Source organism: Nicotiana tabacum, chromosome 5 (genome assembly GCF_000715075.1).
Source record: "Nicotiana tabacum cultivar K326 chromosome 5, ASM71507v2, whole genome shotgun sequence".
In the NCBI taxonomy this organism is placed as follows: domain Eukaryota; kingdom Viridiplantae; phylum Streptophyta; class Magnoliopsida; order Solanales; family Solanaceae; genus Nicotiana; species Nicotiana tabacum.
In genome coordinates, this window is record NC_134084.1 from 39,608,307 (window position 1) to 39,680,395 (window position 72,089).

A 72,089-nucleotide genomic window follows, 5' to 3' on the forward strand; every position below is an offset into this window, starting at 1 on the left:
TCAAGGACAAGGTTCAGCATGGTGATGCTAGGGATGTGACTATTGGTGATGATGGGGTATTGAGGATGCAGGGTCGGATTTGTGTACCCAATGTCGATGGGCTTCGAGAGTTGATTCTAGAGGAGGCCCATAGCTCGCGGTATTCCATTTTTTGGGTGCCGCGAAGATGTATCAGGATTTGAGATAGCACTATTGGTGGAGGCGGATGAAGAAAGATATAGTTAGATTCGTGGCTCGGTGTCTCAACTATCAGCATGTGAAGTATGAGCACCAGAGACCGTGTGGGTTGCTTCAGCAGATAGAGATTCCGGAATGGAAGTGGGAGCGGATCACCATGGACTTTGTAGTTGGGCTCCCATGAACTTTGAGAAAGTTCGATGCTATTTGGGTGATTATGGATCGGCTGACCAAATCCGCTCATTTTATTCCTGTGTGTACCACTTATTCCTCAAAGCGTTTGGCGGAGATTTATATCCGGGAGATTGTTTGTCTGCATGGTATTCCAGTTTCCATCATTTCAGATAGAGGTACCCAGTTCACATCACGGTTCTGGAGAGCCGTTCAGCATGAGTTAGGTACTCGGGTAGAGTTGAGTACAACATTTCACCCTCAGACGGACGGACAGTCCGAGCGCACTATTCATATTCTTGAGGATATGCTCCGTGCGTGTGTGATTGAGTTTGGAGGGTCTTGGGATCAGTTCTTGCCATTGGCGGAGTTTGCTTACAACAACAGCTACTAGTCCAGTATTCAGATGGCACCGTATGAGGCTTTATATGGGAGGCGGTGTAGATCCCCAGTGGGTTGGTTTGAGCTGGATGAGGCTAGATTGTTGGGCACAGACCTGGTTCAGGATGATTTGGAGAAAGTTAAGGTGATTCAGGATAGATTCCGCACAGCCCAGTCCAGACAGAAGAGTTACACGGACCGGAAGGTTCGTGATGTTTCCTATATGGTTGGAGAGCGGGTTCTTCTTCGGGTTTTGCCTATGAAAGGCGTTATGAGGTTCGGGAAGAAAGGAAAGTTGAGTCCAAGGTTTATTGGCCCTTTTGAGATATTGATGCATGTTGGGGAGTTGCTTATGAGCTGGCCTTACCTCCCAGCTTGGCAGGAGTTCATCCGGTATTTCATGTTTCGATGCTCCGGAGGTATCACGGTGATCCGTCACACGTGTTGGATTTCAGTTCAGTCTAGTTGGAAAAGGATCTATCTTATGTTGAGGAGCTAGTGGCAATATTGGACAGGCAGATTAGAAAGCTGAGGTCAAAGAACATTGCTTCGGTAAAGGTTCAGTGGCGAGGCCAGCCGGTCGAGGAGGCGACCTGGGAGACTGAGCAGGATATGCGCAGCCGTTACCCTCATCTTTTCACTACTTCAGGTATGTCTCTATGCTCGTTCGAGGACGAACAAATGTTTAAAAGTAGGAGGATGTGATGACCCGGCCGGTTGTCTTAAGAATTAATGTCCCGATCCACTATTAACTGCTTTCCCCAAGTTTATTTCTGCTAATGTGAGTTGCCGGGACATTCGGTTTTGAGTTTCAGGGAGTTTTGGGACACTTAGTCCCTAAATGAGATATTAAGTGTTGGAAAGTTGACCATAGTCAGAACAGTGTGAAGACGGCCTTGGAATGGAAATCTAACGGTTCTGTTAGCTCCGTTGGGTGATTTCGGGTTTAGGGGCGTGATCGAATTGTGTTTTGGAGGTCCGTAGCTAATTTAGGCTTGAAATGGCGAGAGTCGAATATTTGAAGTTTCCAGTCCGATAGTGAGATTTTGATCTAAGGGTCGGAACGGAATTCCGAAAACTGGAGTAGCTCCGTAGTGTTGAATGTGACGTGCTTGCAAAATTTCAGGTCGTTCGGACGAGATTTGATAGACTTTTTGATTGAAAGCATAAGTTAAGAGTTTTTGGAGTTCTTAGGCTTGAATCCTATGTTAAATTGGTGATTTGATGTTGTTGTGAGCGTTCCGATGTTTTGAACAAGTTTGAACGATGTCATGGGATGTGTTGGCACAATTGGTTTGAAGTCCCGGGGACTCGGGTGAGTTCCGGATAGGTTCCGGGATGTTTTAGGCCGCAAATCATAGCTGTTGCAGGTCCAGAAGAGTTGCAGGCCTTGGAACCCACCAGTGCGGTCCGCACAAAGTCCAGTGTGTCCACGGTGGGGGCTGTGCGGCCATACAAAATGCAGTGCAGTCCGCGGTGAGGAAAATTTTACTGGTCCTATTTTGAAAGCTCATATCTTTTGATTTACAAGGAATTTTGGGATGATTCAAAAATGAAAGTTGTAGCCCTGCGTATCTAGTTTCCAGAAAGTAAAAGAAATCACAATTTGGACATCTGTAGTGAATATTATGGCCAATATACTAAATCCTGTCATTGCAGTCAAAACCTGTGCGGCCGCAGTCATTTTTGTGCGGACCACGCTCGTTTTTCTGCGGTCCACTGAGGTGGAAATCCGGGGGGTGTCTTATAAATACGAGGTTTTGAGTTTTATTTCATATTTTGAGCTAGAGAGCTCGGATTTAGGCGATATTTTGAAGGTTTTTCAAGCAATTCATCGGGGCAAGTGATTCTAACTCAGATTTGGCTAGAGTACATGAATCCATCATTGAATTTATCATTTAATTCGTGATTTGGGATGGAATTTGGGAAGAAAACTTGTGAAATCTTTCAAAAATGTAAAATAATGATTTGAAGGACCAAATAGTATCGGAATTGGATAATTTTGGCATGGTTAGACTCGTGAGAGTATGAGGATTCTGAAAATTTAAATTTTACCTGATTTCAAGAAGTGGGCCCGAGGGGCATTTTGGTCATTTTATATAATTTCCCGTATTAGCTTAGAATTTAATTGTAGAATCAGTTACTTGAAGTGTTATTTACATTATGCAATCGAATTGAATAGATTTGGGCCCTTTGGAGTCGAGTACTCGTGGCAAAAACATGGTGCTGGGTTGATTTTGAGTCGGTTCGAGGTAAGTGGCTTGTTTAATCTTGTGTGGGGGACCTTTCCCTTATGATTGGTATATTTGGTAATTGAAATGCCTTATACGTAAGGTGACGAGTACGTACTTGTGCTAATTATTGGAAATCCGGTTTTCTTATGTAATTACTAGTATGTTTCATTTCCTGTTTCTATTTCTTGCACTATTAAGTCTGTTATTAGCTTAGGAAAGCATGTCTAATTGACTTAATTTCCTTTATTTGATTCAACCTGTCCTACTTGAATTCTGTGCAACATGCTAGACTAGAATCGCTTGTTGTCTTAATATGAAATTTTGTCATTTCTGGATATTTTCCTGTTGTTGTGTATTTTGGGACTACGGATGTGGGATTCCTTGTATGTTTACTTTGGGACTACGGGTTAGATTCCTATTAGATCCCCCTGCACATTTACTTTGGGACTACATGTTAGATTCCCCTGCACAGTTATATGGAACTACGGGAATCCACCCGGTAGATTCCCCCCAGTACTGGGTATTTACATTTGGGACTACGGGACGAATCCCTGGAGTTCCTTCGGACATATGTATGATGAACTACAGGACGGTATCCTGGGATATCTACTGGACAGTTGTAATTGGGACTACAGGACGGTATCCTGGAGGCGCCTCGGTTGTTATCTCTGTGTTGAGCTGTATTTCTTTCTGTGGCTTGTTTTGTCTTTGATCTAGTTGTTGTTGTTCTGTCAATTCTATGTTATTTCTTACTTTTGCACTTTTTATACTGTTTTATTCCATACTGTTAACCCTCATATTGTATTTCACCTTAGTAGGACCCTGACCTTCCTCGTCACTACCCAACCGAGGTTAGGCTTGGCACGTACTGAGTACCGTTGTTGTGTACTCATGCCCCTTCTGCGCATGTTTTTCATGTGCAAATCCAGGTACCGCTGATCAGGCCTACTATCGTTGAGGAAGGCGACTGCTTAGAGACTCCGAGGTACATCTGCCGCGTCCGCAGACCAAGGAGTCCCTTTCTATTCCTGCCTTTAGTATTTAGCCCTTTTGTACTTTTCTATTCTTTACTAGAAATTCCGAAGTTAGAGCTATGTAGTATTTCTTTTCTTAGCTTGTGATTCATGGGTTTTCGGGTCTTGGATTTATGTTTGGTATTGAGAGTTAAACATGGTATATACCGAGCGGCACATTTATACAATGTTACTGCTTTATTTTTGTTTTAAATTGTTTACTTCCGCAAGTTTTAATTTTCTTCCGCAAATTAAGCTTACCTAGTCGTAGAGACTAGGTGCCGTCACGATGGTTCATGAAGGGCGAACCGGGGTTGTGACAGTCTAGCTAGCAATACACGTAAATCTAAAGATGCCCAGTGCAACAAGATCTTACTAGCGAGCACTTGAGTTAAAACCTTCTCCGTTATCCTGGTATGACTGGTTGTGCTATATGTTGAGTTACTATTAAACTATTGATACATTTTCTGTTTATACCACACGGTAAAAGCTCTCTAAACAGTAAAACATAAACAACAAACAAATGCTTCTTCAAGTATTTCAGTTGCACCCTATGATCAGTTCGAAACATTAAACGAAAAATAAATTTATTCTATGATCGCAAGTGGTAAACTTACCTGCTAAAAAAGGATAATGCTAACTAAAAAATAGAAATAGATACAAAAGAATTAGTCTATAATTCCCAATGAAGAAAATTAAAAAAGAAGCAAATCTGATGTATGTGGATGGTTTCTTTACTAATTTACATTCACAAGAATTATTCGAATTTCTTCACAGGTTGAACAATATATCAAAAAACTTAAAATTATAATAAAACAAACAGTTTTGAAAATACCTCAACAGCAATGCTGGAGACAATGTTCTGATTCTCTGAATTACAGAATTGCAGAAGCATGGGGATCTTGGGCCATTCAGAAAATCTATTTATGTAAAGCTTTTCGAATGATTTCGTTATAAACTATATTGTACGTCGAATGATCATCGTTGCTATCTGTTGTTGGTGGTCGAATTAATAATTAATAACAAAGTGGGAACTTTTTGCTCTTGATAAGGCCACATAGAGTTGACCATGTGAGAAAATAGGTTCACGTAAATAAATTCCAACAAAGTCCAATGTTTGACCTTGAGCTTTATTTTTTATCATAACAAAACATAATCGCAATGGGAATTGTGTTCTCTTGAAAGGAACGGGCAATTTTCATCAGAAGATGATAACAATGGTATTCTTGGAATAAATACATGTGCATTCTTAAAATCTCCACTTACAATTTTGGCACTTATAATATGCTTTTGAAGGTCACAACATATAAGTCTTGTGCCATTGCATAAACCTTGGGATGAATTTAAGTTTCATAACAGAATAACAGGACAATGCTTTATTAATGTCAATTTATGGGGAGGTAAACCAGCGGAATGTAATGTATGCAAAAAATCTTCATATTGACTCTGATCATTCGCTTCAATAGTTTCATCAAATGCAATATATGTTCTAGCATCTCCAGGAAAGTGAGCTATGAGCAACTCATTCATTTCATCAACAAAGTCACTTTTTGTCATCAGAATTACGCGTGAAGTCATAGAAAACATATCAGAACATGTATGTAAATCTGGAAAAGTTGCTCTAAACAAAAGATCTAATGATTCCTTTTCAGAAATGAAAGGAATAACAAAATAATCAGGAATTTCTATTTTATCATAGTTATCTGTTTTTTCTTCTCCATTTCCTATTCTCAGCAAATATTCACAAAAAGAAGGATCTGTTTTAGCTCGCATATTTTCTGATAATCGCAGTTTCTCAAGTTGATTTCAAATTTCAGAATACAATAAGCTTTCTTAAATAAAATCTTCTTTTTTCCGTTCCGAACAACCGAGATGGTTTGTCTAAAGTCACCACCGAAAACAACTACTTTTCCCCCCAAATAGAGCTTTTGTATCCATCAGATCCTTCAAGAGAACATCAAAAGCTTCTATCACTTTCTTTTTTGCCATAGATACTTCATCCCATACAATGAGTTTGGCATAATGTATTAAAGCTGCTAATGAAATTTGTTTACTAATATTACAAGAGTATTGTTCATCAATTTCAGTAGGGAATTTAAAACGGGAGTGAGCAGTTCGTCCTCCTGGGAGGATCGAAGCCGCAACCCCTGAAGTTGTTATTGCTAAAGTGACAAAGCCTTTTGATCGTACAACAGCCAACAAAGCACGGTATAAAAAAGTTTTTCCAGTTTCACCAGGTCCGTCAATAAAAAAGGCACCTGATTGGTTAGAAAATATCATGTTAAGAATTTTATCATATGTTTTCCGTTGTTCAGTGTTCAACTTTGCCTCTAGTAACAAATCCTCTTCTCTAACAGTAATATTTCTTTCGAAATGACAATCTTTGGCTTCTCTAACAGCTGGTGATAGTGTAATTCTTTCCGGCACAAAATTATATTCGTTAATATCATGCCCTATCAAATGCAAAATGTCATTAATATGATTTAAAGTCATGTAACGAATATCTTTCGCATTTGTGTTCGGTAGAATCTTAAAATCTTCTGACATTGAATCTTCAAATTATTTCCAAAGCTCTGCTGGATTGATAGGATTACAATACACCAATAATGTTGCAAACAAGTGTCTTAAACTATATGACATTTGATAACTTACAGCTTCAAACATGTATTCGACTAAACTGTTATCACAGTGCAATAATCCTTTTTTTTCTGCAGACTCTCTAAATGTACTACAAGATATTCCATCAACTGTTAGTAAATCTTGATATGATTTGGGTCCTCTAACATTCATCAACAGTAATCTCAGGTAATATCTTTCTCCTTCTATTGGATGACATGTCACAACACGTCCAATAACCTTGCCTTTTATGCGACGTGTCCACATTTTATATGTTGTTGACCATACAAAGTATTTGGAAAATTCTTTATACAATAACGAAAGTTGCATAGTATCTTTATTTGGCGGTTCATAACAAAGAATTCAGTTAACATTGTTTTTCTAATCATCGGATTTCTTATAATTCTATCTATACTTTCAGAACTTTTAACGGAAACAAATTGTTGTCCTTCTAAATGTAACTGAAGGTGATACACAGCTGGAGTCATTTCACTAATTGGGAAACTAAATAAACGCCAAGCAGCTTCCGGAGGTGAAACCCATCTAGCCGATTGATATTCTTTTATTTCATTTATGTTTGTATTTGTATCACTGTTGTGTATATGAAAAGCAATTTTATCATGTCCTTTACAAATATATTTGTAAATATATTTAACTACTTTGATATCAGAACAAAACTTCTACATTCATATGGCAGTTATACTTGCATAATAAAAAAGGATTATATGAAACAACCCACGAATTGTCTAAAAATTGAGTTCTTATTTTTACAGTTTCTCCAGTTTTTCTCCTTCTATATATTGGATAAGAATTTTTTCCTTGTGACATTTTATCAGCAAAATCTCTTGGATATTTGAATTTGCAATTACCCTTTTTCGTGCAAATATTTGTCGGATTTAACCTTCCACAAGGACCGTGCATTATATGTTGAGTAACAAGTGAATACAAATAACGATCTTTAATAGCATCAGACAATTCCGCACAAACAAATTTATCATAAGATTCAGGAGTCAATAATTTTTCTTCATCAACAAGTATTATAAGAAAATGAGCATGTGGAAGACTGCGTTTTTGGAATTCAATAGAGTACATAAATCATGCAACTTTTCCAAAGATTTGCCTTTTCAATATATCTTTTATTAGTTCTTCTATTTTTGCTCTGAATACTCTACTAACTAAATCAGGTCTATTTTGTACCTCATCACTTGATCGTAGATGTTCTTTTATTTCCGGCCAAGATGTATTACATGTCATTGTTATAAACAAATCAGGTTTTCTAAAACACTGCATCAATGCGATAACATCCATATATCGTCGATGCATATCCCTTGGTCCACCTATAAATGTAACAGGGAGGAATGTTTTCTTTCCGATTTTAGAGGCTTCTCTTTCACCATATCTCAAAATGTCAAGAATTCCTTGCAGCACTTCAATTCTAAATAAATCCTGATTAAATGTGAAAAAATCTAATCTTTGTGTTTCAAGCTTTATATATACGTCTACTATAAATTGTTGAAATATTCTTCCACAATGTACTACTTTGTTTGTTTCATTATCTCTTATTTGAAATTCGTAACAATAATACTCTCGACAGGATACTGTATCTCTTTTTCGTTTTCCTTTTTGTAGCGATTCTGCTTCCATGTCGAGAAATCCGTCAACTGAATACATATTTTCTATGTTGAGCAGTTGCTCATGTTCACAGTGAGCTCTATTCCTATTCATGTGAGTAATTTTTTTATTCTACAATGCCATCCATTTTCACCGTACGAAAACAATAAGGGATACTGCAAAAGATCATAACAGCCGTAGTAATATTTACTAATTGAGCTCTATTACTATGGGTATAAATTCGTATATGTGGTGCAGAAATAGTATTTCCAAAATTTTCTTCCCATATTGCTACAATCTCTGATGCACTAGGTAAGTTATATGTTCGTTGGTCTAAGGCTGAGTCACATCTAAGTGCAATATAGAAATCTTCTAACTTCGGAACATTTAAGAGAGATCGTAGGAAAACAGTATATGGATTGATTTTTAATATGCCCATCAACTTTTGCACTATCGATTTGTTAACTCTTGTTGAGCAAGCCATTCTGTTGGCTAGTTCGTTATCACGATCATAAAAGTATAATTATAAATTTTTTGGTTTTTTGTTAGAAGGAACCAAATCATCTATGAAATGATACATCTGTCCCTGGACTCTAACTGTGTAAATACCACAATTTCTTTTCGCCAACTCTTTATCGTACTTTACACCAAGTGAAGTAAATGAAAACATATTATTGTACGTTCTAATGTAAGTTCGAAAATGTTCGGATTCTTTCGTATTTTCAAAATATAGCTTTGATAATTCATTTGGCATTTTATGTGCGGTTAGCCTTACTGAACCGCTGCCACAATAAAATGTTGGAGGTTCGTATTCGAACCTTTTTGCAGCACAATATTGGCAGTTTGAAACTTTTTTCAGAGAAACATACGCATGTCGTTGCTCCCTAGTGGCAAGACAGAATTTTAACATTTTATTAATGTCACGATCCTAAACCCGGACCCGGTCGTGATGGCGCCTCTCGTGAAGACAAGGCCAGCCAATTAGTCTCAATTCAATATTTAAAATAGTTAAACATCTATAAACAGTCTAAGCATGAGTAAATAAGCCAAAGACTAAGCAAAAGATTTTATAATGTGCGGAATATAGCCCAAACACAGCCCGACATCGGGGTGTCACAAGTCACGAGCATCTACTAAGGTCTAAAATACAACTAAGTTCTGAAATAGGCTAAATACATTCCAAGGACATCAAGAGGGAGAAAAGCAGTGTTGTGAACGCCGGCAACTACCTTGCTAAACTCCAATGACTCTGCCTCCGATAAGCCAATACCCGCTATCGGGTTCAGAAATACTTGAATCTGCACACAAGGTGCAGGGAGTAAAGTGAGTACTCCAACTCAGTGAGCAACAATCATAACTAAAGTCTGAATGGTAAGAAATCACGAAAAGTGCATCAACATGCTGTATAGAAGCAGTTCAAAAACTAGTAAGAAAGCAATGAAGCTGTAAAATCTCTTTAAAATATCTTAGCTCAGTTTAAACTTCTTTGAAAATGACTTTTTCAACAGTTGCGCAAATGAATGCAAAATAATTAGTGCAGATAAGCACAGAAATCCGCCCCTCGGGCACAAATACACAATTAAACGGGTACATGATAGGCAAATAAGAAAGATAAGCACATAAGATTCGCCCCTCGGGCACAATGTCAACAAATCCGCCCCTCGGGCAATATCTCAGAACAATACCAGCCCCTTGGGCAATCACATTGAACAAAACCAGCCCCTCGAGCTATATCTCACATCACAATGGGTAGCCGCGCTCACTGGGGGTGTGCAGACTCCTGGAGGGGCCCCTCATGGCAATATCAAGCCATCTCGTGGCATCATCTCTAGGCTCTCGGCCTCATATTAACAAGCCACCTCGTGGCGTACATATCTCAGGCTTTCAGTCTCATAATTAAAGTCTGTGTATCACCGTTGCGGCATGCAGCCCGACCCAAAAGATATCCTTACAACACAGGCCCTCGGCCTTACTCATTCAAAAATCACATAAGCCACTCGGGCAACAGTAAAACATGATGCTCAGCCCAAAATATTATTTGAAATATCATTTCAAGTGTTAAAGCAAAATAAAATGGCTGAGTTTTGAAAATAGTGGAAAATAACATGAATGAGTTTAAACATAAAATCAAAACAGTGAGGAAACATCAACAAAAATCCCCGAAGGGTTCAAATAGTTGGCATGAAGCCCAAATATGGCATTCGGCCCAAATAATGATGATAACAAATAGATTTCAGTCAAATACGCGGTAAGATCATCAATCGGGACGGACCAAGTCACAATCCCCAATAGTGAACGACCCCACGCTCGTCGTCAAGCATGTGTCTCACTTCAATATAGCACTACGATGTGCAATCTGGAGTTTCAAACCCTCAGAACATCATTTACAATCATTACGCACCTCGATCAGGTCCGAACCCAAGCCTACGATGCCTTGCCCGCACGAATCGACCTCCAAATGCTCCAAATCTAGCCACAATCAGTACATAACAATTAAAATATGCTAAGGGAACAAAGCCCACTCGAAAATATCCAACTTACATCAAAAATCTCGAAATTGCTCAAACCCGACCCCCCAAGCCCACGTCTCAGAATCCGATAAAAGTCACATCAATAAAATCCTCATCCTCTCACGAGTCTATACATACCAAGAACGTCAAAATCGGACCTCAAATGGCCCCTCAAATCCCAATTTCTAAGTCTCCAACTACAAGCCCTAATTCCCCAATTTTAGGCTTTAATTTCCACATATTTCATGATTAAACAAGTAGGAATCAACGTAGGATCGAGTATAGAGTTCAAAAATTTTACTTCCAAGTGTTACCCGTCGATTCCGTCTTTAATCCTCCAAAAATCGCTCAACAATGGAGAAAATAGACCAAAGCTCGCGAAACTCATTTTTAAACATTCTGCCCCATGTAAAATTTCCTTCTTCGCGAACGCGGTCAAAGGCTCGCATTCGCGAAGCACAAAATAACCTTGACCATAATTTCCTCTTCGCAATCGCGACCTGCCCATCGCGAATGTGATGCTTCCTCAGACTAAACTTTCGTGATCGCGTTATACCACTCGCGAACGCGATGAATAAAATGCCTCAAGCCCAGCTGATCAAATTACTCTACGCGAACGCAGCAAGGACCTCGTGAACGCGATGCACAAGACTCTAGCCCTTCGCGAACGTGAAGCCTTCATCGCAAACGTGAAGGCTAATTTCTCAGCCTCACTATCTAACCCTTCGTGAATGCGAGGACCTACTCGCGAACGCGAAGGTCAAATTTCCTGAAATCCTTTAGGAGTTTTCTGCAACTTTTAAAAACATGAAATGGCCCGATTGACCATCCCAAACTCACTCGAGGCCCTCGGGACCTCAACCAAACATGCCAACACATCCCCTAACATCATTGAAACTTGTTCCAGCCTTCGGAACACTCAAAACAACATTAAAACACCAAATTTGCATCGAATTCAAGCCTAAGAATTCCAAAATCTTCCGAATTACGATTGATCAAAAACCCGACCAAACCATGTCCGAGTGACCTGAAATTTTGCACACACATCACAAATGACACAACGAAGCTACTGCAACTTCCGGAATTCCATTCCAACCCCTATATCAAAATCTCACCTATCAACCGGAAAATGCCAAAATCTCAATTTTGCCAATTCAAGCCTAAACCTTCCACGAACTTCCAAAATGCATTCTGATCACGCTCCTAAGTCCAAAATCACCTAATGAAGCTAACCTGTTCATAAAAATTCCGATATGAGATCATATACCAACAAGTCAAACCTTTCAAATTTTAAGCTTTAAAGTGAGAACTGTTCTTCCAAATTCGTTCCGATTACCCTGAAAACCAAAACCAACGATTTACATAAGTCATAATCTTTCACGCAGGGCAAGTCATGCCCGAGAACTGACGAGAAAGGTGCAAAAGCTCAAAATGACCATTCGGGTCGTTATATTCTCCCCCACTTAAACATACGTTCATCCTCGAACGTGCCCAGAGTTGTTCCAAAAGCCAACCAATCGCTTAATAATCTTACCATGCATATTCCCGGGGGTGATCCCACCCTATCTCATATAGGTACAATAACACATTGTAACTGAAATTTTACAATCCAATCTAGCCCATAAACCATAAAACCACATTTTCCACTTCTAATAACATTAATATGATCAGAATCTCACATTTATACTTTGAATAAGTCTGAAAAACCATATCTGCTATCTCAGGTGCAATCACATGATATACTACATAACTCAAACACTTGTAGTGATAACTTCTATCACAGCAGCTGGACACAACCCCCGAATACCGATAGAAAAACTCTTATCAACTAAAGTCTCATCCCAACACTTTCATATACTGCCAATGATAAATGAAACACGCAATAAACCATAACCCTTTCTCAGATCAACCATTCATGAAGCCACTTCTCATTGGTAAAGACCGTAGCAAATTTCTGAGGCGAACCTCGATATTATCCTTCCAACATGCTGAAATTGAATCCGTTCGTATTCATTAATGATCCCAACGATCTCATCTAATCCAACACACTACTCTGGTGACATGACACATCAACACAGGCCTAAACCACAACTTGCGCAATACGTGAACCCATAAGCAACAGTCCGAACATACTCAAATCATGAAAATGACTCAAATGAAAGAGTTGTACCTCAAGATCACCAGTACCACCACAACACAAGGCTGAGAACCCGTCTTTCATCATAGGAACAGAACACACGAATCTAACCCGCAAGGTCATTGTAAGCACGTGATTTTTGACCCTCCCCGAGGATTTTCACATTTTTTAGCATGAATATGTGAAATTGGGTCTAATATAGCTATTTTAACTATTATTTCGTTGCAAAAAGAAAAATTTCAAAAAATATATATATAAATTTTAGTTTATGTATCTCTCATAAACTTGAAAAATACAAAAATTGCACTTTATTTTTGTACTTTATATAATTTCGAAAATTACAAAAAATATAATTCTATTAATGTTTTGTAGTCATTTTAATTTTGAAAAAATACAAAAATGTTACTTTATATTTTATCTTTATATTAAAAACGAAAATTAAAAAATAAAATAAAAATAGTTTTATTAATATTTTGTAGCTATTTTAAATCTTGAAAAATATTTAAAAAAAGATATAGTTTTGTTTAAATACTAGTCTTATTTTTGGTAGTTATTTTGCTTACATAGGACTAGTTAAGCAACGTGTTCCTATTTCTCGGGTCCGGGCAAAAGAATATTATTCGGGTTCAAACTACCCGGTTTTAGGCCTAATTTTCGGACCTAGCCCATAATAATCCGAGTCCACCACACATGAGGGGACACGCGTGGGGAACAGGGACGGAATCCCGTACACGGGGAACCCCACCACGCGTGGGAACATAAGTCTCGAACCCCACCACGCGTGGGGCTCATTTTTCTGGTCAAACCCATGCTAAATACACGAACAAAAACATGTTGAAGGGAGGAGATTTTCAAAAAAAAAAAAAGGAAAAAGACTGTGCGTCGTCTTCTTCCTCTCCATCGACGAAAACCAGAGAAAAACCCTACCCAAACCCCACGCCCAAACACGTCCAAACACCATCCGCAACCACCACCACCACCCTCGTCGCAACTCTCCAGCGACCATCACCAAACACCATCACCAAACACCATCACCCGGACACCACCACCCAAACACCACCCCGAGCACCCTTCAACCACCATCTCCTTACGTCCCGTCCAGCTAACCCCTCTACGTCTCACCACCTTCGTCAACAACCAAACAGGCCCATCGACCACTGTCCAAAAGAACGCCGAAAAACGCGACCATTCCTCCTCCTCCGAGCTCCGTCAAACCAGTCCGGCGATCCTCCATTAAACCCGACATCCGCTGCTCATCGTCTTCCTCCTCTTCATGAAGAAAACCTAGGAAAAACCCTAGCGACCATAACCCAAAACCATCAGCTCCCTCATCGTCGTCACTATCCCGTCGTTACTGTCCCCAACCCACTGTCCAAACGCCATAACCATCGACAAAAACCACCTGCCGAGCCAAAAATCCAGCAACCCTCGTCGTCACCCCCCCTCGTCGGAACGTAGGCAGCTGTTGCTGTGTTCTTCTACTCCGTCACTGTCCCTCGACCCCTTCTGCTTCATCTTTTCGCACCGAGCTGCTGGGTCGAGAAAGGTCAGTAGCAGCGAACATGGCAGGTTGTTAGCACTTGTGGGTCCGAGCTTTCTATTTCCATCGAAGTCGGCTTTGGTTCGTCGAGGTCCGGTACGTCGAGGTGTTTGTCCGAGGTTCCATCGTTGTTCAGTGAGATCCGGCTTGAGTTCCGTCGGGGGCGCTATTTGTCGTTCTAGGTTTGTCGAGGTTCAAAGGTTAGTGTTCTTCGTCCTTTGTTTCATTTCGTTCGATTCGCATATTATGGTTTAAGATGAATGTCAACAATGCAATTTTCGTCGTTTTTTGTTAAAAATGTTCATCTTATGATTAGTTACTGCATATGCTTAAAGTAAATGTGAGAACATATTGTGAACTTAAGTTTTTTTGTACGAGAATGTCTACTTCTATGCATATATTTGTGTTTATTAAGGGAATAATTTGACATCCGGTGATTTGTTGCGAACATATGTGCTCGCATATATTATATATTCTCGTTGTAATGGGTATGTGAACGTCTGAATGAAAAAAAACCATGACTACTAGCGTTTAAACCTTATTTCTCATTTGTTAGTAATGGAAGTTGGGTTTAATAACAATAACAATACGTTAGCAAAGTTAGGAATAATAGGAACCCTATTAAAATTCTTAGAATTCGGGACAGGCCGCTTAGCGAATTTCACGGCCTTTCCCAAAATAACAATACGCTAGTTGCTTTAAGCGCGTATTTAATAATGTTACCTTCTTAACTCGGGTGCCCATTTATGTGACCCAAATTCAAGTCTCAACGGAGTCGAAATGTGTTTCTAATCACGGGTACATTGATTGTGACGTGGTCTGAGACGCATTTCCATAACGTTGTAAATTCTTTTAAAAAATAATAATAATAAAATGAGGCAAGCCTCGCCAAATAAAAGGGACAAATTGCGGGGCCCTCACAAAATATATGTATTAAATACTTAGATTCCGGGACGGGCCGTTTAGCAAATTTCACGGCCCTACCCCAAAATAATAATGCGCTAGTTGCTTTAGGCGCGACTTTAATAATGATATCTCCCTAAATTCGGGTGCACATTTATGTGGCCCAAATCCAAATCTCAACTGAGTCGAAATATGTCAATAACCACGGGTGCATTGATGTAACGTGGTTCGAGATATGTTTTCACGACGTTGCAAGTCCTATAAAAATAACATTGAATGATAAAAGCGGTTAAAAGATAAAATTGGCACATAAGTTCACATTTGTATAAAATCAGATAATCAAGCCGAATATAACAGTTGAGCGACCGTGCTAGAACCACGGAACTCGGGAATGCCTAACACCTTCTCCCGAGTTAACAAAATTCCTTATCCGGATTTCTGGTACGCAGACTGTAATATGGAATCATTCTTTTCCTCGATTCGGGATTAAAATTGGTGACTTGGGACACCCTAAATCTCCCAAGTGGCGACTCTGAAATAATTAAACCAATCCCGTTTCGATTGTCCTTTAATTGGAAAAAACTCCCTTGCACCCCATCGAGTGCGGAAAAAGGAGGTGTGACAGCTCTGGCGACTCTGCTGGGGATCTCTTTTATCCAGAACCAGTGGTTCAGGGTTAAGAATTCGAGCTTAGAATAATTGTTATTATTTGGCTTTATTTATTATCTGATTTTATTATATGTTTGGGCTCAATGTGCTAAGTGATGCTTTTACCGCTTTAATATTATTTGAACTATATATAAATTGTGCCGAAACCTTTCTCTTCTTACCTCCGGGGATGTGCTTACTGGTTGAGACTCCCTATTCTGTTAGTGTCATACCCTAAATAAAAGAGGCTCGGAAAGTTTCTAAGTCGGCTGGCCTTTTGGTTCCCGGAAAGGAGCTCCTTCCTCAGCTCGAGTTGTCCGCTCGGGTACACTGTCTAGAACACCGACCCAGGTTTTGAACATAGAATAACGTGACTTCATGCCGGATCCCTAGTAGGAACGTTTATTTGCATCATATGCATTTGACTTAGGGGACTCAACACAGGGGTTGGGTCCTTCTAGGACAAGCAACCTGAAAATAATAGACCATCCTGAGGCATCCTATTTGTTTTCCGTGCATTTATTTTGTCTCGCTGACCGGTGTTTGAATATTATGAATATTGTGAAATTGAAAAAAAAAAAGAAATAGCGGTTAGGGAATTGATTGTTTATTTTTGAAAAAACCTAATACACAAATACTGTCAAAACTCTGCCGAAATTTTGAGAAAATCAAAAAGTGTCTTATTAGTTTGTTTTATTAAAAGCAAGGGAAAAATAGAAAAAAAGAGTAGTGGCTTTGTCTTGTTTTTCAAAAAAAAAAACAAATTAGAAAAAAATAGTTTGTCTTGCCATAAAAATGAAAATAAAAAAAAAGTCTTGTTTTGAAATGGGTTTTTATTTATTTATTTGTTTATGAAAATGCCAAAATAAAAATAAAAAATAAATAAAATAGTTTGTTTTTTAAAAAAATAGTTTGTTATTAGTTGCAAATATATATATATATATATATATATAAATCCAAAGGTTTTTCATTATTTCCTAAAATGTATATATATTTTTATTTGTTGCAAAAATGTTTGTCTTGCAAAGTCTAGAAAAGTTCTTTTAGACTCCCAGTTTTCGAAACAAAAATCCAAAAATATTTTCCGTTATTGACTTCTTTAGAAAGTTTTTTTTTAATTATTAAAAAAAAACATATATATATATAATATAATAAAAAGAATCCGAAAATATTTTCCCTCTTCTTTAAATATTGAAAAGAAAATTCAAAATTCAAAAATATTTTTTTAGAAGCATTTCTTTTATTAAAAGTAGAATTCCAAAAATATTTTCTTTTTAGAATAAGAGAAAAAAAACAAATGAAAATTCAAAAATATATCTTAGAAGTCTTTCTTTTAAAAAGAAAATCAATACTTCCTTTCTTCTTTTAAAGTAGTTCTTTCACAAAGATAATAATAATTAAAAAAAAAAGTTAGTTCATCTACTTATCCTTGATTGCCCGAACTACGCGGGTTTGATTCTCACCGGATGTGAGATACGTAGGCAACCCTCATCGGGTCCAACCCCACCTTTTGCTAAAAAAGCCAAAAATAAATAAATAACAAAAAGTATATGTCAAATTTTAATTTTGGTGATGTTGTTTTGTCATAAATAGCCGAATGTTCCCGAATTGGACGCCGGAAGGCTGACTTTGCATAAACAGCCACCTTTGGGTCATTTTTTAAGACTTGGTCCAGTCGACCCACATAGCCTTAAAAATCTTCGTCCCCGAGGCATTGAAAGGCCGTGTTTGCAATGTTGAATTTTCTATTTTTGAAAAATGATAAAAGAGTCATAAACAAGTCCGGGTGATGCCGCTTATGTCAAAAATGGCCAAATGTTCCCGAAAGGAACTCCGGAAGGGTGCCTTGGTACAGACGGCCACCTCGTTTTTTTTCCTCACACAACCTTAAAAATCTTCGTTCATGAAGTGCTGAGAGGTCGTGTTCAGAAATCCTTTTGAGAAAAATCGCATATATTTTTGTTTTTTATCAGAATAAGTGTCGTTTGTTAAAATCTTATTAATAAATGTGCAGAATGAGCACGACTCCAAATGAACCCTTTTCAATCATGAATAAAATCCCCCTCCAATTGCGGCTCTGGTGGAATGATTTAGGCAAAGAAGGGCATGACGAAATCAAGAAGTATCTGAAAGGCCTCACGAGTTTGTTGGATATCAGGCCACGAGGAGATATCATAAGGGCACTAGTCCCCCACTGGGATCCTGCGCACAATGTCTTCCATTTCTCGGATTTTGAACTTACCCCAACTTTAGAAGAAATAGCAGGGTATATCGGCAGCGCTGAGACTCCTTTGAGGCACAAATATCTGATTGCTCCAAGAGCTGTAGCAATACACCGGTTTCTGGACTCCTTAAAGATAGTCAGAACAATTCATAACCATGACTTGGCAAAAGGTTTTTGCAGCATGAGTTTCATATATCAAAGATATGGTCACATAGGAGGATTCGACAAGCCAGAAAACCAGTTGTGCAGCAAAAGTAATCGTCAAAAGTGGGAAGAACATAGGCGGATTGCTTTCATGATAACTTTCTTAGGACTACTAGTATTCCCAAGAAAAGACGGGAATATTGACATAAAGATAGCAGGGGTCGTCAGTACGTTGCTCACACAGAGAGATAGTACGTTGGCGCCCATGATAGTATCTGATATGTTCCGGGCTCTCACGTCTTGCAAAGCCGGAGGAAGCTTTTTCGAGGGTTGCAATTTGTTGTTGCAAATGTGGATGACCGAACACCTATGTCACCGAGCCCAGTTTCTGAGCCATGGATCCGCTGAAAAGACCTGCATAGAGGAGTTCTATACCAGAGTTAATGAGACCTACCTACCGGGAAGGAGTCACAGCATGGACCTCATATTTCCATACCCTCAACGCCAGTCAAATACAGTGGGCGCTAGGATGGTTACCGATCGATGAAGTCATATACATGCCAGCAGCCAGGCCCCATTTTCTCTTAATGGGACTTAAGAGCATTCAACCATACGCGCCGCATCGGGTTTTAAGGCAACTTGGGAGGTGTCAGATAGTGCCGAAAGACGAGGATCTAAGCACCCAGGTGATTGAGATCAGTCCCGACGGCCAGTTTCCTGAAGCAAGGGTTCGCCAAATTTGGAGCCAATGTCAATACTTAGAAGCAAATACTTGTGTAATGAATCGGGCAAAAGGGGAAGTTTCGCCCGGGTATCAGGCCTGGTACAAAGGGGAGACATCATCTGGAAGGCCGACCAAAAGACCTCACCTGCAAGAATTTGCCAAATCTTCACAAGAGCAGTGGGGCTGGTTGGCCAAAGAGCGGGAATATCTTGCCGAAACAGGCAAACTGAAGCAACAAGTTCAGGATATGAGGTTTGAATGCCAATTACAGTCTGCTGCCCACAAGGGAGAAAAGAACAGATTAATCAGAGAAGGCGAGATCCTCAAAGCTCAGATCCGGAGGATGAAAAAGGAGGCTGATAACCAGCTGAGAAGCCGGGCGGATAAAAGATTGATAGCAGGGTTAAAGGATCAGGTTGCGGAATGCCAGGAAGATTTGGAAAGAGCCAAGGCTGGCACAGCAAGATTGCGGACCAAGTGGGCAAAGGGTACAATGGCCCGGAGGCAGCGCCTGCAACAAGTCATAAGGGATTATGAACTGAGCATCGGGACATTAAGGGAAACGAATGCCTCTCTTCAAGAGAGGATCTTCAAGCAAACACGAGATGCCCAAGCCGACAGAAGGCGATGTTACGATGCAATGACCAGAATGGAAAGACAAATGGAGATGTTCCGGGATCAGCTTGCCAACAATGCGCAAACACTAGGATTGAAGAACCGACAGATAAGGCAGTTGTTCGCAGAAAGGGACAACATTCGAGGAAGGATCGACGAGATTGGGCATTACATCTACATGAGATGCCTGGCATGCGAGCAAATGCCTCGGAAGACCCTCCTTGTTTCCATCATGGGTTGCGTCCACCGAATCATGAATGAGTTGAAAAGCCTGCAGAGGGACCTCACACCAAGGGCCGCGGAAAGGCCGAATGATGCCTCGCGGGCCCCTAAGTTGGAAAATTAATCTTTGGTTGAGTCTTGTTTATTTGGCTTTGTTGCTTTTCCATATGTTGTTTTCTTTTCTTTTAGTCAAAACGGGTTAAGAACTGTGGAGTCTGTACTATTTCTATTCCTTGCTTGAAGTAATTTGTAATAGCAAAATTTTGAGAATGAATTTAACGATTTCACAAGAATTTTGTGTTTCTTTACTTTAAGGCAGAACTACGCCTGGTCTGATTTGCGCGGGGACGTGATACGTAGGCAATCCCCATAAGATTCGACCGCTTTTAATAACGAAGGAAAAGAAAATATAAAAATAAAAAAGGAAAAATAATAATAAAAAAAACAAGAAAAGGGGATAAATGAGCAAACCGGGATGAAGCATGTTGTTTAAAGCAAAGCATGTAGAAACGGTTAACTGCCTAGGAGCATTGCATCCTCTATGTGTTGAGATTAAATCCGTTAAACTCTAACGCTAACGAAGTTTGTTGTTGTCTGATGAAGACAGTTAGTTGTTAAAGAATTCTGGCAACACACCCTTACCAAACCAGATCCAAAGGACCGGTAGCAATAAGCATGACTACTTCAGAGAATAGTAATGAGGAAGAGAGGCCGATGAGCCAGTTGCTAAAAGAAGCGATGGAAAAGATTGAAAGGATGGGACTAGAGATGAATGCAATGCAGCTAGCCATAGCCAAAACACAAAAGAGCCCTGAAACACTGGGGCACATGCCGGAATACCCTCACTCTGGCCCTTCCACAAGCCGCCCAAATCCCCTTTATCATCAAGAAAGAAGCCCTCATGATTCCCAAGCTCCACCACCCCATCAACCTCTCCCAACACCCAATATTCCCATTTTTGTGGGACCAACATCAGCCCCTTTGCAAAGAACGACCAGTGAGCCATTGTTTCAGGCTCACGATACACAATACTACCCCCCCCCCGAGCCTACGTTTCATGCCCCCGAACCACAAGCTTACAATCCACATTTGGAAGTGCCGGCAGAGATTGAGAAGCCGGCTAAGGCCCCTGAACAGGATGAAGTATTGAGAAAGTTCAAAAGCCTGGAGCAGTCCTTCAGGAACTTGCACGTGCTGGGCAATCAAGTCAGCGTAGCATACAAAGATCTGTGCCCTTTCCCAGACGTCCAACTCCCGGCTGGATTCAAGATGCCTAAGTTTGATTTATATGAAGGGCACGGTGATCCCATGGCACATTTGCGGGGATTCTGTAGCAAAATGAGAGGGGCAGGCGGCAAGGATGAGCTGCTGATAGCTTATTTCGGCCAAAGTCTGAGCGGATCTGCACTAGAATGGTATACCAGGCAGGATTCCAGCAGGTGGTACACGTGGGATGATCTGGCGCAGGCTTTTGCAGGTCATTTCCAGTACAATCTCGAGATAGTCCCTGACCGTCTCACATTATTGAGAACTGGGAAGAAACCCGGGGAAAGTTTTCGCGAGTTCGGGTTCCGCTGGAGAGAACAAGCAGCTAGAGTCGATCCTCCCATGAGAGAGGGAGAGATGGTGGACTATTTCTTGCAGACACTGGATCCAACCTACTTTGGTCACTTGGTGACAACAGTTGGGAAATCTTTCAACGAGGTGGTCAAGATAGGAGTCATGATAGAAGAGGGTCTGAGGTCTGACAAAATCTTGAACTATTCGGCACTCAAAGCCACAACCCAGGCTATTCAAAGCGGCACGGGAGGTGCGCTGAGAAGAAAGAAAGAAGAGGTTGCCACGATCGAGGCAGGCAGTTGGTCCAGGGCCGACAGGCCGCACTACAACCAACCCAGACCTCACATGTCAAACGACCCATACAACCCACCACAAAATTTCTATCCACCTTGAGAACCACATTGTTCCGTACACCAGGCCCAAGCATACACTCAGCCTCCGGTTCGCCCACAATGGCGCGCGCCGGCTCCCCAGAACATATATGCACCACCAAAAAACACCTATCCTCCACCGAGGGCGTATAGAAACCCTTCAGGGGCAGGCTTCCGGGGAAATCCAGATGCTAGGAATGACAGGTTGCGGAAGCAGAGAACTTTCACGGAGTTGGGAGAAACCTACACCGCTTTGTTCCACAAGCTGAGGCAATTGGGTTTGGTTAGTCCTGTCCAAACTCGAGAACCAAATCCCCCACCTCAGAATTTGGATCGATCAATAAGTTGTGAATACTGCTTATGGCTGCTCGGGCATGACACCGAGAAGTGTTGGAAGTTAAGGCATGCCATACAGGATCTTATCGACACCAATAAGATCGAGGTCCAGACACCAGAAGCTCCTAACATCAACCAAAACCCACTGCCAGCGCACCACGAAACTCACATGATTGAGTTGGTGTGTGAGGAGGAGAGTTGAGAAAACCCTCACAAACAGTGATGATGATCCAAGCCGCCCCGAAAGAAGTCTCGACCAGTGGAAGGACGAGTGTACAGTCGCAGGGAGAAGGCGTCAAGCCGGTAGTGATATTGGGAAAGAGCCCGTCCGCCATAACAAGCAAACCCGAGTCAAGCAAGTTGGTAATATCAGGAATCCCGCCCACACCGGCAGTCGTGTTAAAAGGGGTATGTAGAGAATTGGTGACCATAAAGCCTGTGGTCCAGCTGCCGATGATTGACAGCAGGGCTGTGCCTTGGAAATATGAAAAGGCGGTGGTGATGTACAAAGGAAAACAGGTGGAAGAAGTCAGTTGTGAAGCGCAAGGGCTGACTCGATCAGGTCGATGTTTTGCTCCGGTGGAGCTAAGAAGAACCAACCCAGTTGCAACCAAGAAACCTGTGTCCGAAGAAGAGGCTGAAGAGTTCCTGAGGAAGATGAAAGTACAAGACTATTCTGTGGTCGAACAGCTGAGAAAAACACCGGCCCAGATCTCGCTGTTGTCATTACTGATCCATTCTGAGGAGCATCGTTGGGCCCTGTTGAAGATATTGAATGAAGCTCATGTACCCAGTGAGATTTCTGTAAACCACCTGGAAACCATTGCCAGCAAGATTTTCGAGGTGAACAGGGTAACATTCTCAGATGATGACCTGCCGGTGGAAGGTACGGAGCATAATAAAGCTCTATACCTAGCTGTCAAATGTGAAGACTTGGTGGTAACTCGAGTATTGGTGGATAACGGCTCAAGTGCCAATATTTGCCCACTATCTACCTTGAACCAGTTAAAGATCGACCACAGAAGGATCCACAAGAACAGTATCTGTGTCCGAGGGTTTGACGGAAACGGAATAGCTACTGTAGGGGATGTTGTACTTGAACTAACCATTGGTCCGGTCCTGTTTACCATGGAATTCCAGGTGTTGGACGCCACAGTATCTTATAACCTGCTTTTGGGACGACCCTGGATTCATGCAGCCAAAGCGGTGCCTTCCACCCTACATCAGATGGTGAAGTTCGAGTGGGAAAGACAAGAGGTCGTGTTACACGGCGAGGATACAACGTGCACCATGGGCGGAACCATTGTACCTTTCATAGAGACCGCTGATGACAAAGGTCCTTGGGTCTACCAGATTTTCGATACAGGGTCGGCCAACAAAATTTCTGAAGGAGAAATCATCCCGCACCCTAGGGTAGCTGCCGCAACGGTCATGATGGTCTCAGAAATGCTGGGTAATGGATTTGTGCCGGGAAAAGGCCTGAGAGTCGAGCTTCAAGGGATTGTCCAACCTGTCTCCCTTCCTAAAAATATGGAAACTTTCGGATTGGGGTTCAAACCAACCGCAGCAGATAGGAAGAAAGCGCGAAAAATGAAGAAGAGGGTTTGGGTTTTGCCTAAACCAGTACCGCGTCTCTCACGGTTTTTTGTCAAAGCAAGTGCCAGGGGGTCACCGGTCCCGAAGATTCTAGGACCATTGATCGGTATAAATGAGGACCTGAATCAGAGTTTTGAGAGGCTCTTCACTGATGTCAGCGTGGTAGAAGCTGGGGAAGGTTCCAGCAGAACAGAGATACAGTTTGTAGGACCTGAGGCCAAGACCAACAATTGGACAGTTACTCCTCTTCCTGTCCGAGGGGAGTCTTGGTAGTAGGCTTTGATTTATGTTTTGTGTGTTTTGTTTTGTTCGGATTATCCCAGGGTGTAATCCAAATTTTACTTTCGTTTTTGTAAAAGTGTGAACCCTTTTATCCCGCAAGTTTAATAAAATTCTCTTCTTTTGCCCATTTTAATTTTGTTTCGTTCTTTTGTCTTTCTGAACAGTTCTCTTTTTACTGGTTCTAATGACATGGCATGCACAGCGGATCTTCGACCTAGTCTAATAAATCAATCTGAATCTGACTCAATGATGCAAGAGGTCGTTTGTGATGATGAATCTGAATGTGATGAAGGTGAAGCCTTCGAAGAGATAAACCGAGAATTATGCCAATTTGAAGAAAAACCCAAGCCTAACCTAAATGACACTGAGGCTGTAAACCTAGGAGACGCTGATAACGTCCAAGAAACCAAAATCAGCATCCACATTGAGCCGAATGTCAGGGAAGAATTGATTAGAACCCTCATGGAATTCAAAGATGTTTTTGCATGGTCCTATGACACAAATTTAGTGGTTCACAAATTGCCCACTGACCCGGCATACCCTCCGGTCAAGCAAAAACTAAGGAAATTTAAAACAAAAATGAGTGTAAAAATCAAAGAAGAAGTGATTAAGCAGTTGCAGGCAAAGGTCATTCGGGTCACTCGATATCCCGAGTGGTTGGCCAATGTGGTACCAGTCCCAAAGAAGGATGGAAAAATCAGGGTGTGCGTCGACTACTGCAACCTCAACAAAGCAAGTCCCAAGGACAATTTTCCGTTACCCAACATTCATATCCTGATCGATAATTGCGCTGGGCGCGAGATCGGATCCTTTGTGGATTGCTATGCGGGTTATCATCAGATCCTAATGGACGAAGAGGATGCTGAGAAGACAGCGTTTATTACGCCATGGGGAACCTACTGCTATCGGGTAATGCCATTCGGGTTAAAGAACGCCGGGGCGACGTACATGCGAGCAATGACTGCTGTGTTTCATGACATGATACACAAGGAAATCGAGGTGTACGTCGATGATGTGATCATCAAATCTTGGCATCAGGAGGACCATGTAGCAGACCTAAGGAGATTTTTCCAAAGACTCCGGAGGTATGATATCAAGCTTAACCCGGCCAAATGCGCATTCGGGGTTCCATCAGGAAAGTTGCTAGGATTCATCGTCAGTCGACGGGGGATTGAGTTAGACCCATCCAAAATTGAATCCATCCGAAATTTGCCACCGCCAAGGAACAAAACAGAGGTAATGAGTTTGCTGGGTAGACTCAATTACATCAGCAGGTTCATCGCTCAACTCACAGCAACTTGTGAGCCCATATTTCGGCTGCTGAGAAAGGATGCTGCGGTAGGTTGGACGGCAGAGTGTCAGGAGGCTTTCGACCAAATCAAAGGGTATCTGTCTAATCCACCCGTATTGGTCCCGCCTAAGCCCGGGAAGCCCCTAATTCTTTACCTGACGGTCTTGGAAAATTCATTTGGTTGTGTATTGGGGCAACATGATGACACAGGAAGAAAGGAGCAAGCCATCTACTATCTTAGCAAGAAATTCATAGTACATGAGGTCAAGTACACTCAACTCGAGAAAACATGTTGCGCCCTAACTTGGGTAGCTCAGAAGTTGAAACACTACCTGTCTTCGTATACTACTTATCTCATATCCCGCTTGGACCCATTGAAGTATATCTTTCAGAAACCTATGCCCACGGGAAGGTTGGCAAAATGGCAAATTCTGCTCACAGAGTTTGATATCGTCTATGTAACGAGGACGGCCATGAAAGCCCAGGCGCTGGCAGACCATTTGGTAGAGAATCCCGTTGATGAAAAATACGAGCCCTTAAGAACGTATTTTCCTGACGAAGAGGTAATGCATACAAATGAGTTGGAATTGCCTGAGGAACCGGGTTGGAAGCTTTTCTTCGATGGAGCTGCAAACGCGAAAGGGGTTGGAATAGGAGCAGTACTCATTTCTAAAACAGGACGGCATTATCCTGTTACGGCTCAACTACGCTTCTATTGCACCAACAATATGGCCGAGTATGAGGCTTGCATTCTGGGTCTGCGCTTGGCTGCTGACATGGATGTCCAAGACATCTTGGTCTTGGGAGACTCGGACCTCTTGGTACATCAAATTCAGGGTGAATGGGAAACACGAGATCTAAAGCTCATACCATACCGACAATGCTTGCATGATCTGAGCAAGCAATTTCGATCGGTGAAGTTCAAACACATCTCGAGAGTTCACAATGAGGTTGCGGATGCCTTGGCCACCTTAGCATCAATGTTGCACCACCCTGACAAAATGTATGTTGATCCTCTGCACATCCAGGTCCGCGATAAGCACGCCTACTGCAATGCCATAGAAGAAGAAGCAGATAGCGAACCCTGGTTTCATGATATCAAGGAATACCTCAGAATGGGGATATATCCAGAACATGCCTCTGGAGACCAAAAAAGAGCCCTTCGGCGTTTGTCGAATGGTTTCTTCCTCAGCGGAGGAGTATTGTACAAAAGAACCCCGGATTTGGGATTGTTGAGATGCATAGATGCCAGTCAAGCAACGACGGTTATGGCAGAGGTACATGCTGGAGTTTGTGGGCCACACATGAGCGGATATGTATTGGCAAGAAAGATCCTTCGAACAGGGTGTTATTGGCTCACCATGGAACACGACTGTATCACTTTCGTGAGGAAATGCCATCAGTGCCAGATACATGGAGATTTGATTCATTCTCCGCCAACAGAGTTACATACGATGTCAGCACCCTGGCCGTTTGTGGCATGGGGCATGGATGTCATTGGGCCCATCGAGCCGTCAGCATCCAACGGTCATAGGTTCATTCTAGTGACCATTGATTACTTCACCAAATGGGTTGAGGCTAAAACCTTCAAATCGGTAACCAAAAAGGCAGTGGTGGACTTTGTTCATTCCCATATCATCTGCAGATTTGGGATCCCAAAAGTGATCATCACGGATAACGGTGCGAATCTTAATAGCAGCTTGATGAGAGAGGTATGCCAACAATTCAAGATTACACACCGCAATTCCACCCCATATCGTCCCAAGGCGAATGGAGCAGTCGAAGCAGCTAATAAGAATATCAAGAAGATACTGCGAAAAATGGTGGAAGGGGTCCAGACAATGGCACGAGAGATTACCCTTTGCTTTGTTGGGTTACCGCACTACCGTCCGAACTTCCATAGGCACAACTCCTTATTTGTTGGTGTACGGAACTGAGGCCGTGATACCAGCGGAAGTCGAAATTCCGTCCCTCCGAATTGTCGCTAAAGCCGGGATTGATGATGATGAATGGGTCAAAGCTCGATTGGAACAGTTGAGCTTGATAGATGAGAAAATATTGGCAGCAGTGTGTCATGGTCAGCTGTACCAGAAGAGAATGGCAAGAACATATAATAAGAAGGTGCGCCCCAGGAAGTTTGAAGTAGGGCAGCAGGTATTGAAGAAGATCCTCCCACATCAGGTCGAGGCAAAAGGCAAATTCGCCCCAAATTGGCAAGGGCCTTATATCGTGACCAGAGTATTGTCCAACGGTGCTTTGTGTTTGACAGATGTCGAGGGTAGATGTGTCGACATGGCTATCAATTCAGATGCAGTCAAGAGATATTATGCGTAATTTCTTTAATTATGGCAATTTTTGGTTCATTTGTTTGTATTTGGCATTTATTGGATAATGAGATGACGGAGGCAATTCTTTCTTCTATCCACACACTTTTAACCCTTGCTTCCCCCTTTGAGCCTTAAGTTATTCTTTCATACCCCTCTTTTGGAATCACTAATGGAAAAAAAAAGAAAAAAAAAGGAGAAAAGAAAAGAAAAAGAAAATGAAAAGAAGGAAAAAGAAAAAGGAAGATAAAAATCATAAGAAATGCAAAACCGTGGGAACTACGTTTGACCTGATTCCTCAAAGAGGATACGTAGGCGCCTCACGGCTCGGTCATAGTATGCATCATAGTGAATATAGGATGCATAATGTACATAGTGTGCATAATAGGCACAATGTGCGTAACGCACATAGCTCAACATAAGCGTAAAAAATAAAATTCCCCAAGCAAGAAAACTGGGGCAGAGGTTATGTTTTAAGTTCCAACAAAGGTTTGATTCCAAAAGTTGTAGCACATCACCCATCAAATTATTTTCATTTTTATAGCCTTTCTTTAACCCCACACCAAAACCAACATCAACGTCCAAAAGACCTCCCGATCAATGTTCAAGAGATGCCAAGTCCGGCAAATAAGGCCGAGAATGATACACCGATCCCCAGCAAAGGAGAGGATCGTAAGACTGGGAATGAATTGATGGTCAAGGGAATCTCCAGAAAAGAGGGTCGTATCTACAACACCCCGATTCCTCGAAAGAAATAAAAGGAGAGAGTCTTATCGGTGAAAACCTTCCCAGGCACCGAGAGGCGGTGTAAGATGAGGAATATGAAATGAGAGAGTCTTATTGGTGAAAACCTTCACAGGCACCATAAGGCGCCGGGAGATGAGAGAAAAGAGAGAGTCTTATTGGTGAAAACCTTCACAGGCACCATAAGGCACCGGGAGATGAGAGAAAAGAGAGAGTCTCATTAGTGAAAACCCCTCGAAGGGCACTATGAGGCGACAAGACAAATCAACAAAAGCTACCACATTCGCAACGAAATGGACACTCATTTATCATCCCCAGCAAGTCAGACCATCAGGCAAATCGATTGATACAAATAGACTAGGTCGGGAATCTATGGTGCACGACATGATCACGAGGACCAGTCATGTCCTCCAGATAAGTTCTTCTGAGTTTCTTCTCCCACCAAATATTGGTTCAGAAAGATTTTCTCCTTTTCTATCTTTTATTTCCTCTTCCTTAAAATTTGTCTTGAAAAGGATTTTTCAAAGCTTACTACCAGAGACCGAAGGGGAGTTCATCCAAGCAGGATAACACAAACAGTCTTAAAAGCCGGCCTTAGGCAATGCAATAATCGTGCCTCGCAGTTTTGGAGGAAGTAAGCTCCAAAGGGAATGGTTTCAGGAGTAAAAGCAGATTCCCACAGCATGTGCTTAAAGATAAAGCAGAAAAGGGGATTAATTGAAAGCCAATCCCCAGCAGGCTAGAGACCCCCAGCAGGCAACTCTGCCCATTAATCAATTATGGGGACATAGAGCAAGAAAAGGGGAAGAGAGAAAAATCGTTCGCCGGAAAGGCACCCTCTACCACCACGATTAAAACTGACTAAATCCTTTTGTCTGCTGCAGGAGAACAAAGGATTGATAATGGCAGCAAGACGCAACGCCAGGGAAACCACCAAAAACCGGGGCAGAAAATTTTCTGCCGATTGTCGAAAATTTTCTCGGAAGAACGGGGAAGCAATTTCAATACTTTTAAGTTCTAGGTCGCCCACCAGTAAAATGCGGGAATACATTTAAGTTCTAGGTCGCCCACCAGTAAAATGCGGGAATACATTTAAGTTCTAGGTCGCCCACCAGTAAAATGCGGGAATACATTTAAGTTCTAGGTCGCCCACCAGTAAAATGCGGGAATACATTTAAGTTCTAGGTCGCCCACCAGTAAAATGCGGGAATACATTTAAGTTCTAGGTCGCCCACCAGTATAATGCGGGAATACATTTAAGTTCTAGGTCGCCCACCAGTAAAATGCGGGAATACATTTAAGTTCTAGGTCGCCCACCAGTATAATGCGGGAATACATTTAAGTTCTAGGTCGCCCACCAGTAAAATGCGGGAATACTTTTAAGTTCTAGGTCGCCCACCAGTATAATGCGGGAATACTTTTAAGTTCTAGGTCGCCCACCAGTAAAATGCGGGAATACATTTAAGTTCTAGGTCGCCCACCAGTATAATGCGGGAATACATTTAAGTTCTAGGTCGCCCACCAGTAAAATGCGGGAATACATTTAAGTTCTAGGTCGCCCACCAGTATAATGCGGGAATACATTTAAGTTCTAGGTCGCCCACCAGTAAAATGCGGGAATACATTTAAGTTCTAGGTCGCCCACCAGTAAAATGCGGGAATACATTTAAGTTCTAGGTCGCCCACCAGTAAAATGCGGGAATACATTTAAGTTCTAGGTCGCCCACCAGTATAATGCGGGAATACATTTAAGTTCTAGGTCGCCCACCAGTAAAATGCGGGAATACATTTAAGTTCTAGGTCGCCCACCAGTATAATGCGGGAATACATTTAAGTTCTAGGTCGCCCACCAGTAAAATGCGGGAATACTTTTAAGTTCTAGGTCGCCCACCAGTAAAATGCGGGAATACATTTAAGTTCTAGGTCGCCCACCAGTAAAATGCGGGAATACATTTAAGTTCTAGGTCGCCCACCAGTAAAATGCGGGAATACATTTAAGTTCTAGGTCGCCCACCAGTAAAATGCGGGAATACATTTATGTTCTTGGTCGCCCACCAGTAAAATGCGGGAATACATTTAAGTTCTAGGTCGCCCACCAGTATAATGCGGGAATATATTTAAGTTCTAGGTCGCCCACCAGTATAATGCGGGAATACATTTAAGTTCTAGGTCGCCCACCAGTATAATGCGGGAATACATTTAAGTTCTAGGTCGCCCACCAGGTATAATGCGGGAATACTTTTAAGTTCTAGGTCGCCCACCAGTAAAATGCGGGAATACATTTAAGTTCTAGGTCGCCCACCAGTATAATGCGGGAATACTTTTAAGTTCTAGGTCGCCCACCAGTATAATGCGGGAATACATTTTGTCTGTTCATTCCATATTCTAGGTCGCCCACAAGTATAAATGCAGGCATGTCATTACCAATAGGAGACGCACTTCCTCAGTTTAGTTTCACCATAGGAGACGCACTTCCTAAGTTTAATCTTACCAATAGGAGACCCGCCTGTAGAACGGAGTTTGTTGTAGGACAAAGAAAAGAAGAAATCAGGCGTCCACCTGGAGAACAAGGACAAAGAAAAATAGAAATCAGGCGTCCACCTGGAGAACAAGGACAAAGAAAAGAAGTAATCAGGCGTCCACCGGGAGAATAAGGACAAAGGAAGGAAGAAATCAGGCGTCCACATGGAGAACAAGGATAAAAGAAATAGAAATCAGGCACCCACCTGGAGAATAAGGGAATACAATTGAAGTATTGAAGTCAAAAGCCCGCTCATATGAGAAAGGAGCACGCTTAGAATCAATGAAGCAGAGGAATACAACAGGAATCCCCAGCAGGAAGCAATAAAAATCCCCAGCATTCACAAAAGGCTGGTCAAAAAAAGACAACAAGAAAACAAGAGGAGAAAAGAGGGGAAAAGAACCCAAGGTACGGAAGTGGAGAACAGATGCGGTCCGCTCAAGAACTAGCACCTACAACTAGCAGTATCAAGGTTCAAATCTGAAGTCTGTATGAAGCACCATTCAAGACTCAAGACCAAGTTTCAGAAGACTTACAGATAGGAATCCCTGTAACTAGTAGCTGATAGGCTTAGTTAGTCTTTTTCAGTCTTCATTTTTTGTTGTAACGACAGGACCGCGGACCGGAACCTCAACGGAACGGCACCTCGATCGGCTCCTCACCTCGGTACACTTTACCATCTCTCTCATTCCCGAACTACACGTGGCCTGATTCCTGTATAACCAAGGATATGTAGGCAGCTCATATACCAGGGCTCGGTCACATTCTCTCCCTTTCCTTAGTGTAGTCCTTCAAAATAATGGTCGGGTCAAAAACACGTCTAGTCATTCTTTGTCGGAAAACTCTTCGTGTTTCTAGTCAAAGAAGGGCAGCTGTAAGCACGTGATTTTTGACCCTCCCCGAGGATTTTCACATTTTTTAGCATGAATATGTGAAATTGGGTCTAATATAGCTATTTTAACTATTATTTCGTTGCAAAAAGAAAAATTTCAAAATATATATATATATAAATTTTAGTTTATGTATCTCTCATAAACTTGAAAAATACAAAAATTGCACTTTATTTTTGTACTTTATATAATTTCGAAAATTACAAAAAATATAATTCTATTAATGTTTTGTAGTCATTTTAATTTTGAAAAAATACAAAAATGTTACTTTATATTTTATCTTTATATTAAAAACGAAAATTAAAAAATAAAATAAAAATAGTTTTATTAATATTTTGTAGCTATTTTAAATCTTGAAAAATATTTTAAAAAAAAAGATATAGTTTTGTTTAAATACTAGTCTTATTTTTTGTAGTTATTTTGCTTACATAGGACTAGTTAAGCAACGTGTTCCTATTTCTCGGGTCCGGGCAAAAGAATATTATTCAGGTTCAAACTACCCGGTTTTAGGCCTAATTTTCGGACCTAGCCCATAATAATCCGAGTCCACCACACATGAGGGGACACACGTGGGGAACACGGACGGAATCCCGTACACGGGGAACCGCACCACGCGTGGGAACATAAGTCTCGAACCCCACCACGCGTGGGGCTCATTTTTCTGGGCAAACCCATGCTAAATACACGGACAAAAATATGTTGAAGGGAGGAGATTTTCAAAAAAAAAAAAAGGAAAAAGACTGTGCGTCGTCTTCTTCCTCTCCATCGACGAAAACCAGAGAAAAACCCTACCCAAACCCCACGCCCAAACACCATCCGCAACCCCGCAACCACCACCACCCCCCTCGTCGCAACTCTCCAGCGACCATCACCAAACACCATCACCCGGACACCACCACCCAAACACCACCCCGAGCACCCTTCAACCACCATCTCCTTACGTCCCGTCCAGCTAACCCCTCTCCGTCTCACCAACTTCGTCAACAACCAAACAGGCCCATCGACCACTGTCCAAACGAACGCCGGAAAACGCGACCATTCCTCCTCCTCCGAGCTCCGTCAAACCAGTCCGGCGATCCTCCATTAAACCCGACATCCGCTGCTCATCGTCTTCCTCCTCTTCATGAAGAAAACCTAGGAAAAACCCTAGCGACCATAACCCAAAACCATCAGCTCCCTCATCGTCGTCACTATCCCGTCGTTACTGTCCCCAACCCACTGTCCAAACGCCATAACAATCGACGAAAACCACCTGCCGAGCCAAAAATCCAGCAACCCTCGTCGTCACCCCCCCCCCCTCGTCGGAACGTAGGCAGTTGTTGCTGTGTTCTTCTACTCCGTCACTGTCCCTCGACCCCTTCTGCTTCATCTTTTCGCACCGAGCTGCTGGGTCGAGAAAGGTCAGTAGCAGCGAACATGACAGGTTGTTAGCACTTGTGGGTCCGAGCTTTCTATTTCCATCGAGGTCGGCTTTGGTTCGTCGAGGTCCGGTACGTCGAGGTGTTTGTCCGAGGTTCCATCGTTGTTCAGTGAGATCCGGCTTGAGTTCCGTCGGGGGCGCTATTTGTCATTCTAGGTTTGTCGAGGTTCGAAGGTTAGTGTTCTTCGTCCTTTGTTTCATTTCGTTCGATTCGCATATTATGGTTTAAGATGAATGTCAACAATGCAATTTTCGTCGTTTTTTGTTAAAAATGTTCATCTTATGATTAGTTACTGCATATGCTTAAAGTAAATGTGAGAACATATTGTGAACTTAAGTTTTTTTTGTACGAGAATGTCTACTTCTATGCATATATTTGTGTTTATTAAGGGAACAATTTGACATCCGGTGATTTGTTTCGAACATATGTGCTCGCATATATTATGTATTCTCGTTGTAATGGGTATGTGAACGTCTGAATGAAAAAAAAACCATGACTACTAGCGTTTAAACCTTATTTCTCATTTGTTAGTAATGGAAGTTGGGTTTAATAACAATAACAATACGTTAGCAAAGTTAGGAATAATAGGAACCCTATTAAAATTCTTAGAATTCGGGACAGGCCGCTTAGCGAATTTCAAGGCCTTTCCCAAAATAACAATACGCTAGTTGCTTTAAGCGCGTATTTAATAATGTTACCTTCTTAACTCGGGTGCCCATTTATGTGACCCAAATCCAAGTCTCAACGGAGTCGAAATGTGTTTCTAATCACGGGTACATTGATTGTGACGTGGTCTGAGACGCATTTCCATAACGTTGTAAATTCTTTTAAAAAATAATAATAATAAAATGAGGTGAGCCTCGCCAAATAAAAGGGACAAATTGTGGGGCCCTCACAAAATATATGTATTAAATACTTAGATTTCGGGACGGGCCGTTTAGCAAATTTCACGGCCCTACCCCAAAATAATAATGCGCTAGTTGCTTTAGGTGCGACTTTAATAATGATATCTCCCTAAATTCGGGTGCACATTTATGTGGCCCAAATCCAAATCTCAACTGAGTCGAAATATGTCAATAACCACGGGTGCATTGATGTAACGTGGTTCGAGATATGTTTTCACGACGTTGCAAGTCCTATAAAAATAACATTGAATGATAAAAGCGGTTAAAAGATAAAATTGGCACATAAGTTCACATTTGTATAAAATCAGATAATCAAGCCGAATATAACAGTTGAGCGACCGTGCTAGAACCACGGAACTCGGGAATGCCTAACACCTTCTCCCGAGTTAACAGAATTCCTTATCTAGATTTCTGGTAGGGGCAGCTGTAAGCACGTGATTTTTGCCCAATATGAGAATTACTCCCAAAAATTCAAAAATAAAATAATTTTCCTTGGTGTGCAATTTTGTGATATTTTGTGATATTTTGAATAATTATTTGTATTTGTCTGTGCATGTTTATTTGCTAAATTAATAAAAAATACAAAAATATGTCGCATTTTGTATGTAGGATTTAATTCTATAATTTGTTAGTAATTAAGTTTGTTTACAAAAAAATAAAAATTTACAAAAATAGGCATCGTTTGCATTTTTAGCATTTAATGTCCAAATATACAATTTTATGCTTAATTATTACTTAATTGTGCGTTAATTGTTATTGGAAGTTAATTTGCGCTTTTATAACTTAATTTAGTTCTTAATAATAATTTAAGTATTTTTATAATTTAGTTTTAGAGAAATAAAAAGAAGAAAAGAGAGCGAAAATATAAAGAAAGTCGGAATTGGGCCTCTTCTTCGATTTCAAGCCACAGGCCCAAAAAATGGCCCAATCTTCCCAAACGACCCAGTCCATTTCAAACCGGGTCAACCCGGTCCATAACCCAACACCCCCTATCTTGCATTTCAAAAAAAAAAAACAAAGCAAAACAAAACAAAACAAAAAAAAAGAAAAGGAAGAAAACCCTAAAAAATCCCTCTCTCTCATCCCCCCCCCCCTTTCTCTTTCTCTCTTTTCTTCTTCTTCTTCAAGCATCCAAACACCCCATCCATGGCTGCCCTTCCCCCACCTCTTCTCCTTCACATACACACACACAACCACGGCAACACAACACACACACACCCGCCGCCCGTGTTTCTTCTTCTTCTTCAAGATCGCGAGTGTTTCTTCTTCTTCAAGTTCACGTTGATCGTTGTTATATTTGGCTTTATTATCTGATATATATTGCATGTTCTGACATAACATACTAAATGTTGTCTTTTACCGCTTTGATATTATCTGAACTGTATATAAACTGTGCCGAAACCCTTCTCTTCTTACCTCCGGGGAGAAGCTCGCTGGTCGAGGCTCCCTATTCTGTTAGTGTCAATACCTGAAATAAGAAAGAGGACGGATAAGTTACGAAGCCGGATGGCCTTTTGGTTCCCGGTAAGTTGCCCCCTCCTCGACTCGAGTTGTCTGCTCGGGTACACAGTCTAGAACATATACCCAGGTTATAAACCTAGTATAACGAAACCTCATGCCGGATCCCTAATAGGAACGATTATTTGCATCACGTTACATTTGACTTAGGGGACTCAACACAGGGGTTGGGTCCGTCTAGGACTAGCAACCTGAAATGAAAAGACCATTCTGATGCATCCTACTTGCTCTGTACATATATTTGTTCCGAACTTGCATGTTGACCGGTTTCTGAATCTCGGGAATGTTGGAAAATTGAAAAAAAAGGGAAAAAGAATATATCAGTTAGGGAGTTAATTGATTATTTTAGAAAAAATCAATGACCAATTACTGGCGAAACTTTGCCGAAATTTTGAAAAAAAAAAGGAAAATATTTTATTTTGTTTTACTAAAAAATATATAAAAAAAAGTCTTTTATTATTTTTTTTCCGGAAAAATAGATTGTTTTATTGTTTGTTGAAAATGAAAAAAAAATCGTTATTTTGTCTTTTTCAAAAATAGAAAAGGAAAATAGATTGTCTTGCCAGGAAAAAAATAAAAATGAAAAAGAGTCATGTTTTAAAATAGTTCGGTTAATTTGCCCGAACTACGCGGGTTTGATTCTCACCGGATGTGAGATACGTAGGCAACCCTCATCGGGTCCAACCCCCTTTTTGCTAAAAAAAAACAAATAAATAAAAAAAACATGTCAAGAATTTTAATTTTGCCATAAATAAGTCGGGTGGTGTCCAACCTCCCCTTTTGCTAATAAAAAAAAAAGAGTCATAAATAAGTCAGGTGATGTTGTTATGTCATAAATAGCCAAATATTCCCAAACGGGGCACCGGAGGGCTGACTTTGCATAAACAACCACCTTTGGTCGTATTTTGATTTTTGACCTTCACAGCCTTAAAATTTTTGCCCCTGAGGCGCAGGAAGGCCGTGTCGCAATATCGGGTCTTTTATCTAAAAATATTAGAATTAAGAATTGAGTTCTTCGTTTAAAATATAGGGTTAATTTTGAGTCGATAATATAGATAGTAGTTTTTGGAGTTAAATAAAAGTTTTCTTTTGCTTAAACGTTTTAATAAATGTGCAGGATGAGCACAACAATAAATGAGCCTTTTTCAATAATGACCAAAATCCCTTTTGAGCTGCAATTGTGGTGGAATGATTTGGGCAAAGAAGGGCAAGACGAAGTGAGAAAATATTTGAAAGACCTTCCGGATTTATTAGACATTCAGCCTCGGGGGGATATCATCAGGGCACTGGTCGCTCATTGGGATTCGGCACATAATGTGTTTCATTTTTCAGACTTTGAACTCACCCCAACAATAGAAGAAATAGCGGGGTACATTGGAAGTGACCAAGCTCCATTGAGATTCAAATACTTGATTGTTCCTAGAGCCATTACCATACATCGATTCCTGGATTCCTTGAAGGTACCCCGGACAGTTCATCACCCAGATTTTGCAAAGGGTTTCTGCAGTTTCCGCTTCGTGTATGATAGATATGGACATGTGGGCGGGTTCAATAATCCAGACTTTAAGCTTTGCAGCAGAAATAGCCGACAAAAATGGGAGAAACACAGGCGAGTGGCATTTATGGTAGCTTTTTTGGGTCTCGTAATATTCCCAAGGAAAGATGGTAATATTGATTTGAAAATAGCAGGCGTCGTCAGTACTTTGCAAACCATGGGGAAAAGCACTTTAGCACCTATGATTGTGGCTGATATCTTCAGAGCTCTAACTGCGTGCAAAGCTGGGGGCAAATTTTTTGAGGGATGTAACTTATTGTTACAAATATAGATGATTGAGCATTTGTGCCCGCGCTCTCAGTTATTAAGTTATGGCTCGGCTGAGAAAACTTGTATAGGGGAATTTTGTACGAGAATCAAAGGGGTTGGTCTACCTGAAGGAGTCACAGCTTGGGCATTATTATTTCGGAACCTCAAGGCTAGCCAGATACAGTGGGTGCTTGGATGGTTGTCTGTCGAGGAAGTCATATATATGCCAGCAGCCCGACCGCATTTTTTGTTAATGGGACTCAAAAGCATACAACCTTATGCACCATATCGGGTTCTGAGGCAACTCGGTAGATATCAAGTAATACCGAGAGATGAAGATTTAAGTACCCAAGTGATCGAAATTAGTCCTGACGGTCGATTCCCCGAGGAAGAGGTTCGTCAAATTTGGAGTGAGTGTCAATATCTGATGGCAAACACTTGTGTGTCTGATAGGGTCAGAGGGGAAAGTGCTCCAGGGTATCACGAATGGTTCAGAGGCGACGTGGCATATGGAAGACCGGCTAAAAGACCTCATCTCGAAGATTTCGCCAAGTCGTCCCAAGAGCAGAGGGATTGGTTAGCAAAGGAAGAAAGCTATCGGGTTGAGATTGGTAAATTAAAGCAACAAGTCGAGAGTCTGAAATTCGAGAACAGTGTACAGGTTGCCAAGGATCAAGGTGAAAAGAATAGACTAGCCAGAGAAAATGACGCTCTTAAAGCCCAAGTCCGACAGTTGAAGATAACCATCGATAAGCAACCGAGGAGCCGATCCGATGAACAATTGGTAAAAAGATTGGAAAGCGAAGTCAGAGAATGGCAGGATGAGCTAGGAAAAGCTGAAAATGTCATGGCAGAACTCAAAGCACAATGGGCGACAAGAACCGAAGAGCGTCGCCAATACTTCAATCAGTTGAAGAGGGACCATGAGAAAATTGTTGCCAATTTAAAGAGAAAAGTAGTTGCCCTTGAAGGTAGAGCGGTTAGGCAGGCTAGAGACTTCGAAACTGAGAGCGAACATTGTTACAACTTGTTAGCCCAAATGGAGGCAGAAGTGCAACAGCTGCAAGACCAGCACTTGCAAGACTCCCGAGCTTTAAAGACGTGCAGCGATCAGATAAGACGCTTGCTCATAGAAAAGAAGCAAACAAAAGACAGGATTAGAGCCATTGCTCATGCTATTGTCAGGAGATGCCGGGTTTGTGAAGACATGACCCGTACTACTTTTATCTCAGCAGTGATGATCTATGTGAAGCGAACCATGAATGAGTTAGAGCAGCTTGAAAGGGATTTGGATCCTAGACCAGCGGCGAGGCCGAACGACGCCCCGCGGATACCTAAGTTTGAAGCACTAGAATATGCATAGTCCGTGTCTTTGAGTGTCTACCATGTCGAGTCAGTCTTTTGTACGTCCGGATTGAGTATGTTTGCAGCTTAGAGTTTTTGTTTGCTTTCAGATTGCGTTTGTTAGTTTCTTTCCAAAACAAAAGATGTCGAGTTTGTAAGAGTCTGTTTATTAATGAAAGTTGAGCATTTTATTTCCACCCATATTTTTACATTTATCTGCACGAACTACGCTTGGTCTGATTCGTGCGGGGTCACGATACGTAGGCAATCTATATAGGATTCGACCGTAATTTTAAAAAAAAAAAAGAAGAAGAAGAATATATATTTGTCAGAACAAAAATAAGCTGGGATGATGCATGAGGTCAGAGCAAAAGCATGTTAGAAATGATTAAATGCCTAGGAGCATTGCATCCCCCTAACGTGCAATTACAATATCTGTTAAGACTCTAACACTGACAAGTTTGTTGTTTTTCCAATATCAGTTAGTTGTTAGAGCGTACTGGCACCGTACCATTATCAAACAAGATCAAAAGGTCCTATACCAGAAAGCATGACTGGGTCAGACAACAGCGTTGAGTCAGAAAAAACGGCCAATCAGATGTTGAAGGAAGCCCTGGAGAAAATGGAAAAAATGAGGCTAGAAATGAATGAAATGCAGATAGCCTTAGCTAGAGCCCAGAAGGGGCAAGAACTACCCGTTACTCCTAACCTCCAACCAGTACACACGCCGGAATACCCCTCTCCCGGTCCTTCAACAAGTTTCCCAAGCCATCACTATTATCAGGGAAGAGAGGCTTATGATTCCCAAGCTCCACCTCCCACTCAAAACCCTCCTCCACCAAATGTTCCCGTCTTTGTGGCACCTCCCCCAGCTCCACTACATAGATCATCCAGTGAGCCGCTATTCCAAGCCCACGACACCCAATATTACCCTCCCGAACCCACTTTCAAAGCGCCTAAGCCATATACCTCCTCTCCCCATTTTGAAATCCCGGGAGAAGTTGAGAAACCGGTTAAGAATGCAGAACAAGAGGAGGTGATTCGTAAAGTCAAAAGCCTGGAGCAATCCTTCAGGAACATGCATGGTTTAGGAAACCAAGTTAGTGTCGCATACAAAGATTTGTGCCCTTTTCCTGATGTACAGTTGCATGCGGGGTTTAAAATGCCGAAGTTTGATTTATATGAGGGGCACGGTGACCCAGTAGCCCATCTGCGTGGTTTTTGTAGCAAAATGAGAGGGGCTGGGGGAAAAGATGAGTTGTTGATAGCATATTTCGGGCAAAGCCTGAGCGGGTCAGCGCTAGAATGGTACACGAGGCAAGACCCCGGCCGATGGTATACATGGGATGATTTGGCCCAGGCATTCATAGGCCATTTTCAATATAACCTCGAAATAGTCCCTGATCGTCTGTCATTGTTGAAACTAGAAAAGGAGCCTGGGGAAAGTTTTAGAGAGTTTGGTTTCCGCTGGAGGGAACAAGCTGCAAGGGTTGATCCTCCCATGCGGGAAAGTGAGATGGTAGATTACTTCTTGCAAACATTGGAACCTACCTATTTTGGTCATCTAGTGACATCTGTCGGGAAGTCGTTTAATGAAGTGGTAAAGATGGGAGCCATGATTGAAGAAAGATTGAAATCTAACAAGATCTTGAGCTACTCGGCTTTGAAAGCAACCACCTAGGCCATCCAAAGCGGTACTGGTGGTGTGCTGGGAAAGAAGAAGAAAGAAGAAGTTGCTGCAGTTGAAGCTAATGTTTGGTCCAGGCACAATAACCGTCCACTCTACTACAACCAACCCAGACCCCATCACCCAAACTATCAATATACCTCATATGGTCCACCGCAACACTATTATCCACCACCAGAACCACAATTTTCTATTCACCACGCCCAGACCTACACTCAACCCCCAGTGCACTCGCAATGGCGTACACCAAGTCCCCAAAATACACAGCCACACCCACAAAACACCTATCCACCTCCCAGGGCTAACAGACCAGGAACCAGCTTCCGCCCAAACCAAGCTTTTAGAAATGAGAAGGCCCCAAACAAAAAAACATTTACTCCGCTGGGAGAATCTTACACTTCTCTTTTCCACAGATTGAAACAGTTGGGGATGTTGACCCCAGTTGAATCCAAAGCACCAAATCCTCTTCCCAGAAACCTGGACCACTCTGTTAGCTGCGAGTATTGCTCAGGGATGCCGGGGCACAATACTGAAAAATGTTGGAAGTTGAAAAACGCAATCCAAGAGCTCATTGATAATCGTCGTATTGAGGTACAGGCTCCAGAGGCCCCGAACATCAATCAAAATCCGTTACCAGCGCATTATGAGGCCAACATGATCGAACTGATACATAAGGGGGCAGAGCCTAAGAAACCTTCGCAGGTGGTTATGGTGATTCGTTCTACGGAAACCAAAGAAAAGACAGTGAGTGCAAGGCCAGTGGTTCAGCTAAAAGCAGTAGAAGACAAGCCAGTGCTAGTAATGGGAAAAGGACCATTTGTGGCCGAGAAAAAGCAGGAGCCAGTCAAGATAGTGGTACCAAGGTCAGTATCCACGCCCGTGGTAGTTGTGAAGGGAGTCTATGTAGAGCCGGTTGTCATAAAACCGGTAGTCTAGTTACCCATTGTTGATAGCAAAGCCGTACCCTGGAAATATGACTAAGTAGTGGTGACATACAAAGGAAAGGAAATTGAGGAAGAAAGTTGTGAAGCACAGGGACTGACCCGGTCAGGACGTTGTTTCGCCCCTGAAGAGTTGAGAAAAGCTAAGGGCGCAAAAGATAATCCAGTGCCAGTTAAAAAAGCTGTAACGGAAGAGGAAGCAGAAGAGTTTCTGAAAAAGATGAAAGGACAAGATTATTCCATTGTTGATCAACTGAGAAAAACACCGGCCCAAATCTCGTTGTTGTCATTATTAATTCACTCTGATGAGCATTGCCGAGCTTTAATGAAGATATTGAATGAGGCTCATGTGCTTGACAAAATCTCAGTAAACCATTTAGAGACAATTGCCAACAAGATCTTTGAAGTGAACAGGATAGCATTTTCTGATGATGAATTGCCTATGGAAGGCACAGAACACAACAAGGCTCTTTATTTGACGGTCAAATGTGAAGGTTCAATGGTTACTCGGGCACTAATCGATAACGGGTCGAGCGCTAATATTTGCACGTTATCCACATTGAACAAGTTAAAGATTGATGAGGATAGAATCCGCAAAAATAGCATTTGTGTTCGAGGGTTCGATGGAGGGGGAACAAACACAATAGGGGATATTGTACTCGAATTGACTATTGGCCCATTCGAGTTCACGATGGAATTTCAGGTGTTGGATGCTGCAGTATCCTATAATCTTTTGTTGGGTCGACCGTGGATTCATGCGGCAAAAGCCGTGCCCTCCACACTGCACCAAATGATCAAATTCGAGTGGGACAGACAAGAAATTATGTTACATGGGGAAGATTCCACATGCGCAGTGAATGATGCCATTGTACCCTTTATAGAGACCGAAGATAATAAGGGGCCATGGGTGTATCAGATCCTCGACACGGTTCCGGTGAGCAGGTTGCCTGAGGGTAAAAGTATGCCATGTCCCAGGGTGTCAGCTACTACCGTCATGGTAGTATCAGAAATGTTGAATAACGGGTTCGTGCCCGGGAAGGGTTTGGGGGTTGAACTGCAGGGCATTACTCAACCTGTGTCTTTGCCCAAAAATCTGGACACCTTCGGGTTAGGGTTCAAACCAACAGCGGCAGATGTCAGAAAGGCCCGTAAATTGAAGAAGAAAGCTTGGGTGCTCCCTAAACCAATTCCTCGATTGTCCAGGTCTTTCGTCAGGCCGAATATCAAGAAACAGTCATTGGCAAAGATATCGGGTTCGTTAGTTGAGGCGGATGGGAATTTGGATAAGGTGTTTGAGAAAGTATTTGCTGAAGTAAACATGGTTGAGGCCGGGGAAGGGTCAAGCAGAGCAGACATACAGTACATCGGACCACGTGCTAACATCAGCAATTGAGAAGCTACTCCTCTTCCAGTTCGGAGGGAGTCGTGGTAGTGGGTTTTGTTTTCCTTTTTGTCACCTGGATTATTCCAGGGTTTGTAATCCAGTTGTTATGTTCCGTCCGTTTGGATGAGTTAAAACCTTGTTGTCTTTACGTTTAATGAAATGCAATTTTCTTCGTCCCTAATTCTCTTTCCATTTTCGTTTCTTTTCTTTGTACAGTTCTCTTTATGCTGATATCAATGACATGACATGCATGAGGAATCTTCGGCCCAGCTTTAAAAGCCAATCTAATTCAGAAGTAATAATACAAGAGGTCGAGTGTGATGATGGGATGGATTGTAATAATGATGAAGCTTATGAGGAAATTAGTAAAGAATTAAGCCACTTTGAAGAAAAACCCAAACCTAACCTAAATGGCACAGAAGCAATTAATCTAGGGGACCAAGATAATGTACGGGAAACTAAAATAAGTGTTCATTTGGATCCACAACTCAAGGAGGAGATAATTAAAGTGTTGCATGAGTACAAAGATGTTTTTGCATGGTCATATGATGATATGCCAGGTTTAAGCACCGATTTGGTGGTTCATAAATTGCCCACTGATCCAGCACTCCTCCCTGTCAAGCAGAAGTTGAGAAAGTTCAAAACAGACATAAGTGTGAAGATCAAAGAAGAGATCTCCAAGCAGTTTGAGGCAAGGGTCATTCAGGTTACACGGTACCCCACTTGGTTAGCCAATGTCGTGCCTGTGCCAAAGAAAGATGGCAAGACCAGGGTGTGCGTCGATTATCGAGACCTTAACAAAGCAAGCCCAAAAGATAATTTCCCATTGCCCAACATCCATATACTGATCGACAATTGTGCCAAACATGATATTGGCTCTTTTGTGGATTGTTATGTGGGTTATCATCAGATTCTAATGGATAAGGAAGATGCAGAAAAGACGGCATTCATCACGTCGTGGGGAACGTATTGTTATCGGGTCATGCCGTTTGGTTTGAAAAATGTCGGGGCAACTTATATGAGGGCCATGACAACTATCTTCCATGATATGATACATAAAGAAATTTTGGTATACGTGGATGATATGATCGTTAAGTCTAGACAGCAATCTGACCATGCCAGAGATTTGAGAAAATTCTTTCAAAGGCTTCGCAGATACAATCCTAAGCTCAATCCTGCGAAATGTGCTTTCGGGGTGCCATCTGGGAAGTTGTTGGGATTTATAGTTAGCCGGAGGGGTATTGAATTAGACCCGTCAAAGATCAAAGCTATTCAGGAGTTGACACCTCCAAGAAACAAAACCGAGGTGATGAGTTTGTTGGGAAGACTGAACTATATCAGCAGGTTCATTGCTCAGCTCACGGCAACGTGTGAACCAATTTTCAAATTGTTAAAGAAAGATGCCGCGGTCAAATAGACTGATGAATGCCAGGAGGCTTTTGATAAGATAAAGAGGTATTTGTCAAACCCACCCGTGCTGGTCCCACCAGAACCAGGGAGACCTTTGATTCTATATCTAACAGTTGTGGACAGTTCATTCGGCTGTGTACTGGGGCAGCATGATGTTATGGGCAGAAAGGAGCAGGCTATCTACTATCTCAGTAAGAAGTTCACATCTTACGAGGTCAAATATACTCATCTGGAAAGGACATGTTGTGCCCTAACTTGGGTGGCACAGAAATTGAAACATTACTTGTCATCTTACACCACTTACCTTATATCTCGCTTGGACCCGTTGAAGTATATTTTTTAGAAACCCATGCCCACAGGAAGGCTTGCAAAGTGGCAGATCTTACTTACAGAGTTCGACATTGTCTATGTGACACGGACTGCCATGAAAGCACAGGCATTAGCCGATCACTTGGCTGAGAACCCCATTGATGAAGATTATGAGCCTTTGAAAACTTATTTCCCTGATGAAGAGGTAATGCACATTGATGAATTAGAACAAGCTGAGAAGTCGGGATGGAAACTTTTCTTTGATGGGGCTGCAAATATGAAGGGTGTGGGAATAGGAGCAGTACTTATTTCGGAAACAGGTCAGCATTACCCCGTTACAGCTCGGCTTCGTTTCTACTGTACAAACAACATGGCAGAATATGAGGCGTGTATATTGGGATTGAGATTAGCTGTGGATATGGGTGTACGGGAAGTCTTGGTCATGGGTGACTCGGACTTACTGGTACACCAGATTCAAAGGGAATGGGAAACACGGGACTTGAAGCTTATACCGTATCGGCAGTGTCTGCATGAGCTTTGCCAGCGTTTTCAGGCCATAGAATTCAGACACATTCCAAGGATTCATAATGAGGTTGCTGACGCTTTGGCTACTTTGGCGTCAATGTTGCACCATCCAGATAAGGCCTATATCGATCCATTGCAGATTCAAGTCCGTGATCAGCATGCTTACTGTAATATGATAGAAGAGGAAATCGATGGAGAGTCGTGGTTCCATGATATCAGAGAGTACATCAAAGCGGGAGTATATCCAATGCAAGCCACCGGTGATCAGAAAAGAACAATTCGACGGTTGGCAAGTGGGTTTTTCCTTAGTGGAGGAGTATTGTACAAAAGAACGCCAGAGCTCGGTTTGTTGAGATGTATAGATGCATGGCAGGCCACAACTATCATGACTGAGGTGCATTCCGGAGTTTGCGGACCGCATATGAGTGGGTATGTTCTAGCAAAGAAGATTCTCCGAGCAGGTTATTATTGGCTCACGATGGAGCGAGATTGTATCAATTTTGTGCGTAAGTGTCATCAATGCCAAATACATGGAGATTTGATTCATGCTTCACCATCAGAATTACATGCGATGTCTGCGCCATGGCCTTTTGTCGCATGGGGAATGGATGTTATTGGGCCAATTGATCCAGCAGCGTCAAATGGGCACAGATTTATCTTGGTAGCTATAGATTATTTTACCAAATGGGTGGAAGCGAAGACCTTCAAGTCTGTGACCAAGAAGGCTGTAGTTGACTTCGTGCATGCAAATATCATATGTCGGTTTGGGATCCCAAAGGTAATCATCACAGATAATGGGGCTAATCTTAATAGTCATTTGATGAAGGAGACATGTGAGCAGTTTAATATTGCTCACAGGCACTCTACTCCGTACCGTCCCAAGGCAAATGGTGCGGTTGAAGCGGCCAATAAGAACATAAAGAAAATACTCCGGAAGATGGTTGAAGGATCTAGACAATGACACGAGAAATTGCCTTTTGCATTGTTAGGATATCGCACCACCATGCGTACCTCGGTAGGGGCGACTCCTTACTCATTGGTATATGGTACCGAGGCAGTAATACCCGCAGAAGTGGAAATCCCATCTCTGCGAATCATTGCAGAGGCTGAGATCGATGATGATGAATGGGTGAAAAGCCGTCTTGAGCAGTTGAGTTTGATCGATGAGAAAATATTGGCTTCAGTGTGTCATGGCCAACTGTACCAACGAAGAATCAAGAGCATACAACAAAAAGGTACGTCCAAGGAAATTTGAAGTCGGGCAATTAGTACTGAGGCGGATCTTGCCTCATTGGGCTGAGGCAAAAGGAAAATTTGCCCCAAACTGGCAGGGACCATTTGTGGTAACCAGAGTGTTGTCTAATGGAGCATTGTATTTGACAGATGTGGAAGGAAAATGTGTAGAAATGACCATCAATTCCGATGCGGTCAAGAGATATTATGTATGATTTCTTTATGTTCTGAATGTATCTGTTCATATTTGGCATATCTTAAAGATTGAAATGATGAAGGCATTTTGTTCTGCTATCCAAACACTCATATCCCTTGTTATCCCTTTCGAGCCTTACTTATTTTTCATACACCTCTTTCGGAATCAGAAGCATTATCAGAGAACACAAGTGCCGAACAAAAAAAAAAGAAAGAAAAGTGAAGAAAAAAAAAGGGAAGCATAACAACATAGTCACACCAAGTGAACTACGTTTGACTTGATCCCGAAAGGGTACGTAGGCAGCCTTACTCCAAGGTTCAGTCATACCAAATAGAAATCCAAAATTCCCCAAGCAAGAAACTGGGGCAGAAGTGGTGATTGTTATGAAAGTTGGATTTCGAAAGTTGTAATTTGAACCCATTGGAATTGTTTTGAGCCTTTTATACCTTTCTTTTTAAATCAATCCAAAAGCCTACATTACGGACCGAAGAAAGACCTTATGATCAGTTTTGAGAAATGCCAAGATGAACAGGTAGGAATAACCCACGACAGGGGCAACACTCTGGTTCGAGCAAGAAGAACAAAAATAAATGAGAGAGTCTTATGGGTGAAAACCCTCACGGGCACCGTAAGGCGACGGGAGCTGAGAGAAATAAATGAGAGAGTCTTGTTGGTGAAAACCTTTACGGGCACCTCAAGGCGAAGGTGAGATAAGAAATGGAAAACTGAGAAAGGTATGTTGATAGAAACCGTTTCGCGGTACCGCAGGGAAACAAGGTTAAGGTCTAGATAAATCAAACAAGTGATGGAAGTTCTGGGCAATGAGGTACGGCAATTGAGAGTTGTTTGTTTGGACAGATTGGGCTGATTAATCCAAAATGCATGTCTTGACCATTGGTACTAGTTGTCTCGTTCAGATAAGTTTCTTTTCTTTCTCTTTTCAAACAGTCATCTGGTTTTGGATTCTTCTTATCCTTAACTCAAAAATCATTTCATTTTTCTTTTGAGGGTTTTTATCTAGCTGAGATGTTTCAGTGCCAGTTTTGTTCGATGCAAGCAGAAAGGACTTCAAAGTTCACTACCAGCTTCTAGAATTGTAAAGCACAACGTGGTCAGAGCATGTCAAAAATAACTTAATGTCAAGTGGAATACAGGGAATTAACGGAAGTTTCATCGGTGAAATGATTGGGAAATGTCGTGGGAAAGGCGAAAGCTCAAATAAAAGGTCAGAAAAGTGAAATAACAGCAGGAGTGTAAAGCATTTAGGTCGCCAGAGGTTGGGAAATTTAAAAGTTGGTCAGAAAGTCAAGCGGTTCAGGGTCAGTGCGTGGAACTTAGTCAACACAAAGCAAGGCAGTGGAAGGATTTTTCAGCAAGAATGCCATCAACTAACCACTGTTTTAAACTGACGAAATTTTCTTTGATTAAGCAGGGGGAGAAAAATTAGTTGTTGAAGAGGAATTCTCCAGGAGGGAAAAACAAGCACTAATTAGGATAAATGCAAGTTGTCAGGAGTCCGCCTGGAGAACAGAGACGTATTTTTCAACTTTGACGTCAGGAGTCCGCTTGGAGAACATAGACGTATTTTTCAAGTTTGACGTCAGGAGTCCGCCGGAGAACAGAGACGTATTTTTCAAGTTTGACGTCAGGAGTCCGCCTGAAGAACGGAGACACATAGTTTAAATTTTAAAAGTCAGAAGTCTGCCTGGAGAATAGAGATATTACATTTCAAGCGTTGAAGTTGGGAGCCCGCCCAGATAGCAGAGGCATACATTCAGTCTTTTTATTTCAAGTGTTGAAGTTGGGAGCCCGCCCATAGAACAGAGGAATATATTTCAGTCTTTACATTCCAAGCGTTGAAGTTGGGAGCCCGCCCAGATAGCAGAGGCATACATTCAGTCTTTTTATTTCAAGTGTTGAAGTTGGGAGCCCGCCCATAGAACAGAGGAATACATTTCAGTCTTTATATTTCAAGCGTTGAAGTTGGGAGCCCGCCCAGATAACAGAGGCATACATTTCATTCTTTTCATTTCAAGTGTTGAAGTTGGGAGCCCGCCCATATAACAGAGGAACACATTCAGCATTAATTTTCAAGTATTAAAGTTGGGAGCCCGCCCATTGAACAGAGGCATACATTTCAAGATCAAGTCACAGGACAATAAAATAGAGGGTTACAACAGGAATCCCCAGCAGAAAACAATAAAAATCCCCAGCATCAGGAAGCAGAAGGTTGCAATAAGAGGTCCCAGCAAAAACTCAAGTGCATGTGTCGAAAGGAAGAAAAGCATCGGAAGAAAAGCACCGGAAAAAATGCAAGCAGACAAGAAAGCAAGGCAACAAGAAAAATTGCAGTATAGCCTAGCTTCTTGTTTTCTTTTAAGCAAGGTGTAACAAGGAGATCGGTAAGCAGTAGTAATAGCATGCAACAACAGTAACAATGCAGTCCCACGGTAGTCCCAGCTACCAAAAACTTCCCGAACTACATTGACCTGATTCCTGTTTAGCCCAGGATATGTAGGAAACCTTTGAAGCAAAGGTTCGGTCAAATCTTTTTCAAAAAATGCTTCACACGGAGTACTCGGATGGGCAAAAATCGCTCGCTTTATCTTTGCACGAAAACCCTACGTGTCTTCGGGCAAAGAGGGGCAGCTGTAAGCACGTGATTTTTGCCCAATATGAGAATTACTCCCAAAAATTCAAAAATAAAATAATTTTCCTTGGTGTGCAATTTTGTGATATTTTGTGATATTTTGAATAATTATTTGTATTTGTCTGTGCATGTTTATTTGCTAAATTAATAAAAAATACAAAAATATGTCGCATTTTGTATGTAGGATTTAATTCTATAATTTGTTAGTAATTAAGTTTGTTTACAAAAAAATAAAAATTTACAAAAATAGGCATCGTTTGCATTTTTAGCATTTAATGTCCAAATATACAATTTTATGCTTAATTATTACTTAATTGTGCGTTAATTGTTATTGGAAGTTAATTTGCGCTTTTATAACTTAATTTAGTTCTTAATAATAATTTAAGTATTTTTATAATTTAGTTTTAGAGAAATAAAAAGAAGAAAAGAGAGCGAAAATATAAAGAAAGTCGGAATTGGGCCTCTTCTTCGATTTCAAGCCACAGGCCCAAAAAATGGCCCAATCTTCCCAAACGACCCAGTCCATTTCAAACCGGGTCAACCCGGTCCATAACCCAACACCCCCTATCTTGCATTTCAAAAAAAAAAACAAAGCAAAACAAAACAAAACAAAAAAAAGAAAAGGAAGAAAACCCTAAAAATCCCTCTCTCTCATCCGCCCCCCCCCCCCCCTTTCTCTTTCTCTCTTTTCTTCTTCTTCTTCAAGCATCCAAACACCCCATCCATGGCTGCCCTTCCCCCACCTCTTCTCCTTCACATACACATACACACACACAACCACGACAACACAACACACACACAACCCCGCGCCCCTCGGGTGCGAAAAAAGGAGGTGTGACAACTGTAATATGGAGTCACTCTTTTCCTCGATTCGGGATTAAAATTGGTGACTTGGGACACACTAAATCTCCCAAGTGGCGACTCTGAAATAATTAAACCAATCCCGTTTCGATTGTCCTTTAATTGGAAAAAACTCCCTTGCACCCCATCGGGTGCGGAAAAAGGAGGTGTGACAGTCATACCCCCACATAACTTCGCTGCGATGTGCGATCTTATCCAAACACTGCTCCATAGGAAACACCTCAGGTCACTATGCTCGAAATCGACAACCACACGCAATCTGATATCTAGATCCAAAGAAAATCATCATACCCACGGTGAAGCAAATAACATACACCACACAAACCCGAAAGGGCATAACCGATACGCCATTCACCGAGCAACACCCAAATACCCTTCCCGCTCGACTTCCACTATGAAACCCCAATAGAACCACACCATATGTGCATGTAACCAACAAATTATTACACCTCGCAACACAGAAAGGTAACTCATAGATCTCCCCAAATTACTAATAAGCTCAATAACAATCGAATCAACACATCCCTCAACAATACAATACAGAGTCAACCAAGCCGACTCAAGTTAGAACACGCATCCACATTGGCCTGCCAACGAACTCCTTACCAAGGAAATCCTAAAGCTACTCCTTCAACTCATTTAACTCTACCAGTGCCATACGATACGGTGCCCGACATTAAATCAATACCAAAATCAATAACCTTGCCCAGTAACATGCCCGACCACAAGAAACACATCCGAAAAGTCCTTCACCGCCGGAACTGAATCAATGGTAGGAGTCTATACACTGACATCCATCAAGAAAGCCCAAATAAGAAAGGCAATCCTTCCCAGCCGTCCACTGGGTCTTCGAAATATAAAACCACTCTACTAGGACATAATCCGTCGAACCTCGCTACTCAATCCGTGGCATTTCCGGCATAGCCACCAGCACTGCCTTAGCGCAATAGTCCAGAATGATACAACACGGAGACAACCAGACTGAATTCAATATCATATCCAAAATCTAACATACCAAGCAACAAAAGATCCGCTCAGGTCTCCAAACCCCCAATAGTCACTAAGCAGTGCTGATTCACGTGACCCACAACCACAACATAGTCTTAATATGAGAACTCCCCATCTCCAAATCCATATGGCACATGAATCACCATATCCGATCCCATTTTCACCGTCCGAATACATACCACACCTCTAATATCCAATCATTCCACGAGAGATACTCTAATATTCTTCTGTGCCACCAAGCAAACTCGAATATCTGCAATCGATCTAACAAGAAAGTGTCGTAATACTACCAAAGTACCATCAACTTAATCACATTGCCTTTTTTGAAACATATACCCTCGTCAAATCACTTCAAATTAGCAATACCATTTCCTTAATCCTCCAAAGACCCTTTATCTAATTATCTGAAGCTCATTTTTCTAATTGTCTGAAATTGCCCGCTGCCTAAGAGTTGTGACCTTCCTTTTAGAACTGATCTGTGACCTTACACATGAAAATTTAAGTCTTGCACAACACACCACATATACTATACCATCCTAAGGTAAACATGAGAACTTCATATTCATTCCGAGCCACACGCAACTACGTACTCAACTAGCCAAGAACTTTTCTATTGGGCCTCAGCTGGGAGAAAATCACTATACATCCCATGCTCTTCATGCCCGTGGAAAAATGCACACCTCTAACCGTGGTAGAATCATCAAGAACTTGTCGAATTCCATTCGTACAAAACTAAACCGTCATAACTGAATCCTTCTAACTCAACCAAGCTATGCAGCCCACTAAAACCCAAGAGCATTATCGCAAAACACCTATATAAACTCATTACCTCATAAGCATCTAAAGAACTAATCATATCCTTACCATATCGTTCTGGACTGCTACCAAGCTGTCCCATCTATTCGAGCTCCCTTCTGATTTACCTTCAACTTGATACTCCTTCTTGCTATAACATCACAATTCCTCAACCCAGACTTACCGCACGAGACCCAAGTATAAAACCACACTGTCCTATGTCCTTAAGCCGCTGATAGTCCCAACAGCATCGCGTTCAAAATACTTACCCTGAAGAGACTTCCTACGAATCCAGAGCCATTACCTTTATCTTCATGATACTGATATATAGAATCCCATAATTAATATAGAAAATACCACTAGTCTTGACATCTCCCAATAAAAACTCAATTTCTATCCACATATACAACTTGAAGATACCCAATTGTTAGATGAAAAATCTTGAACCTATTAGAACCATTCTTGAGAGTCATCCATTCTACTCAAACTGCAATTAGCCTGATCAAACGAACCGAACAACCCATGCCTTATTAGCACTTGACACCGCAGAATGTGACACCATTCTATTACAACCAATCAACTTCCTGCTCTATGCACCGAGCATCCTTTACCAACAACAATTCAAGACATTCCGTGATTCTCACACACCTATGAAACATACTATATCCTTTGTTAAGAATTTTGCTTTACTCAAGCCATCCTCGGTCTCAATATTCATATGCCATAAGTGATTTACCCGAACCCCTCGAACTGGGACCAACATAGCACATAACCGTGCAATCAACTAATCAATAGCAGACTCCCCTACTTGGTTCGAAGCCATAGATCAAAACGCACTCAATAACTCATAACGCATATACTTTATTGCTGCCATAATACCATAGTGAGATTAAACTCAAATCCTTCGTAAGCTTGGGAAAACACAGATCATCAGGTACATTAAATCTTCTGCAAATCTCGCATTCACTCTCGCAACAGTTAAACCCACTCTCTTAAGCGACCCAATTTAAATTACAGCATATATCTTTCACTTGCAAATGGGATCTTCTATCAGACAACATAAAGATCGCACAAACTTCCGAACACTCCGCAGGAGATAACCCACCTGCTTTGCCTCGAACTAACCTTTCCGCATACCTTCCACGGTCATAAACTTTACACAGTCACTTAGTCTTCCTGAGTCTGAACTCATAGCACAACATGAAATTTACTTCACTCCCATTTGGGAAACATGAAAAGATTCTTCACACGCCCATAACTCGGGACTATACCTCGAATCAAGATGGAAATCAAACGCATAATACTTCTTCTATCCTCCAGCAGACCCTTCTCGTCACTTCCAATCATATGGATACATCTCGCAGTACTAACATACTCATCACATAGCCATCCAGCCGTCACTTCCACTAATAGGGACAATACCAACCATATAAGTTCAAAAACACTTGCTCGCACAATCAGCACCTCGGTGCTCAAGCTATAGGCAAATTCCGGCCTCAAGTCCTCCAGACTGGCCCAACATCAACTCACAGAGATCACATCTTGCCCCTCGATCAGGGAATCACAAGCCATCGATGCACATCTGATACTAAGCGCTCATGCGCGCATACGAACGCGTGGAGGAATTCAAAGAGTTACTTTTCAAGCTTAACCAAGGGTGCATGATAAGAATTCAAGAATGTGAAGTTTTCCTAAATGTTCCGCAGCTTCCCGAGGATAAATACAGACGCCTCCATACTGATCCGTGAGACTCTACTAAACCTGTCCATGCCTCGTGAGACCTATGTAACCTAGGCTCTGATACCAACTTGTCACGACCCTAAACCCGGACCCGGTCGTGATGGCGCCTCTCGTGAAGACAAGGCCAGCCAACTAGTCTCAGTTCAATATTTAAAACAGTTAAACATCTATAAACAGTCTAAGCATGAGTAAATAAGCCAAAGACTAAGCAAAAGATTTTATAATGTGCGGAATACAGCGCAAACACAGCCCGATAACAGGGTGTCACAAGTTACGAGCATCTACTTAGGTCTAAAATACAACTAAGTTCTGAAATAGGCTAAATATAGTCCAAGGACATCAAGAGGGAGAAAAGCAGTGTTGCGAATGCCGGCAGCTACCTTGCTAAACTCCAATGACTCGGCCTCTGATCAGCCAATACCCGCTACCGAGTTTAAAAATACTTAATCTGCACACAAGGTGCAGGGAGTAAAGTGAGTACTCCAACTCAGTGTGTAACAATCATAACTAAAGTTTGAATGTTCAGAAATCACGAAAAGTGCATCAACATGTTGTATAGAAGCAGTTCAAAAACCAGTAAGAAAGCAATGAAGCTGTAAAATCTCTTTAAATATCTTAGCTCAGTTTAAACTTCTTTGAAAATGACTTTTTCAACAGTTGCGCAAATGAATGCAAAACAACTAGTGCAGATAAGCATAGAAATCTGCCCTTCTGGCACAAATACACAAATTAACGAGTACATGACAGGCAAATAAGAAAGATAAGCACATAAGGTTCGCCCCTCGGGCACAATGTCAACAAATCCGCCCCTCGAGGAATATCTCAGAACAATACAAGCCCTTTGGGCAATCACGTAGAGCAATACCAGCCCCTCGGGCTATATCTCACATCACAATGGGTACCCGCGCTCACTGGGGGTATGTAGACTCCTGGAGGGGCCCCTTATGGCCCAAGCGCAATATCAAGCCATCTCGTGGAATCATCTCTAGGCTCTCGGCCTCATATTAACAAGCCACCTCGTGACGTACATATCTCAGGCCCTCGGCCTCATAATCAAAATCTGTGTATCACTACTGCGGCGTGCAGCCCGACCCAAAAGATATCCTCACAACAGAGGCCCTCGGCCTTACTCAGTCAAAATCACATAAGCCACTCGGACAACAATAAAACATGATGCTCACCCAAAATATTATTTGAAATATTATTTCAAGTGTTAAAGCAAAGTAAACATGGCTGCGTTTTGAAAACAGTGGAAAATAACATGATTGAGTTTAAGCATAAAATCAAAACAGTGAGGAAACATAAAAAAAATCTCCGAAGGGTTCAAATAGTTGGCACGAAGCCCAAATATAGCATTCCGCCCAAATAATGATGATAGTAAATAGATTTCAGTCAAATACGCGGTAAGATCATCTATCGGGATGGACCAAGTCACAATCCCCAATAGTGCACGACCTCACGCTCGTCATCAAGCATGTGTCTCACATCAATATAGCACTACGATATGCAATTCGGGGTTTCAAACCCTCAGAACATCATTTACAATCATTACGCACCTCGATCTGGTCCGAACTCAAGCCTGCGATGCCTTGCCCGCACGAATCGACCTCCGGTTGATCCAAATCTAGCCACAATCAGTACATAACTATTAAAATATGCTAAGGGAACAAAGCCCACTCGAAAATATCCAATTTATATCAAAAATCTCGAAATTGCTCAAACCCGCCCCCCGGGCCCACGTCTCGGAATCCGATAAAAGTCACATCGGTAAAATTCTCATCCTCTCGCGAGTCTATACATACCAAGAACATCAAAATGGGACCTCAAATGGCCCCTCAAATCCTAATTTCTAAGTCTCCAATTACAAGCCCTAATTCCCCAATTTTAGGTAATTTCCACATATTTCATGATTAAACAAATAGGAATCAACATAGGATCGAGTATAGAGTTCAAAAATCTTACCTCCAAGTGTTACCCTTCGATTCCCTTTTCAATCTTTCTCAAAAGCTCCAAAAATCGCTCAACAATGGAGAAAATAGACCAAAGCTCGCGAAACTCATTTTTAAACATTCTGCCCTAGATAAAATTTCCTTCTTCGCAAACGCGATCAAAGCCTCGCGTTCGCGAAGCACAAAATAACCTTGACCAGAATTTCCTCTTCGCGATCGCGACCTTCCCATCACTAACGCGATGCTTCCTCGGACTAAACCTTCGCGATCGCGTTACACTACTCGCGAACGCGATGAATAAAATGCCTCAAGCTCAGCTGATCAAATTACTCTACGCGAACGTGATGCACAAGGCTCTAGCCCTTCGCGAATGCGAAGCCTTCATCACAAACGCGAAAGCTAATTCCTCAACCTCATCAGCTAACCCTTCGCGAACGCGAGGACCTACTCGCGAACGCGAGGACCTCCTCGCGAACGCGAAGGTCAAATTTCCTGAAATCCTTCAGCAGTTTTCTGCAAGTTTAAAAACATGAAATGGCCCAATTGATCACCCGAAACTCACCTGAGGCCCTCGGGACCTCAACCAAACATTCCAACACATCCCCTAACATCATTGAAACTTGTTCCAGCCTTCGGAACACTCAAAACAACATTAAAACACCAAATTTGCATCGAATTCAAGCCTAAGAATTTCAAAATCTTCTGAATTACGCTTTTGATCAAAAACCCGACCAAACCACGTCCGAATGACTTGAAATTTTGCACACACATCGCAAATGACACAACGAAGCTACTGCAACTTCCAGAATTCCATTCTGACCCCTATATCAAAATCTCACCTATTAACCGCAAAATGCCAAAATCTCAATTTCGCTAATTCAAGCCTAAACCTTCCACGGACTTCCAAAATGTATTCCGATCACGCTCCTAAGTCACAAATATCCTAACGGAGCTAACCAAATCATAAAAATTCTGATCCGAGATCATATACCAACAAGTCAAATCTTGGTCAAACCTTTCAAATTTTAATCTTTAAACTAAGAACTGTTCTTCCAAATTCGTTCTGATTACCCTAAAAATCAAAACCAACGATTTACATAAGTCATAATCCTTCACATGGGGCAAGTCATGCCCGAGAACTGACGAGCAAGGTGCAAAAGCTCAAAACGACCGGTCGGATCGTTACAATGTATGACCTAAATGTTGAAGAACTACCATTAGAAGAAAAGGGAGTTGTAAGGCACACTAATTGTAGAAATTATTTATAAGACATAGTTTGTGCAAACCTTTAGTTGGAACTGTGCTTAAGGTCAAAACACAGTGGTCAGATGTACCCGATCTGCATCCTTATATGCAAGCAGTCAGAGATAACAGTAATGTGCAACCATTATGGCACGCTGGGAAAAAAAATATAAAGGGTAAGCTTACCTATTTCGTGAATGACAAGAGGATTGCATATATCTTTTCCTTTTTCCATATTATCGCGGGATGTAGTTGCACAAAGTTGATGGCTAGCAGCTGTTAGAGAAATAGGCAAGAGCTTTAAATGTGTACACTAAACCTTTACTTACAGAAAAATAGAGCATAAGAGCACAGAATATTACCAATGTTTTATTGATACACACATGTAAGACAACTAAGGTGTCAAACACATTCTACTAAGGAGAAAAAAAAAGACTACTTTATCAATATGTATGGTACAATGAGTACAACATTATAACCTTTTTCAAGAAGAGCATGAGGTTCTCGTATGGCAAGCGCAGTTTGTTTTGGAATCCTACTTTGTATAAAGATGATGTTGGCTGCTCCGAGACAGCAACATCTGCATTTTCAGCAAGGTTATGCCTTGCAGTGTCTTGTTTTCTCATACGCCGTGATAACAATAACGCATCCCTTCTAACAGGAGATATTTGGTTGTAAGTATCGCGACGTTTGAGTTGCATTGCAGCCTTCTTTTTTTCTCCATGTAGAAAGTCATCTGTTTTTTTCGAATCCATCTGTTATGCAAGTTTAAGTTCCTTTTATACCTATAGATATTTGTAGCAGCAGTACTTCATGATATGTTTGAAAAACACATATTATATTTTATGGTTAAAAAGGTGACAGAAGATGCAAATGTAATTTCATGGGCAAGACTAAATGTTAACCTTTATAACGAGTACTCTATTATAAAAAATTTAAAAAACAATTCCACAGGTAATGGCTATCAACAGTTATAGTAGCTAAAATCACAAAAAAAAACGTGCTTAAACTTGTATCATATAAGCATATCTCTTGTTGAGGAGAATGGCTAAAGACTCGTTCAGCCAAAAATGGAATTTCTAGAACAAAGCTGGGAATTATCTCGTGGGTACAATTTTCAGAAGTGGTTATACCCAAAAAAAATTATCCCGGTCAAGAATCCTTGGTTATCCTATTTCCTCTACCCAATATTTGGTTGGAATACTCCATCTTTCGCTTGTTCAATTCAACACTAATTGCCAAATGAAAACAATGGTATTATAAAATGTCAAACACATATAAGACCTTTATTATCAGGGAAGTACACAAAAGTTGGGGTAAAAAGAATCGAAATTCCAGGTAAAAACATACTTTATTGTTGACATTTGGATTAAGACCCTTATTATCAGGGAAGTACACAAAAGTTGGGTAAAAAGAATCGAAATTCCAGGTAAAACATAACTAACCTGATAACTATGTCCGGGAAACGCAGAAATTGAGCCGTAAGAGGAAGATCGGAAGAGAGATTTGAGGAAAATAGGAGATGAGTTAAGAAAGTAATCAAAATCGAGAAACAGTAGTAGGGTGGACCTTCTTCGGAATTCCGTGGCTTTGGGCTTTGCATAGCGGCAGCTGTACCTCTGCTAAAACGTGGCAGAAATGGAACAATCAGAGATAGCACGTGTCACACAAAATGAAACCGAAAAGACAATTATACCCTCAAGCGTACAGGCAGGCATGTTGACCTGTTGTGTGCTTATGCCGCTTTATTAGATAGTAGAAAAGATCGGAAGAGAGATTTGAGGAAAATAGGAGATGAGTTAAGAAAGTAATCAAAATCGAGAAACAATAGTAGTGTGGACCTTCTTCGGAATTCCGTGACTTTGGGCTTTGCATAGCGGCAGCTGTACCTCTGCTAAAATGTGGCAGAAATGGAAAAATCAGAGATAGCACGTGTCACACAAAATGAAACCGAAAAGACAATTATGCCCTCAAGCATACAAGCAGGCATGTTGACCTGTTGTGTGCTTATGCCGCTTTATTAGATAGTAGAATGTATCTAATCGTCATAATTGATATTTTTATATATAGGATATATACAAATATTATTTAAAGACTTAACCATGAAATCCAATTTGGAATTGGATTGTTAAACGATACGGCAAGCTGCTTACTTATAGGATTTGTAATTTTCAATTAGAAAGTTATTAATATAAAAAGTTTATAAATTAGAATCCAATTTAGAATTGGATATGCAAAGTCTATAAAGTTTCGGCAGTCCTCACGTTACCAAATAAGTGGGAATTCGAAATTTCCATAGAAATTCCATGAAGTTTATTTTTGAATAAATTTTTACCTGAAGTAAACCATTACCTCAACCAAATAGGAAAAGAGTTTATAGGTGATGATATAAAAAGGGTGATGGAGAAAATTTGCCGCATAATTTTCTTAAAAAGAAAAAACATTTTTTGAAAGTAAAATTGCAATACAAAGCCAAGAGAGAATACAATTACAAGAAAAGTGTTTCTTGTTCTTCTAATTTGAGTTGAGATTTTTGAGAAAAGTTTCAGCACAAGTTTTTCAATCAATTTGTTCGCGTGTTTCATTATTCAAAGAGTTGATAGCAAGGGTCAGTCTCGGTGTGGATACGCATAGAGTCTTCGCACTATCGAAGAATTTGAAACGACACTTTCTTCGCCAGGTACATCTTAGATCCAATCTATTGACATGTTGTTATTGTCTTCCGATGCGTGTTATGAACATCTATATGCAATCCTTCACACTTTACTTGAAAAAGTTTTTTATTCTATTTGAAAAATCTGAGTATTGAACTATCTTTTTGTGGGTTTTTGTAAGTTTAGTTATTTTTAATAATTTATTAATCCCTTTGGCTGCTCAGATCAAGTTATAATTTCATCCTACAGTTCCCTGGCTATAATAGAATAGCTTGGGCCATCTATTACTAGGGGTGGACATTCGGTCGGTTCGGTTCGGTTCGGTTATTCGGTTTTCGGTTTTGTAAAAATAGTAACCGAAACCGAACTGAAATAAGTTCGGTTATTCTAATTTTGGTTCGGCTGTTTCGGTTCGGTTTTCGGTTTGAACATTATCATATTGGACTCCTTCTATGTAATAATACGATCGGTGAATTTGTTGATTTTTCCCAAAACTTCGAAATTGTTGGAAATATTGTGTTTATAGAGAAAAAAAATAGACTAAACTTTGCACACTTTATGGATCATAAAATTCAAACATAGTGTAAATTACAACTCTGTGTTAAATTCTCCCGGTATCTATCACATATGCTATGGAAGTTTTAATAGACTGAAAGTCTTTAAGATTGGAAAGTTGATGGACTTACTTAATTGGGTTGAGTCTTTGATAGATTGGACCTAATAGTATTAATTTATTACCTATGGGCTTAGCTTATGTATAACTTAAAGAACGTATATGTTAATAATTCGGTTTTTCGGTTAACTGAACTAAAAAACTTAATAACCGAAAACCGAACCGAAAAACCAAAATTTTAAAAGTTTAAACCGAAACCGACCGAACAAAAACCGAAATAAAAAAAAAAATTCTATTCGGTCGGTTTATTCGGTTCCGACCGAAATATGCCCACCCTGACTATATGAAGAGGAAGTTTTTCTTTTTGTAACACGCAAATCAAAGCAATACAAATCAACTTTTCTACCTTTTAGTTATTGCTAAAGTTATTTTTCGACCAATAAGATTGTTCAATTTTTGAACAATTAAGCAACCAATGAAGCAATTTGATTAAGATGACAAATATGCCCTGAAAAGTAACTATAATGACAGCAAGCACACAAGTTGACCTCTTGTATGCTTATACATATTCCCCTTTTTATATAGTAGAATTATTAATTAATAGTATATAAATGTAGAATATCAACTCGTTGAAACAACAATTAAAATATGCCAAATGCAATTCTACCATTTCAAATTCAGATAGATAAAACTTATCATTTTCGTATGCGTGATGCAAGGACACGTCCCCGTAAAGATCTTAAGCTTATTTTGCCAATGATGTTAAAAATCCTTAAATATATCATTACTAGTACTAATTTTAGGTAGAAATTAATTTTTTATCTTCACAAAATTAAAGGGCAAAGAACTGTCTTTCAAAAGAAATAATCCACAAGCCAGTACCGTTTACCATAATGACAAACAAAGGATTCAGATATACTCAAATGGCCAAGGCAAATGGACCCGAAATGGTTATAGATTTATTAGTTCATTCTTCCTCTGCCAAATCAATTCTATTTATGTGACTTCGTCCTAACTTTGTTATTCTCGTTGGTACATCTTCGTGTAACTTCCATTTAATTCCTTCTGCTAATCATCTCCTATCTAATTAAAATAATAAGAGAAAACATCACGTCACGGTTCAAGATTATGCTAAGCATACAAGACTAAGAAAAACTCACAACCATATTTAGCTTCTAAAAACCTTCTTTTGTTTTTCTTTTTTTCTTTTTTGGGAGGAGAAAAATTTAGCTTCTAAAGCTTATAAAGAGCTGCTATTTGATTCCACGTTTGCACCAGTTGTTACCAAAATTGACAAATTCCTAGACCCTTGTGGTCTGACCCTTTCCCGGACCCCGACAGAGCGTGAGCTTAGTGCACCGGGCTGCCCTTCTATGTCTCCAAATATCCAGTCATTTTCTCTTCCAGGGTTACATGCTTCTCTAGGCCTTCAACACATTGTTAAGACACATTATTAAAAGAGCCACCAAAATTCACATGACTAATGGAATGCTTAACCCCTAATACTTTCCCAATACCAAAATTCACATTACGATGAGTCAATATCTTTGATGAAACACCTAAAATAGCAACACGTTCTTGGCCTTGAGGTAGGTGCTCTAATATTCTATCCTACAAAGTAAAACATGGTGGTTATAACAACATACCCAAGTATAATCCCACAAGCGGGGTCTGGGAGGATAGAAAGTACACAACCATACCCCTACCTTGTGCAGGCAGAGATGTTGTTTCCAATAGACCCTTGGCTCAAAGCAAGCATGCATAATCACAACAGTATGGAGAAAGAAATGCAGTAGTGAAAAAGTCAAAGAAGCAGTAATTACAAATTTACAATGACCACAAGCAATCAGAAAAACAAATGACAAATTTTAAAGCACCTCTATCCAGTTCATTTCATACGGTGTTGACTGGAAAAAATATTTCTGGATAAAACCAATAATTTAAATTACGACCAAGATGGATGACAAATAGGGCGGTGCGGATGCAGTGCGGTTTTAAGGCTATGCAGGGCAGGGTGGGTTTAAAGTTATGCGGGGTGGGGAGGGTGTAGGGCAGGTTAAAATAATATTTTTAAAAATTGATGTGGGGCAGGTTGCGGGTCTATGCCGGTTTAAACAAGTTTTATGCGGCAGGTTGCAGGTTATACGGTGCATCTTGCATATATGTTTGTGATGACCTTAAACTAAGTCCCAAATGAGAAATCAAGAAAACATGTACTTTATGACGAGCCATCAAAGAACACACCTGCTTGTTGGCTACAACACTCGAATACATGCAAGACTTATCATTCTTTTTCAACATCCTAGAAAGCAAGATCATTAAAATCGTTTGCTGCAGAGCAATTGATTCATCAGATTGGCGCACCAAATCAAAAAAGACCAGAAAACAGATTGTGGTTGAAGTATGCCTCCAAGAAGTTATCCAGCTAGTTTGAGCTATAAGGCATGAATGCATGAATGCATGAATATCAACAGACATGTCTCTCAAAGCTCAAAGACAACTTAAATATGAGAAACTATATACTTAAACGTATATATGATACTCGAGGAGGCTGATATAACTATAGCAAATATAGAATTTTGCATTACCACAACAGGCAGAGTTGACATCTTTCCGGTATTAAAGTTTAGATCTCAGTGAAGTAAACAAATCTATATTAACCTCAGTGAGATGTGACCACCATTGAAGCAGCAAGCATATTATCCTAACAAGAAGCTAGACTTGTACTCAAGCAACTATATAAATATCATGATACTTCATCATTTATAGAATCAAATCAAACAGTTTTTTAACGTTTCGAATAAGTATCCCTCCGAACTATTGACAATACCTACAACAAACCAACAAAGTGACCTATCTTATGATCCTTGTTACACCCACCTCATAATTTCCTTCTTTTGGCCTACCATCTCATAGATAATTATGTTTGCTTCAAATGCTAACTATCTCCTTGAGCCATTTTTCACCACCCAAAAAAAAAAAAGAAAATCCACACCTCAATAAAGAGATTGAGCTCACCCTGATATGGATGGCAATTTGCCAAAACAACTGGGCTGAATGCAGCAAAAAGGACTTCCTTTTGTTTCAGATAAGATAACATAATTGAAGCATACATCAGTCATCAATTTCTTTCTGGAACTAGCATTACTAATTAATTAAACGGTTTGCAGACATTAAATTAATGGTCTAAAAAGTGGCAAAACATTTGAAAGAGCATACTTTTCATCTAGTAAATTGCAGCTCGCTATCTAAAGAGTGCGTACACTAGTTGATGCTTACTGTCAGAATAAAGGGAGTGCATTAGTTAAGTCTCCTTCACTCCCAGATTGTATATTTTTCTGAAGTAACATTTTCAGACAATAGACTAATTTTTTTGGGGGAGTAGAAAGGGAAAGTACATTATGTATTAAACAGTCAATACATCTACTATCTAGTTTGGTAACTAGACAATAGACTAGTCTTTTTTTGGCACTAATGGTTTTTTGATATCCGTATTCAGCAATTAAAATTGAAACAGTGATTAGAAATTTTGCACATTGGGTAACGATAGTAATAGCCTGTTTGGCCAAGCTTTTTTTTGGGCCAAAAGTGCTTTTTTTTTTTTGCCAAAAGCACTTTTGGCAAAAAATTGAAGTGTTTGGCCAAGCTTTTGGAAGGAAAAAAAGTGTTTGAGAAGCAGAAGCAGTTTTGGAAAAGCGGAAAAAAGTAGTCTCTCTCCAAAAACACTTTTCTGAGAAGCACTTTTGAGAAAAATACACTTAAAAGCAGTTTTCAAAAGCTTGGCCAAACACTAATTACTGCTCAAAAGTGTTTTTCAAATTAATTAGCCAAACACAAACTGCTTCTCACCAAAAGCACTTTTTAAAAAAATACTTTTGAGAAAAACACTTCTCAAAATAAGCTGATTTTAGAAACTTGGCCAAACGGGCTATAAGTCTGATCAATAAATTAGAAAAAATTAAAAAGCTCCAAACATTGAAGTTAGTAACAATCTTTAATCAATGATTAATGAAGTAGTTAATAGAACAATATAATTGTACAACACTACAATATAAATTAAAGAAAGATAATTAACTTGCAGCTAAAATCTTCACTTCAACAGACATGCCTTTCCCAATTTTTGCTGCTAAAATCATTAATAAAATATTATGAAACTAACAAGTGTCAAATGCAACACACTTCATTTGCTACAATACAATGATTCCCTAAATATAATCCACGATAACGAAACTCACCATTTGACGATCTCTACTTGCATTCCTCTTACTACCACCAGCATGCGAGACTTTAAGCTTCATAAAATTTCATGTGTTTTGTAAACGTTATGCCATATAATAATCAAACATGATATAAGTAAATACTAGATATCATTAGATATGAATAAAGTGAGTTGATTTCCTAGAAAGAACGGTTCTTAATCTTCCCTTGCTTATAGTGATGCAACAAAATCCAGATATTAACAAAGATTAGCAAATACCTCTTCTTTACTTTATTAAAGTAGAAATGCTCATGTCTAACCTTATACTTGTGAGTCCCCCATCTTTTTCCTAAGGTACGCGTTGTCCATTTAATTCCAGTAGCACAATCAAACCCAAAATACCTCAAAATATGGCCAATGTTGACAGCTATAGACAAATGTCATCCTATGCCATCTTTTAACTGATATAGGACAAGTTATGGAATTTGGAGAAAGTTTAACAAGCGAACACACAAGGAAGTTTGAACAATTATCATTGCGTTGTCCATTACCATTTAAGTCCCATAATATTTTTCCATTCTTTTTCCAAATGCCAAACTTAGATTTGGTCGCATATTTCATGTTGTGATTTTCTCTTTTTGGCAAATATATTCTCTCTTTTTTTATGAAGTAAGGCAAATTTATTATGGCATCAGAAAGATGCATAGCAAAAGTTACAACAAAAAGGGAGTGCCCACTGATACACTTTTGGCAATACATTCTCTAATAAAGTGATACATTGTGCCTATATGTTTGTTTCGATCATAATATAACCGGATTCTTGGCAAGTGTTGTACGGATTTGTTGTCAATACAAATTTTCTGCTTAAATTTATGGCAAGTTGAGCTCCTTCAACTTTCTTCTCGGCTGACTAACAGGACATGTACAAGATGTTGATGCCACATATTCAAATTTACAAGTTGAGAGAGTAACAATAGATTGTTTCTTTGAGCTCAAAGAAATACACAATTACCCAAAAAAAATACAAAGACGATGGTGCTTTTTCTATCATCAATATCTCCCACAAAATCACTACCGCAAAATCCTACAAAGTTAAGTTACTAGAAGAAGAAGAAGAAAATAGCCCAGAGTCGATCATACTTTTTAGGTAATGAAAAGTTCTTCTAGAAACTCTCAAGTGAGCAGAGATGGGAGCTTCCATGAAGAAACTTATTACTCCAACAAGCCAAGTATCTTAAGTTTCCCACAAGGCTTTTGAAAAGAGTGGAATCTACTTTTTCTCCATTATCAAACTTTGACAACTTTGTTCCATTCTCCATTGGTGTATTCAAAGGGTTTGCAATCATTGAACTTCTTCAAGACCTCCTTTGAATATTTTTCTTGAGAAATAAAAACCTCTTTCTCCATTTGCTTCATTTTTAAGCCCAAGTAGTATGACATGAGCCATATGTTTATCATCTCGAACTCAAAGGACATAACTTTTTTGAAGACTTCTAACAAACTTAGGTTATTGCCCGTGAAAATAATATCGTCAACATGAAGACAAACGAGCAAGATATCTTTATTACCATGGTTATCTTGAAGATGAAGTTTATGTTGCGTTGTAAATATAATTTAAAACTTTCTAATTGTTGGAAAATGTGGATGTTCACCTTTAGTGGTTAGGTTTAGTAAGTTATCTTTCTCTCTGCAGTTGGTTAGTCGATCACTGAAAGGTCATAGTCCTTAGGTATTATCAAAAGTCACTAGATCCTTTGTTTTGTTGAGAGGTCAACTTAACCCTTGAAGAAATGAAGAGCAACTTGATCTTTGACTCTTATAGAAATGAAGAGCCGCTTGACCTTTGACTCTCGAAGAAATGAAGAGCCAATTGGCTTTTGACCCTTCTAAAAGAGCAAGTCATTTGCCTATAAATAGGAACTTTTGTATTAAATGAATAAAGCAAGAAAGTTTAAGAGATTCTCCCCTAGTAAATGTCTTCTTCCTTCTCTCCTATAATCTTCCTATGTATTCCTCTTTGTCCAACATAATTTTGTCCCCCTTCATTTTGGATTTCCTTTTCAAACTTGAGAGGCTTTGTCTCTAATTGCATGAGTCTAAGTGTAAGTCTTTAGACTTCTCAATCGCTCATACCACATAATCAAATTTATGTTAAAGAGCGAAGGTGTTAAATTAAAAAGCCAAGGAACTTTTCTACCACATTGACATCTTCTATTTCTCCTCATACCTTTTTAATTATTTCACAACCTTCATTTTTGAACAATAATCCAAAATGGATTTGGATTACTTGTTTTTGGAGCTTCAAAATCCACTTGTAGAGTTTGAAGATTTACTTTCTCCACTTTATCAACTCCTTCGAGAGGATTTTGTAAAACCTCTCAAGTTTCCCTTGAGGTGGTTGCATCTGTCACCTTCTCAATCGGATCATCCAAGTATTGGTGAATGAGTATGAGGACTTACTGATCCTTCTTCATCATCTTTGCCAAAGCATCTTTTTCAATTTGAGGCAAAACTTCCTCATTGCGGGTTTTACATACCCTCAATCTACAATCTCCTACACATCTTTCAAGCCAAAAATGACTTTCTTTCGTAGACGCTATTTTTCATAAGTTTCTTATGTGAGACAAGGAAATTGAAAAGAGAGTGAATCATTGTTTTCCATGATTCTGATACAACTATGGTGGACAAAGACGAATACTTAAGAAGATTGTAGGAGAAGAGAAGAAGAGGAAGACAAGATTTTTATTAAGATACGCTCTTTTTTTATCTAGTAAAGGAAGATAAGACTTTTATTAAGAAAAGCTCTTAAACTATCTTGCTTCATTCATTTTATAAAAGGATCCTATTTATAGGATATGTCTCCTCTCCATTTCTTGTCGGCTCCATTTCCTCAAGTTCTTACTTGGATGTGTGACGCATGCCAAATGTTAATAGCAATAATTTAGATTTACTTAATTAAAGTTGGGTCTTAACCATAGTTAGAATTATAAATATTTCAATATATTTGCTCCCTAAGATTTGGCAATCCCACATTTATGGCAGCTTAATATCATTAACTAATATGTATAGGATTTTAAACTAACAAGTAATCTAGCTATAGGTAATACTGTAGACAGAAAAACAACAAACTTATATAATTCAAAACTATTTTCTTTATAATATGACAGATTTTTATATTCATATATAAACAAGTTCAACTTTTCAAAAATTGGTTAAAATCTTTGCCAAGGACGCAAATAAGTTCCGAGGAAATTAATATGAATTTCTAGATTAGCAATAGAAATTGATCCACCATGTGGCATGGAATCAAAAACTACTTTATACAATGGAAAATATGGCGACGATAGAAGAAATGATAAATCCATTGTCATTGATTGCTTACATATTTCCACCTTCCCTGATTTTTATGAAAAGCTGTAATTAGCTTAGTTTTGTGAATTGATATAGCAAGGAATGATTCTGGTTCAGTGGTAAAAAAAATGAAGGCAGAAAACAAGTTCTTTACATTTGGATGGCTTAATTGCTAATATTATGTTATTAAGAAAATATTAGTTAATGATCATCCAAAATTGCTGCAATAATTATGGAAATATTTAATATCTTAACTATAGTTAAGATTCAATTTAAGTTAATTAAATCTAAACCAATATTAATATGTAATATGTGTTATCCATTCCAGCAAGAACTTTGAGAAACAGAGACAACCAAAACTGGAGAGGAGTCAGATCCTCATTTATAGGCAAGTGACTTGCCCTTTTAGAAAGGTCACGAGCCAGGTGGCTATTCATTTCTCTAAGAGCCAAAAGTCAAGTAACTCTTTATTTCTCTCGGATTCAAAGGTCAAGTGGCTCTTCATTTCTTCAAGAGTTAGGGTAACTTTTCAACAAAACAAGGAGTTAGTGACTTTTGAGAATACCAAAAGGCCATGACCCTTCAGTGAGTTTAGTGATCTTTCAGAATACCAAAGGCCATGACCTTTTCAGTAATCGACTAATCAACTACAAAGAAGAAAATAACTTATTGATCTTTATCATATTAAGAATGGACATCCACCTTTTACAATACCTAGAAAATTCTAAGTTATTACAACACATTGACAGTAAAACATTGCTTTTGGAATACTATCTCTTAGTCTTTCCTTTCTTGTCAAAACAGTTGTTAACAAGAAGTACTTAGATAGGTTATCCTCAGGCAAATACTGAAGAATGGATACTATGCAACATCTAATCTATCACAAACTCATAGAAGTATTCTCTGAGACTGACAACGAAATAAACATGACCATAAGCTACTCAATGCTGCAGAATATTTTTTAGTCAATACATTTTTCTCTTTACCCGCACAAGGTAGGGGTAAGGTTGCATACTCACTACTCTCCCCAGATCCGACTTGTGAAATTACACTCGGTATGTTGTTGTATGTTTTCCAAGATCTACAACAACAACAACAACAACGACCCAGTATAATCCCACAAGTGGGGTCTGGGGAAGGTAATATGTACGCAGACCTTACCCCTACCCCGAAGGGTAGAGAGGCTGTTTCCAGGAGACCCTCGGCTCAAAAAAGCAATAGGAGATGATATATTAGTACCATAAAAATGTGTAATAAAAATAACAACAATATATAAGAGATATGAAATATGAAATACAGAATACGAAATACGAAATACGAAATAGATGGCTGGTATAGTACAACTAGAAGGTAAAGCCCTGCATCAATAGACGACCAATGACATTTCTAGTCTAACTCCTAACTGGATAGTCTCCCTCTATTGTGCTGTAGAAATATTCACACTCTCCCCTAACCTACAACCTTAATGTTCGACCTCCATAATTCCCTATCAAGGGTCATGTCCTCAGTAATCCTAAGCCGCGTCATGTCCTGTCTGATCACCTCTCCCCAATACTTCTTAGGTCTTCCTCTACCTCTCCGCGTGCCCACTACAGCCAGTCGCTCACACCTACTCACTGGTGCATCAGTGCTCTTCCTCTGAATGTGCCCGAACCATCTGAGTCTTACTTCCCGCATCTTGTCCTCCATGGGGGCCACACCCACCTTCTCTCGAATATCTTCATTCCTAATCTTATTCATCCTTGTATGCCCGCACATCCACCTCAACATCCTCATCTCTGCTACTTTCATCTTCTGGATGTGTGAGTTCTTTACCGGCCAACATTCAGTTCCATACAACATGGCAGGCCTAACCACTGCTCTATAAAACTTACCTTTTAGTAACAGTGACACTTTCTTGTCACACAAGACTCCCGACGCTAACCTCCACTTCATCCACCCCACCCTTATACGGTGTGTAACATCCTCGTCAATCTCCCCGATCCCCTGAATAACCGATCCAAGGTACTTGAAACTACCTCTCTTGGGAATGACTTGAGAGTCAAGCCTCACTTCAACTCCCGCTTCCGTCGGCTCAACTCCAAATTTGCACTCGAGGTATTCCGTCTTCGTCCTACTCAACTTGAAACCTTTAGACTCAAGAGCATGTCTCCAAATCTCTAGCCTCTCGTTGACGCCGCCTCTTGTCTCGTCAATTAGAATAATGTCATCAGCAAATAGCATGCACCATGGAACCTCCCCTTGAATATGATGAGTCAGTGCATCCATCACCAGGGCAAATAGGAATGGGCTGAGCGCAGACCCTTGGTGCAACCCCGTAATAACTGGAAAGTATTCAGAGTCGCCTCCTACTGTCCTAACCCGAGTCTTAGCTCCATCATACATGTCTTTAATCACCCTAATATAGTTACTCGGGACCCCTTTATCCTCTAAGAAGCTCCATAAGACCTTCCTAGAAACCTTATCGTACGCTTTCTCCAGATCAATAAACACCATGTAGAGATCCTTCTTCTTATCTCTGTACTGTTCCACCATCCTCCTAATAAGGTGGATAGCTTCTGTGGTAGATCGTCCCGGCATGAACCCGAACTGGTTGTCTGAAATAGACACCGTCCTTCGCACTCTCATTTCTACCACTCTCTCCCAAACTTGCATGGTATGACTTAGTAATTTGATGCCCCTATAGTTGTTACAGCTCTGGACATCACCTTTGTTCTTATACAACGGGACCATTGTACTCCACCTCCACTCTTCAGGCATTCTATTAGTCTTGAATATAACACTAAACAATGCAGTAAGCCATTCCAAGTCTGCTCTACCCACACACCTCCACAGTTCAACCGGAATTTCGTCTGGCCCGGTAGCTCTGCCCCTTCTCATCTTACGCATTACCTCCATGACTTCATCGATCTCAATGTCCCTACAATTACTTACTTCATGGTGACTGTCGGCATTCCTCGATTCCCCAAGTATAATATCCTGATCCCCTTCTTCACTTAGAAGTTTATGAAAGTAGGTCTGCCACCTCCTCTTAATCTGGTCATCTCCCATCAAAACTTTGCCGTCATCATCTTTTATGCACCTCACTTGGTCCAGATCCCGAGTTGTCCTCTCTCTCGCCTTAGCGAGTCGGAATAACTTCTTCTCCCCACCTTTGTTCCTTAGTTCCTCATACAGACGAGCAAAAACTGTCGTCTTAGCCTCCGTCACTGCCATCTTCGCCTCCTTCCTAGCTACCTTATACTTTTGACTGTTCTCTCTCTTCTCCTCCTCGTCAGTGCTCCCTACTAACCTTAGGTAAGCAGCCTTCTTTGCTTCCACTTTACCTTGGACAACTGCATTCCACCACCAAGATTGTATAGTAGAAATATTCTATAGCATCTTTTAAGCTGTCACGAACTCCTTAGCATCTTTTCTCACTTGAAAAAGAAAAATGTTTCGTCAAATCGTAGAAATATTTCTACTACAAAGAGGCACAGAGTATGTCATACAGAGGCCAAATACAATATTCTTAACCTTGTGCAGTGCACAATCTGCTAAAACTTTTTTATAGTAATTCTTAGTAATGCCTATGAATCAGCCATTCAAATCTTTAAGAAAATAGATATCAGCAAAGAGAGATTGCAAATAGGATAAAGAGTGAGTGATGACTTGGTACCGGTAACGGATGAAATTGCAGGTGATCGAAGGCCCAAGCGAAGAAGAAAATCGGATATTCGCCGAAACTGCAGGTGATACGAAAATCTTAGCGAGATTTGGTACCGGCGATGGATTAATTTTGCGGGTGCGGCAGGGAGTGATGCTGATGTATTTGAGAGGGCGGCTGGGACGAAACTGAGGTTTTCTTTTGGTTTTTGATTCTTGGGAAAAGGCCAAAAATACAAATAGAATGGGCGATTTGGTGCGGTACTTATTTTTATGCCACCTTTTAACATATACTCTATTTTTAAAAATTATTGATTTTGTAAGCAACTAACAAAAAATTCGTAATAATATGACCATTATACCCCTTCCAAAACATATAAAAGATACATCAAGCATACCCAGAATCAAATTCCAGATCTTCTTCGTATCTCCTCCATCAGTCCAGTCTCTCCTGAGATAGCCTCTCCCAAATCAGATTTGAACCATATTCAAATTCCAAATTCAAAATTACAAAATACATTGTAAGTATTCAAATTCATCTTCAGAATTCAAAATAGTTTTTGAATTACATGTTTTTTGATTGATTGATTGAAGTTGTTTGACGAACTTCACTGATATGCTGAATTTGCATTCTAAATCTATTTGACGATGAATTTTAACATTCTAATCCGACAAATATGCTGAAACAAGTTGAAGTTATTTAGTTCATATCTAAAAAAATCAACAAAACGAGCAGGCAAATAACACAACGAAGAAAAAATTATATTAAAACATTATATGAGTGTTTGAATATTTAAAACACCTATGCGCAAAAAACTTCGGCACTATGCCGAACTTTTTTAGTTAATATTTAAAAACTTCAACAGGAGGAGCTGAAGTTTTTCTATTACACTGGGTAAAAAAAAATATCAATTAAAATTT

General features: G+C 40.5%; 3 protein-coding genes and 1 long non-coding RNA gene across 16 annotated transcripts; all 4 read right to left on the reverse strand.

Annotated features, from left to right (window-relative positions):
• Positions 1-5,326: 5,326 nt before the first annotated feature.
• LOC107799771 (uncharacterized) lies at positions 5,327-5,749 on the reverse strand. Its single transcript, XM_016622918.2, has one exon. The coding sequence runs from the start codon at positions 5,747-5,749 to the stop codon at positions 5,327-5,329; it is 423 nt and encodes a 140-aa protein (XP_016478404.2).
• A 114-nt stretch (positions 5,750-5,863) lies between these two features.
• On the reverse strand, positions 5,864-8,263 carry LOC142180758 (uncharacterized). The gene is made up of 4 exons (XM_075252825.1): positions 7,713-8,263; positions 7,494-7,655; positions 7,008-7,183; positions 5,864-6,429 (listed from the first exon to the last, which is right to left on the reverse strand). The coding sequence occupies exons 1-4, from the start codon at positions 8,261-8,263 to the stop codon at positions 5,864-5,866; spliced, it is 1,455 nt and encodes a 484-aa protein (XP_075108926.1).
• A 994-nt stretch (positions 8,264-9,257) lies between these two features.
• LOC107800424 (uncharacterized) lies at positions 9,258-58,585 on the reverse strand. Of its 13 annotated transcripts, none has more exons than XR_012709470.1 (7): positions 58,153-58,585; positions 57,187-57,462; positions 56,894-56,983; positions 56,752-56,811; positions 55,479-56,661; positions 55,073-55,140; positions 9,258-9,501 (listed from the first exon to the last, which is right to left on the reverse strand). XR_012709470.1 is itself a non-coding variant. In XM_075253494.1 (6 exons), the coding sequence occupies exons 3-6, from the start codon at positions 56,940-56,942 to the stop codon at positions 9,355-9,357; spliced, it is 324 nt and encodes a 107-aa protein (XP_075109595.1). In that variant the 5' UTR covers positions 56,943-56,983; positions 57,187-57,443; positions 58,153-58,585; the 3' UTR covers positions 9,258-9,354. The 13 variants fall into 13 exon arrangements, 3 of the variants coding, with proteins under 3 accessions (XP_075109595.1, XP_075109593.1, XP_075109594.1); XR_012709468.1 differs by lacking the exon at positions 9,258-9,501 and adding an exon at positions 53,722-53,964 and having other exon boundaries at positions 56,752-56,804; XR_012709465.1 differs by lacking the exon at positions 9,258-9,501 and adding an exon at positions 53,722-53,964.
• Positions 58,586-63,911: 5,326 nt separating this feature from the next.
• On the reverse strand, positions 63,912-71,495 carry LOC107800425 (uncharacterized). Its single transcript, XR_012709473.1, has 2 exons — positions 71,182-71,495; positions 63,912-64,266 (listed from the first exon to the last, which is right to left on the reverse strand). It is a non-coding gene; the product is annotated as an uncharacterized LOC107800425 (long non-coding RNA).
• Between the last annotated feature and the right edge of the window lie 594 nt (positions 71,496-72,089).

Coding starts and splice junctions, on each gene's coding strand:
- LOC107799771 (XM_016622918.2), bottom strand. CDS start 5,749: ATGCGAGCTAAAACAGATCCTTCTTTTTGTGAATATTTGCTGAGAATA.
- LOC107800424 (XM_075253493.1), bottom strand. CDS start 56,942: ATGGAAAAAGGAAAAGATATATGCAATCCTCTTGTCATTCACGAAATA. Junction 55,141..56,751: donor AAGCACAGTTCCAACTAAAG/GTTTGCACAAAC, acceptor GATTGTGGCTAG/ATTTGGATCAACCGGAGGTC. Junction 9,502..55,072: donor TGAGTTCGGACCAGATCGAG/GTGCGTAATGAT, acceptor CCTTGTGTGCAG/ATTCAAGTATTTCTGAACCC.
- LOC142180758 (XM_075252825.1), bottom strand. CDS start 8,263: ATGTATTCAGTTGACGGATTTCTCGACATGGAAGCAGAATCGCTACAA. Junction 7,184..7,493: donor ATGCACGGTCCTTGTGGAAG/GTTAAATCCGAC, acceptor TATACACAACAG/TGATACAAATACAAACATAA. Junction 6,430..7,007: donor TTCCGTTAAAAGTTCTGAAA/GTATAGATAGAA, acceptor TGCATTTGATAG/GGCATGATATTAACGAATAT.